General features: G+C 36.8%; 2 protein-coding genes across 2 annotated transcripts; both read left to right on the forward strand.

Moving 5' to 3' along the window:
- Positions 1–24,307: 24,307 nt before the first annotated feature.
- Positions 24,308–27,358, forward strand: LOC140891752 (uncharacterized). Its single transcript, XM_073300381.1, has 5 exons — positions 24,308–24,620; positions 24,719–24,825; positions 25,482–25,977; positions 26,705–26,823; positions 26,933–27,358. The coding sequence occupies exons 1-5, from the start codon at positions 24,372–24,374 to the stop codon at positions 27,129–27,131; spliced, it is 1,170 nt and encodes a 389-aa protein (XP_073156482.1). The 5' UTR covers positions 24,308–24,371; the 3' UTR covers positions 27,132–27,358.
- Positions 27,359–46,253: 18,895 nt separating this feature from the next.
- LOC140892667 (beta-1,6-galactosyltransferase GALT29A-like) lies at positions 46,254–47,942 on the forward strand. Its single transcript, XM_073301614.1, has one exon. The coding sequence runs from the start codon at positions 46,538–46,540 to the stop codon at positions 47,723–47,725; it is 1,188 nt and encodes a 395-aa protein (XP_073157715.1). The 5' UTR covers positions 46,254–46,537; the 3' UTR covers positions 47,726–47,942.
- Positions 47,943–72,089: the final 24,147 nt, after the last annotated feature.

Below are 72,089 nucleotides of genomic sequence, written 5' to 3' on the forward strand. Positions count from 1 at the left end.
GTCAAACATTTAATTAAAAATACTGCATAAGAAAAATGATGTAAAATTTGCATGCACTGAAATATTCAAATAAAATATTCAAAACACACAACCCCTGAAAAATAATATAAAATGTGTAACATGCTGACATAATCAAAACTTGCATGTGACTCAGACATCTATCACGGTCACGGGGTCACTGCATGTCCGCTCATATGTCCTCGCCGCCGGTGGGAGCTACATCCTCCTCTACGAACTCACCTGCACCATACCAGTGTAGTGAGCCTAGAGGCCCAACATGCTAACATAACAAGGGTTTAAAATAATTTAAATCACTTGGATACTAATACATAACATATACATGAATGACCATGCTTAAAAAAAATATCATGGCATAAACATAACTTAAATTAACTTATATAACATAGACATACATAATACATAACATTGTTGAGCAAAGTAATTTTCTAACATCGCATGGTTGTATCCGTAGTGTAACCTTAAATCATACATTAAATATTGATCAGCGTGGAAACCAACGTACGTGGCGGTGACGAATCACCTCTTAAATTGGCAGTAAACTGCCCTTCAATAGTTCACATATGGGGACGAATCCCCCTTAAATTGTCACACTACTTCAACTTCCAACATAAAATATTTTATTATTGCTCAACCTTAACATTTAATTATGCATAAAATTATTTCATGAATGCATGTACTTAAATAAAAATGTGTGCCCTTCATATATATTTAATTTAATTTCTTACTAACATATAAATATTAAAATAACTTCAATGCATAAAAATAATTAAATATATAATCAGGACACATGCAAATTTCTCATGGATTGCACTGGACTGCTGGTCCTAACACCCAAGCCCATTTACTTAGATCTGGCCCATTAACATACTTAAGCCCAATAAAATTGTTCTAAGCCCAATTAAAATAATTTAAAGCCCATAAAACATTCTAGGCCCAATAACAACTTAAACTGGCCCAATGGGCTCAAAAGCCCAAAGACTGGCCCAATAACTTTTATGGGCTCAAAAGCCCATAAAATTAATGGACTAACTTAATTAAAATTTTAAAAGCTCAAATAAAATTATTTGGGAGTCCAAATAATTTTATTTCTAATTAATTGGCCAAAAACCCAATTAATTCATAAAATACTTTAAAAATAAAAAGACTCGAGCCCGGCCCACCGAACCCGAACCCGGACCAACTTAACCCGACCCACTACCCTACTGACCCGACCCGTAACCAAGACCCGACCCGGACCAGCCCTGAAACCCTAAACCCGAAACTCCCCCTCCCCTCTCCTTCTCGGCCGCCGCGTGCAGCAGCCCTTCTAGGGCTGCTGCCGCCCTGCTCTGGCCACCCCTGGCCGGAGCCCCGCCGCCCAGACGTAGCCCACGTCTGGGCGGTTCGAACCTAGCCCATGACCCCGGCCCATGCACCCCACATGCCAACAGCCGAACCCCCTTCCTCGAAACCCTAGCTGCGCCTCCATCTGCCCTTCCAGCCCTCACCTATTCGGCCGAGCCCAATCCAGACCCTAGCCCAGCCATGGCTCGACTCTAAGGACCTTACCAGACCTAAGAACCATCAGCCAACAGCCCTTGACCGATCCATGTCAAAAGAACGTGAACATGCATCAAGAATGGGAAAATATGAACTCTTCAAACCATAACACACTTGTTTTTCTGAAAATTCTTGAAAGAATCCAATGCATACACACACACACCGTTATACACTGATATAATACAAAGAAATAAAGAAGGGATCATGCCTTTCACCGTAAAAACGAAGAGAAAACGAGCGTGAGACGATTCCGGGACGACGGGGGCGATGACAACCGACTTGGACCTTCAAAAACCGAGGCTATGGTGTTCTTGGAGGTGTCTCGGTCGAAGGAAGATGATGAACAGTGGGGGTGGCGGCTGATGGAGGTGAGTGATCGGGTGAAGGGAGGGTTTTGGGTAGATTAGGTTAAGTTTTTAATTAAAAATAGGTTTTAGGATAATTAAAATATATAAATAAGGGTTTTTAAATTCAAAATATATAACTTAAAACTCTAACTAACAATTAAAACCTGATAATAAATTTAACAATCCCGAAATACATAATTAAGGGAATTTTAAAAATACTAAAAAGTCATTATTTTGGCTTATTTTGAATAAAAACGGGCTCCTAAAATTAAATAAAATTAAATACTAAAAATATTGAGGAAATAAAACTAAAAATAATATTTTAGGGCTCTAAAAAGGCTCATGAAATTAATTGGCTAGAAAGTTGTCATCTCGTCCGTCCACGGTCCCGTCTAAGCGATAAAATAATTAAAATACTAAAAATCATAAAAATCACTAATTATGGGTTAAATGCTTAAAAATAAATTAAATCATGCACAAATAATTCACATAATTATTTAACCCATAAATCTAAAATTTAAATAATTAAATATCCTAATTATGCATGCGGATTTACGTATTTAAAATACCGGGTGTTACAATTCTCCCCCCCCCCCCTTAAATTGAATTTCGTCCTCGAAATTTAAAGTACTTACCCGAACAACTCCGGGTAGCGTGTTCTCATATCTGTCTCGGTCTCCCAAGTAGCTTCCTCCTCTGAGTGATTCAGCCACTGGACTCTGACCATCGGTATGACCCGCGTCCTAAGCCTCCGCTCCTCCCTAGCCAAGATCCGCACTGGCCTCTCCTCATACACTAGATCTGGTGGCAACTGTAAGGGCTCAAAATCCAACACATGCGACGGGTTGGAGACATATCTCCGAAGCATGGATACATGGAAAACGTTGTGCACTGCCGCTAGCCCTGGTGGTAGAGCTAAACGGTAGGCCAACGTGCCAACTCTCTCCAAGATCTCGAATGGCCCTATATACCTCGGATTAAGCTTGCCTCTCCGGCCAAAACGCACTACTCCCTTCATTGGTGACACCTTCAGGAATACGTGATCACCTACAGTGAACTCCAAATCTCGTCGTCTGGCATCTGCATAACTCTTCTGCCGACTCTGAGCAGTTCTCATCCGATCTCGAATCTGAGTCACTATGTCAGCTGTCTGCTGCACAATCTCAGGACCCAGTAAAATCCGCTCACCAACCTCATCCCAATGCACAGGAGATCTGCATCTCCTCCCATACAATGCTGCATAAGGAGCCATACCTATAGACGACTGAAAACTGTTGTTATAGGTAAACTCCACTAATGGCAGTCTAGTCTCCCAAGAGCCCCGAAAATCAATGACACAAGCTCTTAGAAGATCCTCGAGAACCTGGATCACCCTCTCAGACTGAACATCTGTCTGGGGATGACATGCTGTACTGAACAAAAGCCTCGTCCTCAAAGCTGTGTGCAGACTCTTCCAAAACACAGATGTAAATCTCGGATCTCTGTCTGACACAATAGACACTGGTATGCCATGCAGTCTAACAATCTCTCTGATGTAAAGCTCTGCATACTTTGTCAAAGAATAAGTAGTCCTCACCGGCAAGAAATGAGCTGACTTGGTGAGTCTATCCACAATCACCCAAATCGCTGTGCAACCTCTGGCACTCCTCGGTAAGCCAACCACAAAGTCCATCGTAATATTCTCCCATTTCCATTCCGGAATAGGAAGAGGTCTAAGAAGTCCTGCTGGACGCTGATGCTCTGCCTTGACTTGCTGACAAGTCAAGCACTCTGACACCACTCTCCCGATGTCACTCTTCATCCCGGGCCACCAATACAATAGCTGCAAATCTTTGTACATCTTCGTACTTCCGGGGTGAATGGAGTACGGAGATGTGTGAGCCTCTGCTAAAATCTCAGCTCTCAACTGATCGACGTTCGGTACCCACATCCTACCACGGTACTGAACGATACCATCCTCCACTGTATACAAGAGGTTACCCCTAGCCTCATCTCTCTGTCTCCATCGCTGCAACTCCTCATCAGTAGACTGTCCATCTCTAATCCGATCTCGCAGAACTGGCTGCACCGTCAACACTGACAAGCTCGGTGCATGACCACTCGGATAACACTCCAAGCCAAATCTCTGAATCTCGCTCTGTAGTGGTAACTGTACGGTCAAACATGATACCACTGACGACTTCTGACTCAAAGCATCGGCCACTACATTAGCTTTACCGGGTGGTAGCTAATGTCACAGTCATAGTCCTTCACCAACTCCAACCATCTGCGCTGTCTCATGTTCAACTCCTTCTGTGTGAAGAAGTACTTGAGACTCTTGTGGTCTGTGAAAATCTTGCACTTCTCTCCATACAGATAGTGCCTCCAGATTTTCAAAGCGAAAACCACTGCTGCCAACTCCAAGTCATGCGTCGGATAATTCTGCTCATGAATCTTCAGCTGCCTCGACGCATACGCAATAACCTTGCCACACTGCATAAGTACTGCGCCTAAACCCAGCTTAGACGCATCGGTGTACACCACTAACTCCTCGTGTGGTACTGTCATCGCTAACACTGGTGCAGTAGTGAGTGCTTCCTTCAGCTGATCGAAGCTCCTCTGACAGTCTGAACTCCAGATAAACTTCGCATTCTTCTTGGTCAAGGAAGTCAAGGGTACTGCAATAGAGGAAAAAACCCTTGATGAACTTCCTATAATACCCTGCCAAACCCAAGAAACTGCGAATCTCTGAAGCATTCTTCGGAATACCCCAATTCTGCACTGCCTCAACCTTAGACTGATCAACTGCAATCCCATCTCTCGAAATAATGTGGCCAAGAAATGCCACCTGCTCAAGCCAAAACTCGCACTTGCTGAACTTGGCAAACAACCGATGCTCCCTCAAAGTCTGCAAGGCTGTCTGAAGATGCTGTCTATGCTCCTCGATGCTCCTAGAATAGATCAAAATATCATCAATAAAGACTATGATGAACTGATCTAAATACGGCTGAAAGACTCGGTTCATGAGATCCATGAAAACCGCTGGAGCATTGGTCATCCCAAATGGCATCACTAAGAACTCGTAATGCCCATATCGTGTCCTGAAAGCAGTCTTGGACACATCTGCATCTCTAACACGCAACTGATGATAACCAGATCGCAGGTCGATCTTGGAGAACACCGAAGCTCCCTGCAACTGGTCAAATAAATCCTCTATCCTCGGCAGTGGATACTTGTTCTTCACTGTGACCCTGTTGAGCTCTCGGTAATCGATGCACAGTCTCATACTGCCATCCTTATTCTTCACAAATAACACCGGAGCTCCCCACGGAGAAAAGCTAGGACGAACAAAGCCTTTCTCTAACAACTCCTGAATCTGCTCCTTCAACTCTTTCATCTCGGTAGGAGCAAGTCTGTACGGTGCCTTAGAGATAGGCACGGTGTCTGGCACTAAGTCGATGCTAAACTCCACATCTCTCACTGGTGGAATCCCTGCAACATCCTCCGGAAAGACATCCGGAAAGTCACGAACCACCTCTATCTCTGATAATGACCTGCTAGATGGCTCTAAAGTCGTGACGATACTTGCTAGAAACCCCTGGCAACCCCGTCTCAACAACTTCCTCGCCTGAATATGAGATATCACCTGAGGAATATCACTGCTCTGAGATGCATGAAAAGTGAACAGGTCGCCTACTGTAGGTCTCACTGACACTGATCTCCGACGAAAATCAATCGAAGCTCCATTGACTGTCAACCAGTCCATGCCCAAAATCAAATCGAATCCACTCAATGGCAAAACCACCACATCTGCTCGAATGGAGTGTCCCTGCAGCTCCAACTCCAGTCCTCGAATAACCTTCGAGGTAGAAATAATCTGCCCTGACGGCATAGTAACATCATACCCACTGTCACTACTCTCAGGTGTGATGCCTACCCGCCTGATAAACTCCAGGGAGATAAACGAATGCGTAGCCCCTGAATCTAGCAATGCAAACGTGGAGTTGCCTCCCACTAGAATTCTCCCTGCACGCAGAAAATTCCCAACCGTTTCATACCACTACTAAATTTTCCCCAACAAGTCACTACTAATTCTTAATTCTAATCACAAGTAAAACATGCTTCCTATTCTAACATGCAGTTAAATAACCCAACTAACAACAAATTCCAAATTAAAGACGAAATTTTAACCAAAGGTAAATTATTAAAATGTTAGGGGTAAGATATACCGGTGATCAAGGAGGTGTCTGGATCTACCTCCTCGGTCTGCATCACAAACACCCTACCAGCGGTGTTCTTCTTCCTCGGGCAGTTAGCTATCTGATGCCCTGACTCCCTACAGTGGTAGCAAACTCCTGCTCCCAATAGACAAGGTCCCGAATGCATCTTCTGACACTTCGGGCAAGTAGGATAAGCTATGGCATTAGGGGCCCCGCCCTCTGCTGCTGCGGCCTGCTCTGGTGTGGCCTTTGCTGTGGATTCGGGCCCTTAGCCGGCCCTGTAAACTGCTTCTTCGCAGGAGGCTGCGAAGATGGTCGCTGATACCCAGCCTGAAACTGCCTCTTCCCCTGCTGCTCTCTCTGAATCTCTCTCCGACCCTCCTCGGAACGCAAGGCTCTACTGACTGCAGACTCATAAGTAAGGACGTCTGCCATGCGAACATCATGCTTGATATCCGCCTTCAAACCCTCCACAAACTGCCTAAACTTCTCTAGTGGACTATCTGAAATCAGAGGCACAAAGTGACAGCCCCTCTCGAACTGTCTCACATACTCAACCACTGTCTTGTCCCCCTGACGGAGACTCATAAACTCACGGATCATGCGACTGTGCACATCCTCAGTGAAAGTACTTGGCGTAGAAGATACGCCTAAACTCTGTCCATGTCAGTGTAGGAAGGTGAACTCCCCTGACAGCACCCTCCCACCAAAGCGCTGCGTCACCCCTTAGCATGTACGTCGCACAGTTCACCCTGTCGGTGTCTGTGATCCCCATATTAGCAAAGATGGACTCCAGAGAGCGAATCCATCCCTCAGCCACCAAAGGATCGGTGGTACCAACAAACTCCTTGGGTCCCTTCTTCTGGAACCTCTCAGCAACGTCCTCCTCATGGGACAACCTAGGACGAGTAGCCTGCTGCTCTAACAGAGCAGTAATCCCTGCCATCATATTCGCATTGGCCTGCTCCAATGCTGCTAGAGGGTTCTGCGGAGGTGGAGGTGGAGGTGTAGGTAGAGATCCCCCACGTCTGTTCATCGGTCTGGGAGGCATTCTGCACCACCACATATTTCTTTACGTAAATCGCCATGCATAACTAAGTTGTTTAAAATTAATTCTAACCTAAATTCTAAAAATTAAATCATGCTATAAACATTTAAAACTTACAGACCGGTAGCGTGGATTTCTGAGCTCGCATAGCAGTAATGACCCTTCCAAGGACCGTACTCTGATACCAACTGAAACGACCCTAACTCTATAATTATTAAATAAATAAATATGCGAAATTTTTTTTTGTATTACTTACTAAATAAGATATGCACATATATGCCCATACATACATGCACAGAATAAAAAGATTTAAAATAAATAAATAAATAAATAAATAACTTAAATAAAAATTGCATTCTTTAAATAAAATAAATATCTGAGTCAAATATTTAATTAAAAATACTGCATAAGAAAAATGATGTAAAATTTGCATGCACTGAAATATTCAAATAAAATATTCAAAACACACAACCCCTGAAAAATAATATAAAATGTGTAACATGCTGACATAATCAAAACTTGCATGTGACTCAGACATCTATCACGGTCACGGGGTCACTGCATGTCCGCTCATATGTCCTCGCCGCCGGTGGGAGCTACATCCTCCTCTACAAACTCACCTGCACCATACCAGTGTAGTGAGCCTAGAGGCCCAACATGCTAACATAACAAGGGTTTAAAATAATTTAAATCACTTGGATACTAATACATAACATATACATGAATGAGCATGCTTAAAAAAAAAATATCATGGCATAAACATAACTTAAATTAACTTATATAACATAGACATACATAATACATAACATTGTTGAGCAAAGTAATTTTCTAACATCGCATGGTTGTATCCGTAGTGTAACCTTAAATCATACATTAAATACTGATCAGCGTGGAAACCAACGTACGTGGCGGTGACGAATCACCTCTTAAATTGGCAGTAAACTGCCCTTCAATAGTTCACATATGGGGACGAATCCCCCTTAAATTGTCACACTACTTCAACTTCCAACATAAAATATTTTATTATTGCTCAACCTTAACATTTAATTATGCATAAAATTATTTCATGAATGCATGTACTTAAATAAAAATGTGTGCCCTTCATATATATTTAATTTAATTTCTTACTAACATATAAATATTAAAATAACTTCAATGCATAAAAATAATTAAATATATAATCAGGACACATGCAAATTTCTCATGGATTGCACTGGACTGCTGGTCCTAACACCCAAGCACATTTACTTAGATCTGGCCCATTTACATACTTAAGCCCAATAAAATTGTTCTAAGCCCAATTAAAATAATTTAAAGCCCATAAAACATTCTAGGCCCAATAACAACTTAAACTGGCCCAATGGGCCCAAAAGCCCAAAGAGTGGCCCAATAACTTTTATGGGCTCAAAAGCCCATAAAATTAATGGACTAACTTAATTAAAATTTTAAAAGCCCAAATAAAATTATTTGGGAGTCCAAATAATTTTATTTCTAATTAATTGGCCCAAAACCCAATTAATTCATAAAATACTTTAAAAATAAAAAGACTCGAGCCCGGCCCACCGAACCCGGACCCGGACCAACTTAACCCGACCCACTACCCTACTGACCCGACCCGGAACCAAGACCCGACCCGGACCAGCCCTGAAACCCTAAACCCGAAACTCCCCCTCCCCTCTCCTTCTAGGCCGCCGCGTGCAGCAGCCCTTCTAGGGCTGCTGCCGCCCTGCTCCGGCCACCCCTGGCTGGAGCCCCGCCGCCCAGACGTAGCCCACGTCTGGACGGTTCGAACCTAGCCCATGACCCCGGCCCATGCACCCCACATGCCAACAGCCGAACCCCCTTCCTCGAAACCCTAGCTGCGCCTCCATCTGCCCTTCCAGCCCTCACCTGTTCGGCCGAGCCCAATCCAGACCCTAGCCCAGCCATGGCTCGACTCTAAGGACCTTACCAGACCTAAGAACCATCCGCCAACAGCCCTTGACCGATCCATGTCAAAAGAACGTGAACATGCATCAAGAATGGGAAAATATGAACTCCTCAAACCATAACACACTTGTTTTTCTGAAAATTCTTGAAAGAATCCAATGCATACACACACACACCGTTATACACTGATATAATACAAAGAAATAAAGAAGGGATCATGCCTTTCACCGTAAAAACGAAGAGAAAACGAGCGTGAGACGATTCCGGGACGACGAGGGCGATGACAACCGACTTGGACCTTCAAAAACCGAGGCTATGGTGTTCTTGGAGGTGTCTCGGTCGAAGGAAGATGATGAACAGTGGGGGTGGCGGCTGATGGAGGTGAGTGATCGGGTGAAGGGAGGGTTTTGGGTAGATTAGGTTAAGTTTTTAATTAAAAATAGGTTTTAGGATAATTAAAATATATAAATAAGGGTTTTTAATTCAAAATATATAACTTAAAACTCTAACTAACAATTAAAACCTGATAATAAATTTAACAATCCCGAAATACATAATTAAGGGAATTTTAAAAATACTAAAAAGTCATTATTTTGGCTTATTTTGAATAAAAACGGGCTCCTAAAATTAAATAAAATTAAATACTAAAAATATTGAGGAAATAAAACTAAAAATAATATTTTAGGGCTCTAAAAAGGCTCATGAAATTAATTGGCTAGAAAGTTGTCATCTCGTTCGTCAACGGTCCCGTCTACGCGATAAAATAATTAAAATACTAAAAATCATAAAAATCACTAATTATGGGTTAAATGCTTAAAAATAAATTAAATCATGCACAAATAATTCACATAATTGTTTAACCCATAAATCTAAAATTTAAATAATTAAATATCCTAATTATGCATGCGGATTTACGTATTTAAAATACCGGGTGTTACAATTCTCCCCCCCCCCCCTAAATTGAATTTCGTCCTCGAAATTTAAAGTACTTACCCGAACAACTCCGGGTAGCGTGTTCTCATATCTGCCTCGGTCTCCCAAGTAGCTTCCTCCTCTGAGTGATTCAGCCACTGGACTCTGACCATCGGTATGACCCGCGTCCTAAGCCTCCGCTCCTCCCTAGCCAAGATCCGCACTGGCCTCTCCTCATACACCAGATTTGGTGGCAACTGTAAGGGCTCGAAATCCAACACATGCGACGGGTTGGAGACATATCTCCGAAGCATGGATACATGGAAAACGTTGTGCACTGCCGCTAGCCCTGGTGGTAGAGCTAAACGGTAGGCCAACGTGCCAACTCTCTCCAAGATCTCGAATGGCCCTATATACCTCGGATTAAGCTTGCCTCTCCGGCCAAAACGCACTACTCCCTTCATTGGTGACACCTTCAGGAATACGTGATCACCTACAGTGAACTCCAAATCTCGTCGTCTGGCATCTGCATAACTCTTCTGCCGACTCTGAGCAGTTCTCATCCGATCTCGAATCTGAGTCACTATGTCAGCTGTCTGCTGCACAATCTCAGGACCCAGTAAAATCCGCTCACCAACCTCATCCCAATGCACAGGAGATCTGCATCTCCTCCCATACAATGCTGCATAAGGAGCCATACCTATAGACGACTGAAAACTGTTGTTATAGGTAAACTCCACTAATGGCAGTCTAGTCTCCCAAGAGCCCCGAAAATCAATGACACAAGCTCTTAGAAGATCCTCGAGAACCTGGATCACCCTCTCAGACTGAACATCTGTCTGGGGATGACATGCTGTACTGAACAAAAGCCTCGTCCCCAAAGCTGTGTGCAGACTCTTCCAAAACGCAGATGTAAATCTCGGATCTCTGTCTGACACAATAGACACTGGTATGCCATGCAGTCTAACAATCTCTCTGATGTAAAGCTCTGCATACTTTGTCAAAGAATAAGTAGTCCTCACCGGCAAGAAATGAGCTGACTTGGTGAGTCTATCCACAATCACCCAAATCGCTGTGCAACCTCTGGCACTCCTCGGTAAGCCAACCACAAAGTCCATCGTAATATTCTCCCATTTCCATTCCGGAATAGGAAGAGGTCTAAGAAGTCCTGCTGGACGCTGATGCTCTGCCTTGACTTGCTGACAAGTCAAGCACTCTGACACCACTCTCCCGATGTCACTCTTCATCCCGGGCCACCAATACAATAGCTGCAAATCTTTGTACATCTTCGTACTAATGGAGTACGGAGATGTGTGAGCCTCTGCTAAAATCTCAGCTCTCAACTGATCGACGTTCGGTACCCACATCCTACCACGGTACTGAACGATACCATCCTCCACTGTATACAAGAGGTTACCCCTAGCCTCATCTCTCTGTCTCCATCGCTGCAACTCCTCATCAGTAGACTGTCCATCTCTAATCCGATCTCGCAGAACTGGCTGCACCGTCAACACTGACAAGCTCGGTGCATGACCACTCGGATAACACTCCAAGCCAAATCTCTGAATCTCGCTCTGTAGTGGTAACTGTACGGTCAAACATGATACCACTGACGACTTCTGACTCAAAGCATCGGCCACTACATTAGCTTTACCCGGGTGGTAGCTAATGTCACAGTCATAGTCCTTCACCAACTCCAACCATCTGCGCTGTCTCATGTTCAACTCCTTCTGTGTGAAGAAGTACTTGAGACTCTTGTGGTCTGTGAAAATCTTGCACTTCTCTCCATACAGATAGTGCCTCCAGATTTTCAAAGCGAAAACCACTGCTGCCAACTCCAAGTCATGCGTCGGATAATTCTGCTCATGAATCTTCAGCTGCCTCGACGCATACGCAATAACCTTGCCACACTGCATAAGTACTGCGCCTAAACCCAGCTTAGACGCATCGGTGTACACCACTAACTCCTCGTGTGGTACTGTCATCGCTAACACTGGTGCAGTAGTGAGTGCTTCCTTCAGCTGATCGAAGCTCCTCTGACAGTCTGAACTCCAGATAAACTTCGCATTCTTCTTGGTCAAGGAAGTCAAGGGTACTGCAATAGAGGAAAAACCCTTGATGAACTTCCTATAATACCCTGCCAAACCCAAGAAACTGCGAATCTCTGAAGCATTCTTCGGAATACCCCAATTCTGCACTGCCTCAACCTTAGACTGATCAACTGCAATCCCATCTCTCGAAATAATGTGGCCAAGAAATGCCACCTGCTCAAGCCAAAACTCGCACTTGCTGAACTTGGCAAACAACCGATGCTCCCTCAAAGTCTGCAAGACTGTCTGAAGATGCTGTCTATGCTCCTCGATGCTCCTAGAATAGATCAAAATATCATCAATAAAGACTATGATGAACTGATCTAAATACGGCTGAAAGACTCGGTTCATGAGATCCATGAAAACCGCTGGAGCATTGGTCATCCCAAATGGCATCACTAAGAACTCGTAATGCCCATATCGTGTCCTGAAAGCAGTCTTGGACACATCTGCATCTCTAACACGCAACTGATGATAACCAGATCGCAGGTCGATCTTGGAGAACACCGAAGCTCCCTGCAACTGGTCAAATAAATCCTCTATCCTCGGCAGTGGATACTTGTTCTTCACTGTGACCCTGTTGAGCTCTCGGTAATCGATGCACAGTCTCATACTGCCATCCTTATTCTTCACAAATAACACCGGAGCTCCCCACGGAGAAAAGCTAGGACGAACAAAGCCTTTCTCTAACAACTCCTGAATCTGCTCCTTCAACTCTTTCATCTCGGTAGGAGCAAGTCTGTACGGTGCCTTAGAGATAGGCACGGTGTCTGGCACTAAGTCGATGCTGAACTCCACATCTCTCACTGGTGGAATCCCTGCAACATCCTCCGGAAAGACATCCGGAAAGTCACGAACCACCTCTATCTCTGATAATGACCTGCTAGATGGCTCTAAAGTCGTGACGATACTCGCTAGAAACCCCTGGCAACCCCGTCTCAACAACTTCCTCGCCTGAATATGAGATATCACCTGAGGAATATCACTGCTCTGAGATGCATGAAAAGTGAACAGGTCGCCTACTGTAGGTCTCACTGACACTGATCTCCGACGAAAATCAATCGAAGCTCCATTGACTGTCAACCAGTCCATGCCCAAAATCAAATCGAATCCACTCAATGGCAAAACCACCACATCTGCTCGAATGGAGTGTCCCTGCAGCTCCAACTCCAGTCCTCGAATAACCTTCGAGGTAGAAATAATCTGCCCTGACGGCATAGTAACATCATACCCACTGTCACTACTCTCAGGTGTGATGCCTACCCGCCTGATAAACTCCAGGGAGATAAACGAATGCGTAGCCCCTGAATCTAGCAACGCAAACGTGGAGTTGCCTCCCACTAGAATTCTCCCTGCACGCAGAAAATTCCCAACCGTTTCATACCACTACTAAATTTTCCCCAACAAGTCACTACTAATTCTTAATTCTAATCACAAGTAAAACATGCTTCCTATTCTAACATGCAGTTAAATAACCCAACTAACAACAAATTCCAAATTAAAGACGAAATTTTAACCAAAGGTAAATTATTAAAATGTTAGGGGTAAGATATACCGGTGATCAAGGAGGTGTCTGGATCTACCTCCTCGGTCTGCATCACAAACACCCTACCAGCGGTGTTCTTCTTCCTCGGGCAGTTAGCTATCTGATGCCCTGACTCCCTACAGTGGTAGCAAACTCCTGCTCCCAATAGACAAGGTCCCGAATGCATCTTCTGACACTTCGGGCAAGTAGGATAAGCTATGGCATTAGGGGCCCCGCCCCTCTGCTGCTGCGGCCTCTGCTGGTGTGGCCTTTGCTGTGGATTCGGGCCCTTAGCCGGCCCTGTAAACTGCTTCTTCGCAGGAGGCTGCGAAGATGGTCGCTGATACCCAGCCTGAAACTGCCTCTTCCCCTGCTGCTCTCTCTGAATCTCTCTCCGACCCTCCTCGGAACGCAAGGCTCTACTGACTGCAGACTCATAAGTAAGGACGTCTGCCATGCGAACATCATGCTTGATATACGCCTTCAAACCCTCCACAAACTGCCTCAACTTCTCTGGTGGACTATCTGAAATCAGAGGCACAAAGTGACAGCCCCTCTCGAACTGTCTCACATACTCAACCACTGTCTTGTCCCCCTGACGGAGACTCATAAACTCACGGATCATGCGACTGCGCACATCCTCAATGAAGTACTTGGCGTAGAAGATACGCCTAAACTCTGTCCATGTCAGTGTAGGAAGGTGAACTCCCCTGACAGCACCCTCCCACCAAAGCGCTGCGTCACCCCTCAGCATGTAAGTCGCACAGTTCACCCTGTCGATGTCTGTGATCCCCATATAAGCAAAGATGGACTCCAGAGAGCGAATCCATCCCTCAGCCACCAAAGGATCGGTGGTACCAACAAACTCCTTGGGTCCCTTCTTTTGGAACCTCTCAGCAACGTCCTCCTCATGGGACAACCTAGGACGAGTAGCCTGCTGCTCTAACAGAGCAGTAATCCCTGCCATCATATTCGCATTGGCCTGCTCCAATGCTGCTAGAGGGTTCTGCGGAGGTGGAGGTGGAGATGTAGGTGGAGATCCCCCACGTCTGTTCATCGGTCTGGGAGGCATTCTGCACCACCACATATTTCTTTACGTAAATCGCCATGCATAACTAAGTTGTTTAAAATTAATGCTAACTTAAATTCTAAAAATTAAATCATGCTATAAAGACTTAAAACTTACAGACCGGTAGCGTGGATTTCTGAGCTCGCATAGAAGTAATGACCCCTCCAAGGACCGTGCTCTGATACCAACTGAAACGACCCTAACTCTATAATTATTAAATAAATAAATATGCGGAATTTTTTTTTTATTACTTACTAAATAAGATATGCACATATATGCCCATACATACATGCACAGAATAAAAAGATTTAAAATAAATAAATAAATAAATAACTTAAATAAAAATTGCATTCTTTAAATAAAATAAATATCTGAGTCAAACATTTAATTAAAAATACTGCATAAGAAAAATGATGTAAAATTTGCATGCACTGAAATATTCAAATAAAATATTCAAAACACACAACCCCTGAAAAATAATATAAAATGTGTAACATGCTGACATAATCAAAACTTGCATGTGACTCAGACATCTATCACGGTCACGGGGTCACTGCATGTCCGCTCATATGTCCTCGCCGCCGGTGGGAGCTACATCCTCCTCTACGAACTCACCTGCACCATACCAGTGTAGTGAGCCTAGAGGCCCAATATGCTAACATAACAAGGGTTTAAAATAATTTAAATCACTTGGATACTAATACATAACATATACATGAATGAGCATGCTTAAAAAAAAATATCATGGCATAAACATAACTTAAATTAACTTATATAACATAGACATACATAATACATAACATTGTTGAGCAAAGTAATTTTCTAACATCGCATGGTTGTATCCGTAGTGTAACCTTAAATCATACATTAAATACTGATCAGCGTGGAAACCAACGTACGTGGCGGTGACGAATCACCTCTTAAATTGGCAGTAAACTGCCCTTCAATAGTTCACATATGGGGACGAATCCCCCTTAAATTGTCACACTACTTCAACTTCCAACATAAAATATTTTATTATTGCTCAACCTTAACATTTAATTATGCATAAAATTATTTCATGAATGCATGTACTTAAATAAAAATGTGTGCCCTTCATATATATTTAATTTAATTTCTTACTAACATATAAATATTAAAATAACTTCAATGCATAAAAATAATTAAATATATAATCAGGACACATGCAAATTTCTCATGGATTGCACTGGACTGCTGGTCCTAACACCCAAGCCCATTTACTTAGATCTGGCCCATTAACATACTTAAGCCCAATAAAATTGTTCTAAGCCCAATTAAAATAATTTAAAGCCCATAAAACATTCTAGGCCCAATAACAACTTAAACTGGCCCAATGGGCCCAAAAGCTCAAAGACTGACCCAATAACTTTTATGGGCTCAAAAGCCCATAAAATTAATGGACTAACTTAATTAAAATTTTAAAAGCCCAAATAAAATTATTTGGGAGTCCAAATAATTTTATTTCTAATTAATTGACCCAAAACCCAATTAATTCATAAAATACTTTAAAAATAAAAAGACTCGAGCCCGGCCCACCGAATTTGGACCCGGACCAACTTAACCCGACCCACTACCCTAATGACACGACCCGGAACCAAGACCCGACCCTGACCAGCCCTGAAACCCTAAACCCGAAACTCCCCCTCCCCTCTCCTTCTCGGCCGCCGAAGGGCTGCTGCCGCCCTGCTCCGGCCACCCCTGGCCGGAGCCCCGCCGCCCAGACGTAGCCCACGTCTGGGCGGTTCGAACCTAGCCCATGACCCCGGCCCATGCACCCCACATGCCAACAGCCGAACCCCCTTCCTCGAAACCCTAGCTGCGCCTCCATCTGCCCTTCCAGCCCTCACCTGTTCGGCCGAGCCCAATCCAGACCCTAGCCCAGCCATGGCTCGACTCTAAGGACCCTACCAGACCTAAGAACCATCAGCCAACAGCCCTTGACCGATCCATGTCAAAAGAACGTGAACATGCATCAAGAATGGGAAAATATGAACTCCTCAAACCATAACACACTTGTTTTTTTGAAAATTCTTGAAAGAATCCAATGCATACACACACACACCGTTATACACTGATATAATACAAAGAAATAAAGAAGGTATCATGCCTTTCACCGTAAAAACAAAGAGAAAACGAGCGTGAGACGATTCCGGGACGACGGGGGCGATGACAACCGACTTGGACCTTCAAAAACCGAGGCTATGGTGTTCTTGGAGGTGTCTCGGTCGAAGGAAGATGATGAACAGTGGGGGTGGCGGCTGATGGAGGTGAGTGATCGGGTGAAGGGAGGGTTTTGGGTAGATTAGGTTAAGTTTTTAATTAAAAATAGGTTTTAGGATAATTAAAATATATAAATAAGGGTTTTTAAATTCAAAATATATAACTTAAAACTCTAACTAACAATTAAAACCTGATAATAAATTTAACAATCCCGAAATACATAATTAAGGGAATTTTAAAAATACTAAAAAGTCATTATTTTGGCTTATTTTGAATAAAAACGGGCTCCTAAAATTAAATAAAATTAAATACTAAAAATATTGAGGAAATAAAACTAAAAATAATATTTTAGGGTTCTATTTTGGCTTATTTTGAATAAAAACGGGCTCCTAAAATTAAATAAAATTAAATACTAAAAATATTGAGGAAATAAAACTAAAAATAATATTTTAGGGTTCTAAAAAGGCTCATGAAATTAATTGGCTAGAAAGTTGTCATCTCGTCCGTCCACGGTCCCGTCTACGCGATATAATAATTAAAATACTAAAAATCATAAAAATCACTAATTATGGGTTAAATGCTTAAAAATAAATTAAATCATGCACAAATAATTCACATAATTATTTAACCCATAAATCTAAAATTTAAATAATTAAATATCTTAATTATGCATGCGGATTTACGTATTTAAAATACCGGGTGTTACAATCATACTTTAAGATCTTTGGGAGTAAATGCTTCATCCACAACAATGGTAAAAATCATCTGACTGCATTTGATGCGAAGTCAGATGAGGGTATTTTTCTAGGATATTCATCAATCAATAAAGCTTATAGAGTCTTCAACAAAAGAACTCTAAATGTTGAAGAATCAATTCATGTTATCTTTGATGAAGATCTTACTACTGATGTTGTAACTAATACTCATCAACTCTCAGATCTATTTCAGGAAATTCAATTAGAAAACGGTGATCAGGATGAAAGTGAAGACGAAGCTTCACCACCCACAAGAACTCTTCAAACTCCTGAACCAGAACTAGTGGACCCAGCAGCTGTGGAACATATCATTAATGAACCAGTTGACATCCATCAAACTCACCCAGTTAAGAATATTGAAGAACAGCATCGTGAAACTCAGGATCACCACACTCACTATGAGAACCCAGAGCCTGACCAAAACAACTTGTCCAATCGAGATATAGAAGCACAAGTGATTAGTGGAAATCAGTTTAATACCAGATTGAAATGGTCAAAAAAGCATCCACTCACTTCTGTTATAGGGAATCCAACGGCGCCACTAAGGACTCGAGGACAAATGATTAAAGAACTTCTTCACGCAGCATTTATATCTCAAGTAGAACCAAAGAAAATTGAAAAAGCATTGGCTGACAGTTGTTGGATAGATGCAATGCAAGAAGAGCTAAATCAGTTTACTAGAAATGCAGTCTGGGATCTTGTTCCAAGACCAACGCATCAATCAGTCATTGGCACTCGATGGATCTTTAGAAACAAGCTCAATGAAGAAGGAACAGTGGTTAGAAATAAGGCAAGACTAGTAGTTCAAGGATACAGACAAGAAGAAGGAATTGACTATGACGAAACTTATGCGCCAGTAGCTAGACTGGAAGCAATAAGAATATTCCTTGCGTATGCGTCATTCAAAAACTTCAAAGTTTTTCATATGGATGTTAAGAGTGTCTTCTTGAATGGAAAACTTCAAGAAGAAGTGTTTGTTGAGCATCCACCAGGATTCCCAAATCATCAATTCCCAGATCATGTGTATCATTTGAATAAAGCTCTTTATGGACTGAAACAGGTTCCTAGAGCTTGGTATGATACTCTAACCAAATTTCTTCTTGAACACGAATTTACTATAGGCACAGTTGACAAAACATTATTCAAATTTACGAAAGGCGATCACACTCTATTAGTTCAAATATATGTTGATGATATTATATTTGGGTCAACCAACCCCAAATTATGCACTAGATTTTCTAAGCTAATGCAGGAAAAATTCGAAATGAGCATGATGGGTGAACTGAATTTCTTTCTTGGATTGCAAGTTCGTCAAATGGAGAATGAAACTTTCATAAGACAAACCAAGTACACCAAAGAATTAATTAAAAAGTTTGGTATGGAAAATTGCACAGTTGTAACAACTCCCATGGGCGCATCGACTAAACTTGACAAAGACGAAGGGGGAATATCAGTTGATGCCACAATGTACCGAGGTCTAATAGGGTCATTGCTTTATTTAACAGCCCAGTAGACCTAACATTATTTTTGCAGTATGTTTATGTGCAAGATTTCAATCAAATCCTAAGCAATCTCACTTCATAGCTGGAAAAAGGATACTCAGATATCTAAAGGAAACTCAAAATGTTGGTCTATGGTATGCTAAGCACAACTCCTTCAATTTAGTTGGATATTCAGATGCTGATTATGCTGGATGTAAATTAGATCGAAAAAGTACTAGTGGATCATGTCAATTCCTTGGGGATAGACTGATTTCATGGTTTAGCAAGAAACAAACATCCATTGCTACATCTACAACAGAAGCTGAATATTTAACCGCAGGAAGTTGCTGTGCTCAACTGCTTTGGATTCAACAACAGTTGAGAGATTATGGGATTGAAGAACAGGATTCTCCAATCTTCTGTGATAACACCAGCACAATTGCAATTACTTACAAGTTACAACCCCATTCTTCACTCAAGAACGAAGAATATCGAAGTTAGGCATCATTTTATCCGGGATCATGCACTGAAGAAAAACATTCGATTGGAGTACATTTCCACAGAGCAACAGACAGCAGACATCTTCACAAAACCTCTGCCAGAGACTAAGTTTTCTTGCTTTCGAAATATTTTAGAACTTATTAACTTAGATTAAAATCAGTTCATTCATTATAGCTTGTCTACACAGTTTAGTATGATCTAAACTAAATTCTTCGCAGGGCTGTTAAACTGACTTTATATTGTTATTTTGATTATTGATAAATTTTTTTTCTTACGCATATTTTAAGGGGAAATTTCTTTTATAAGTTGTTATTTATATGCGCATTAAACAAAATAAATTATGAAAAACACATTTAAAATAAAAACTTATTATTTAATAAATTCGGTTTACAATATCTATTTCTATCTCCACAACCATTTTTAGAAGGCGAAGATGCTCCTCCAACGGGCCATCTTCCACCTCCTCCAGGCCATGAAGAAGGGTTACAACCCTTAACTCCTTCTTCAAGAGAAGGAGTCGTATGCCCTCTCGACCAAGGACAGAAGCAGGATTTTTTCAAAGAACATCTCTCATTCTTTGACAAAGGACTTCCATCTCCAACCTCAACAGCTGAAGATGATTGGTATCAAACTCTTTCTCAAATTGAAAACTCAGTTTACGCCATGTCCAAAACTGTCACTAGTCTTAAAGAAAATCAACAAACTACAGACAACAACATCTTCTTTCTGAGACAATCGATGAATGCTGAGTTTGGAAAACTCCAGGAAAACTTGCACTACTGGATAAGCTTCTAGCAGATTCAAATCAATCAACTAGCTCATTGTCCCATCTGCAAAACTCTCATCAGTCTTTGGAGACAAAAGTTGACAACTTGAACAGCTTTGTTCAAATCTTTCACAAATCAGTTCAATCAAATTTTCAAGGGATTTCTCGGGAACTGCACTCTTTGGCTAGCTTATCACAGAATATCTTGCGAGCTCAACATGAATCTCAGGCTCTACAACGCTCTAATTTAGCAGCTCATCAACCAACTCGCAGTTCAGCATTTCACAGACCATCTTCAGATCGGCGATAGTTCTTTTTCCTCTCTTATCAAGACCATTATATTATCTACTCTTGTATTTCTCAGTTTATCAAAAAAGGGGAAAGAGTTGTTCTTACGATCTCGATTAACTTTGACGACAAACAAATATATATCAGCTTATGATGATGACAATATCAGTTTATGATGATGACAATGTATATCAGCTTTTGTTAAGACAAACTGAAATGTTTTGATAAACACCAAAAAGGGAGAAATTGTTGGAAAATTTAGTTTTGGCATTTACAAAACAAAGTCTACGGAAGACTAAACTGATATTCAGGAAACAATGACGTCATGATAATAAATGATTCAGTCTACCTCGAATAAACTGAGTCTATCAGTAACACTAAAGGAACACAATTCAGTTTACCTTGCTAAACTGAATTCATCAGATACAAAGCAGTTTACCCTACTAAACTGAATCTATCAGTGCACCATTGCCCAATTGATTGCGTCAATGGATTCACAGCAGTTCACCGCCATACTACTTACGGATAAGATCGTCCGTACTCTGACATATCTGCAGAATATAGTGCCGCAATACCAAAGAAATGTCGGCGTCAGAGATCGTTGATGATAGTGACAAATCCAACGGGAATAATTTGAATCCCATCTGAAAAACTCTTTGAAATTATGACCGTTGCAGACCAAAGAGTATAAATAGGGATCTTGATCAAAGTTCAAACATGTGAAGTGCTGATATCTCTGTTATTGCTCAAAAAATCATAAAGCATCCTACGCTCAAGACTTGATCAAGAAACTCGAAAGCACAAAACATTCAAAGCATCATTCAGACCATAAAAGGGTCAATCATTGCGTTAAAAGATTTCGAGTTGTATTATATTCCACTGTAAGATCAGTCTAGGACTGAAATCAAAATATTATACTAGGAGTTCTTGTTTAGGCAGTGTTTAAGTCCTAAACTAGATTGGGTTTGTGCAAATTGTTTGTATAAATCAAAGTCTTCTAGTGAATCCTTCCGAGGCGGAAGAAGGGGTGACGTAGGAGTGTTTTGAAATCTCCGAACATCCATAAACAATCTCGTGTGTTATTTCAGTTTACCATTCAACTTCACACCTACCCCTAAACTGATTTATCATAAGTGTTTTAAATCTGTAGCTTGGCATATTTCCGCACATATTTTGTTTGCCAAACTATATTGGACACTAAAATAAGCCTTGAACTCATTCTTAAATCGATCGAGTTCCTTTTTTCTTAACAAAACTGCTTGAAAGTATATTCACCCCCCTCTAGACTTTCAACCGATCCTAACAGATATTCAAAATGTCAATAAACTTTTATTAAATTCTTAAGTACAAATTTTGAAACCTTAAATATAACTATAAAAAGTCAAAAATTCTCCACCATTCATACCAAAGATTTGTAGAGATTTTTTAATTATAAAAAACCTATAAATCATTTTTTTAATTTCTCCAAACATAAAAAACAGATATATTTTATTATTAAAATTATATAAAAACATAAACATAAAATCACGAAAAACATATAAATTAATGTTAATTGCTATTATTTCATCTAATATCTTCTTTATTATATTACGTACAATAATAATAGCAATTATATTAATCTTCTCTATTTTATCTTACTTACAGTATAGTAATTACATAAAAATCAGAAAAATTCAGTAATTTATTTTAAATTTTTTAAAATTTATTATAAAATATATTATTTATCATTTTTTAGTCGGTTAAATACTAATAATTTGTAATAAAAAGGTATTACTTCATCGGAGTTTAATAGTATTGTTATGTATTAGCAATATTAATATAATTTGGCTTGTTTTAAATAAAATTTTCTTTTATTTTCAAGCAATGTGTTAAGAATTTTTTTAAAGTTTATAATATGTTTGCTTGAAGGATTCATAACAAATGATTTTAATAAACATATTTTGATTATTATAATTTAAAATAAATATATTATGATAAATAGATTTATTATTTTCTTCAATACAAATTTTAAAAATTTTGTATTTGTTTGTACATACTTGACCATCTCTATTTTTAACACCGTTCAATTTATAAAATCTATATAATTTATTTAAAAAAATGTTATGAAAGTCTGTCGAAAAATCTTCAAGAATTCATAGAATTCTTTTTATAATTCTGTGTCATTCTATAAATTGAAAAAAATCTATCTAATTACACAAAGTCTGTCATTTTTTAAATTAACTAAAATCATTAAAAATCTGAATCAAATACACTCCCCATAATGTATGTTTATATTTCTTGTTTTTTTAGGCATATATTTCTTGGTTTTATTTTATTTTAACTAGTATTTCATCCGTGTGATGCACAGACTATATTTTATGTATAATATAATTTACATTAAATTAAAATTTTGACTATAAAAATAAAATATAAACAAATTTAATTTTACAGTGAGTGATTAGAATAATGTAAAAAAAAATTAAAAAGTACAAAAACTATTTAAAAAACGAAAAAAACGTTATTAATGGATGATTATACTTATATCTTAAATATATATAATATCTTAAAATTAGGAAAAAAAACGTGTAGTTATTAAAAAAATTACATTTATGAACAAACGACAGTTTGTCGCCAGTATTAACAGCAAAGAGAGAAAAATCATCATAAATCGTTAGATCAATTATATCTGATTTATTTGTAGTTGAGCTGCTAGGTATTTGGGAAGAAGAATCTATATCAATTAAGCTCGATGAAGTAGCTGCACGTATACCGATGTTAATAGCATCTTAAATGAGCGCAAAGTACAATGTTCGGATACTGTGACTATCAAATCCAAATTTTCTGTTCCAATATTTAAGTAAAATTTTGAAAATAAAATTAACAAAATACAAATGAACAAATTATAATAACAATTCAAAATATAAATGTTTAAATGTAAGGTGAAATAATAAATAAACTATATTAAACATATGGATTTACTTAAATTGGCTGAAGAAATTTTATTTTTATTATAACTTCAATAAAAATAAAATGTCTTAACTCAAAAATTCTATCATCGTTAATAATCACAGATGTCTTAACTCAAAAATTATCCTCCAATATTTTCATAACTCTCCATCATATTTTTCACCTATTAAATATTAAATATTTTTTTTAAAAAAAATTATAAATCACATAAATTTTTCTAAAATAAAATATTAAAAAAATATTATTTTTTTAATATAGGTTTATACTAAAACTATTCGTATATGCATTACTCGAAACGTTATTTTAATAAAATTATATATTTTTTATAATTTTGACAATAAAAAAATCTCATAATACCAAACATATCAATATTTATAAGTTGTTTAAAATAAGTTTACACAAACACTTTAATAATTTATTTTTTAAATAATTTATAACAGTTTATAAAATCGTAAAACAGTTTTTAAGCTTTTTTTTAAAAAATAAATTTAGTCAAAACACCCTATGAGCTTTTTTAAAATCAAACGCAAGTTATTTCATTATTTTCGGATTTGTCGCATAATTAATTAAGATGTATAAAATTATAAATTATAAATATTAATTGATAAAGGAAATTGGTTAAAATCTATGATTGCGTGTAATTTATACTGGTTGGGTCCAAAATTTCCTAAAATTACTCGTCACTGAGCTGCGTTCGCCAGCGGCAGCCTGGAAATGGGAAAACACGGCAAGAAGCAAAGCCACGACCACCGCAGGGGAAGAAGAACCTCGTACACTGTTAATGAAGACGAAGATGAAGAAATCCAGGGCTACCCACTAAGCCCGCAGACTTCCACTCTTGAGCAAACTACTCTCTCCGATTCTGATCAAGAATCCCAAGAAAAAGAAACGGAGACCGAACAAATCCCGTCAAATAGTGATGACGCGCCTTCAAAATTCTTGCTTTATCAACAATCTGTGCAGGTCTGGAACTTAGTTTACTGTTTATCTATGTTTCTATGTAGTGAATTCTTGTGTATCAATGCGACTAATTGTTTCATTTGTATTTCTTGCAAATGCAGTCACCCAAAGGGGACATAAGCTATCTGCAGAAGTTCTTTTTGATGTATGTGGGTGGAAGGGTTCCCCTCCATCTCCAGGAAGACTTCTGTGGAACTGCCCTTTTGAGGTATGCTGGCCCCTGTTCTTCTTCTTTTGGTCTTTTTCGTCGTTCTTTTCTGTAACTCCGGATAGCTCTGTGTGTGTAGTTGGTTATTTTTTAAGCATCCTGTTATTGTATGAGAAATTGCACTCATTATTAATCCCAAGAAAACAATGACTCTGTCTTTTCGTTCAGTCTTCCTTGTTTATATGAATGACATGCTTCTTACTTCAATGTTTGTCTAAATGTTATGTTTCAATTAATTGTTTTCTTGATCGGTCATTTGACACAATTCTATCAATGAAGAGGACTTTGATTTCGTTTCTAGTTGAGGGTCCTGCATTTTCTTTGAGGTTGACGTTTATATGACAACTTTTTGTGAAGCTGGTTTCTCTCTTCTTGGTTAGGAAACAAAATTTTTATTGAAGCTAACATTTTTTTTTCGGAAAATAAGAAATTACTATCTTATTAAAAGTAGTTTGACAAACTAATTTCGGTGTCTGGTCTCCATGCAAGCAGATTATACAATTCTGAATTTAGGTTAGTACAGGTTACCATTTTCTCAGTAACTTATATTAATTTCTTCGAAGCTTTTTCATCCCATATTTGAGTATCTTTTATTGCTCATGAATTCAACATTATACTAACTTAGATGTACCCTCTTTACCTATTTTATCGAACAGTGTGGAATGGATTCACGGTGATGCTAGGCGAACTGCTGTAGGATTAGATTTGGATGTCGAAGCTCTGAATTGGTGCATGGAGAACAATGTTAACAGAATCGGAGCTGATATCAGCTCTAGGATTACACTGTTTCATGGAAATGTGTTGCAACCTCTTGATTCAAAATTGATTAACATTGATCATGACGAGATTATCAAGAATACTAGATCGAAAGGTGATGGAAGTGATTCATTGAGTTGCACAGAAAATTTTATGTCAGAGGGAAGGCCCGAGGCTCCTCAATCCATGAAAGAAACTCAGTTGCCAGCAAGAGATATAGTGTGTGCTTTTAACTATAGTTGTTGCTGTCTGCATAGCCGCAAAGAGCTGATTTTGTACTTCAAGCATGCATTTAATGCTCTGAGTAAAAAAGGTGGAATATTTGTGATGGATTTATATGGAGGTACCTCATCAGAAAATGAACTTAGGCTGCAGAGAAGATTTCCGAATTTTACGGTATCTTATGCTACTATATTGGGCTGCATATTCCATTTATGTGATATTTATTGAAGCACTATATTTAATGCTAGTAGAATTACAGAAATGTTTCTTTCTCACAGGAGAATTAACATAACATGAAAACTTCATTCTTTTGGCATTTCTTAAGTGCCGAAGATGAAATAATAATCAATTAGCTGCCGAAACCTGGTTGGTTACTGAATTGGTTGGTATTTGCTTCGATTGCTGTCATATCTTCTCATTTGATCATCCATTGTGTAAATAAAAGATATGAGTACTCTCTAGTGCCTTGCCCCAAGAAGATATTTTAGACAAGGCATCCAAAATTCAGAGAATGGAATTTTGAAAAGAAATCCATCTACGAAAAAGGATTAATTCTTTTGGATTATAGCTCCTTCCCGCAAAATTGAATTATCAAGTCTCCGTGCATTCCATATTAAACCTTGAATCACTTACTGTGGTAAAACCTATTATTGCGTAGTTCGTAGTGGAGTGGTTGGATTTTGAAGCATCAACACTTTTGTGTTTTGGCCCAGTGGGAACCAATATTTGTTGTTTAAAGACTCACGTAGTTCGTTATTTTGTTCTTGAATCTTGCTGCACTTTACCACTTCAAATAAATATTATTGGCAAACAAATGATTTCAAGTTCTGAATCCTATAATATTTCACAGCAATTCACCACCATTCTGTAATGATTGCTGATGTTACCAAATCTTTTTCAGTATGTTTGGGAGCAAGCTGAATTTGACATCATTCAGAGAAAAACAAGAATCAGCCTCCACTTCCATCTCCAAAAGCAGCATAAAAAGCTGCGGCATGCTTTTAGCTATAGCTGGAGACTGTAAGCTCGATTGTCCTCGTCCACCTGTTGTTTATAAATCTTCAGTGCCTTTATTTTTATAGTCACTGTCTTGACAAAGTATGGATAATGTAATCACAATGTTTTCTAGCTGGTCCCTGCCTGAAGTGAAGGATTGTTTGGAAGAGGCTGGCTTTCGTGCAGTTCACGTATGGATTCGTAGCATGCCTGACAGTGAACAAATTAGATGCACAGATGGCTTCTCAGTTGGAAGAGATGTAAAATATGAAGAGGCTACGAGTTTCAAACAGCAAGATGCATGGAATGTGTATATTGTGGGTGTTGCATAGTTACTTCTCAAATCCTGCACAAAAATCAGGCAATTCCCCTGATTCATTTTCTTGGCCATCAAAGAAAATTTAATTGCAGCATGGTATGCACCGAATTTTATTTCTTTTCGGATTAAAAGATGGGGTGTTTACCACAACTACTTGGTAGTTATGGCATAGTTACATCACATGACTCCTTATATTAACGTTCTTTCAGTTTTGAACAAAAGATGGAGTATTTACCTCAAGTTCAACTACATGGTAGTTAAGACTCTAGCTTGAAAAGTATTTTCATGGCTTGTTTTGTATCCATTCCCAATCTAGCTTGTTTTTTTGTTTTTTTAATCTCGGGTCGTTTCTTTAGGGAGAGAATCTTGATGTGCAGTAGCCTAACTTTGCAAGCAATGAACGCTCATGATGTTTGGAAAACGATGACTTGTGTATTTGAACTTGGCTCGAGTTGAGCACATGGTGGGATTAATGCTTGAACACTTGAAATTGTACTAAGAATTTCTACGTTATTGTTCCAAAACCTTCACCAAATATTTCCACCTCGGTTTGAGTTTATCAAATGTTAAAATCCCTCCTTTGAATGTAGGAATTTCAGTAGATCTAAAAATAGTCATCTAACATAATAAAATAGATTAAATTCCGGATAACTTTCTAGGTTGGTGCATTTCTTAAAGGCCAATTGAATATTATCCCATATTTAAACACCAGCCTTTCATTGCCCCACATAGAAACTTGTTCAAGTTCTTTTCCAAATTCCACACACGCTCCAGCTCAATATATAATAGTAACAATTTCTATCCAAGATAATGCACTAATGTAAATGAGTAATATCGGGTGTCCTCTCAGCAATATCTGATGTATGCTGAGAATTTATCCAAAAAAAAACTATTTTGTTTCACATATAACCAAAAACAAAATCTATTGTCAATGATCTCATCAATAAATTTTGTGAGACAAATTTTTTAATTAAGTAGTCATAATAATGTATTATTTTTTATGTTAAAAATATTAATTTTTTTGTAAATAAACATAGTTGATCGGTCTTATTGATAAGTTTCACAAAAAACGTGCTCAAAACCAAAATTTGACTTGTTACGCTACCAAAATTTTGTTTCTGACAATTACAAGATGGTTTCTGGAATTTTTACAATTTTTGTAGTTGACGCTTAAACTTATTCATTGTTTATTTAGTTAATTTAGTTAACACGGTTTAATACATTAGTGTATATCAAAATCAAACTTGAACCCAATAAAAAATGCTTAACTTGATCCAAAATTGAGTCCAACCGAGAAAGAATCTAACGATGACATTCAATTTTTATTTGACTAAAAAAACTCACAACATGTTTAGACAGGTCTGCACGTATGGCCATTTTTATTTAAATAAACATTAGCATGTTTGGGTACAAAAATATGTTCTTAAAAAAATTATACATAAATTTTCAAATTAAAAATAGTGCATATCCTTGCATGGAAAACCAAAATCGATCATTATTTTGGTTCAGATTTGGTTCTGAAAATTAAGAAAGTAATATTGTTAAATCCGACATCGTAATTGATATCATGATAAATTTTAGTTGAAAGTTGCGTCTTGTGCATATTGGTTTCCCCTCAAAACATCACAATATTTAATGCAAATATCTATACACACGTCAAATAAATGTAATAATTAACCAAGTTATTCATGAATTATTCAAAGCTTGATTCGACAAAAGCTCACACGAGCATGAGACTGGTTAAGATAAACGAATCACTCAAGCTTAATAATATTTGGTTCGTTAGCTAATGAACAGATTTTTTAGTAGGATCATGAGTAAACTCTTAGATGAAAAAAAAAATTCGATATTTGAATATAAATTTCACTTTTACTTGACAAATATATAAAATTGTACTAAATTTATTTATTAAAATAAAATTACAAATTTTAATAAAAATTTATAGTTTTATATATCTAAATATAAATTTTAGTTTTTAATAAATTTAATTATGTTTAAATTTATAATTTATATTTAATAAACCCGTTTAAACTCGATCAAAACTCGAATAATTTCGTGAGACATGAATATATTTGTTGATTAAAGCTCGAGTTTGGCTCGATTATAAACGAGTCAAACTTAAACCTTCAATAATTCAACTCGATTAAGCTCGATCGACTCGACTAAATTTATATTCACAATGAGTCTTATCAATTAAAATCAATAGAAATTAATAGAATGTAAATAATGGTGCTTCACACAGTAATTATTAATTAATACACAAGGCACCGCACTTCTAGACTTGGCCAGCAGCCCTATGAAACTATAATTACTTCATTATCTACGTGACTAAATTTTCCTAGGAATTGGAACCAATAAAACAGAAATCAAAACCGTAGAGAAAACAAAACAAATATTGTTGAGTTTTGAAAACTTTACCGTTTAAAAGATTTAAATTATACAGTTTCAATATATTATAGCTCTTGATCATAATCGATCGAGATTGGGTAAATTTTATGCACGCTTAAGTTGAGGCCATGAGATAAAATATGTATATATGTGATTGTTTCAATTAGGTTAGCCTAGATTCATTAATGTAACACATTTTTCCGTGACGTGTTTCATAGTAAAAGTTCTATTAAAATTTTGATGAATAATAAATATTATATTTTATATTTTGATGGATTATTCATATTTTATTGATGACCATACTTCAATTTGAATTATTAATAATTATTGAGCCAACTGTTGTGAAAAAATAAAAATTTACGGTAAAAAGTAAATACTCTAAAACTCAAAATATATCAAACTCTACACTTTATAATATTTTTCTCTCAACTCAATTGTTTATTTTTCATCACAAATGAAGACCTATCTATAAATCCACATTTGAGATTAGTCCAAAATTTAATACATCATTATCTACATCATCACACACTAATTTTTCACATTTTACAACTCAATATTCAACATTCAACATTCAATATTTAATATTCAACATAATAATAATAATAATATATTTTTCAACACTCCCCCTTGTGATGATGATCATGATATGATGACTGTCTTCATTACGTGTTTTATACTGCCTCGTTAAAAACCTTATTAGAAAAAACCCAGTGGGATAAAAACCATAGTAAGGGAAAAAGAGTGCAGCCACGTAAACTCCCCCTCATGTTAACATGAGTGATTCTTCACATATTTCGTAGATTGCGCATTCCAATGTTATATATATGCTTTCTGAATATTGCCGTAGGAAGCGCCTTTGTGAAGAGATCTGATGAGTTCTCACTTGATTGAATGTAACAGATATCAATATCTTTATTCTTCTCAAGCTCTTGAGTGTAGGCAAAGAACTTTGGGGGGATATGTTTTGTTCTGTCACTTTTGATGTATCCTTCTTTCATTTGAGCAATACATGCAACATTATCTTCATACAACGTCACATGCTTCTTGTCTACTGATAATCCACAAGAATTTTGGATATGTTATGTCATTGATTTTAGCCAAACACATTCACGGCTTGCTTCATGTAGCGCAATAATCTCAACATGATTTGATGAAGTTGTTACGAGTGTTTTCTTCTGTGAACGCCAAGAAATCGCGGTGCCTCCACGAGTAAATACATATCCAGTTTGGGAACGTGCCTTATGTGGATCAGATAAATATCCAGCATCAGCATAACCAATGATACTTTGTTTGGTATCTTTTGAGTACAAAAGTCCCAAATTTGTCGTTTCTCGTAGATAACGGAATATATGTTTAATTCCGTTCCAGTGCCTCTTTGTTGGATATGAACTGAATCTTGCCAATAAATTTACAGCAAAAGATATATCAGGTCTAGTGCAATTTGCTAGATACATAAGGGCACCAATGACACTTAGATATGGTACTTCAGGACCAAGAATAACTTCATCACCTTCACATGGACGAAATGGATCTTTTTCTATGTTTAATGATCTTACAACCATTGGAGTACTTAATGAATTTGATTTATCCATATTAAAACGTTTAAGGACCTCTTCTGTATAATTTGTCTGGTGAACAAAAATTCCACATTCTTTTTGTTCAATTTGCAAACCCAGACAATACTTGGTTTTCTCAAGATCCTTCATTTCGAATTCTTCTTTCAAGTACATCATAACTTCTTGAATTTCCTTATTCGTTCCAATGATGTTTAAATCATCAACATATACAACAATAATTACACATCCGGATGTTGTTTTCTTGATGAAAACACAAGGGCATATCAGATCATTTACATATCCCTTTTTCATCAAGTGCTCACTTAGCCGATTATACCACATTCGACCGGATTACTTCAACCCATATAATGATCTTTGCAATATCACAGAATAAAATTTTTTGGGTTTTGAACTTTGTACTTCAGGCATCTTAAATCCTTCTGGGATTTTCATGTATATATCACTATCAAGTGATCCATATAAGTAAGCTGTAACAACATCCATAAGACACATTTCCAAATTTTCAGATACTACCAAACTAATCAAATATCGAAACGTAATTGCATCCATAACAGGAGAATACGTTTCTTCATAATCAATTTCAGGCCTTTGAGAAAAACCTTGTGCAACAAGTCTAGCTTTATATCTGAATATTTCATTTTTCTCATTTCGCTTTCGAATAAAAATCCATTTGTATCCAACAGGTTTTACACCTTCAGGTGTGAGAACTATAGGTCCAAAAACATTACGTTTATTTAGCGAATCCAATTCAACCTGGATGTCATCTTTCCATTTGGCCCAATCATGACGAGTTTTACATTCACCAAAAGATTTTGGTTCATGATCCTCATTTTCTTTTATGATTTCACAAGCCACATTATAAGAAAATATCTCATCAATATCTTCTATGTCTTTTCGGTTCCATATTTTTCCAGTATTAATATAATTGATAGAGATTTCACGATTCTCGTCAATTTGTGGTTCTGACAGAACATTTTCATCATCAGGTGTTTCTTCTGGAACACCATTTTCTATTTTATGATCATCGTGTTTCTCTATGCCTTTTTTTTCCGAGGATTTTTATCCTTGGAACCGATTGGCCTTCCACGCTTCAAGCGTTTTATGACATCATGAGTGTCTTCAATTTGTTTCTTTGGAATTTCAATTCAAGCAGGGGCATTTACAGCATGTATATATGATTTTGTTACCCCTTTTGTGTCTGCAAATGCATCTGGAATTTGATTTGCAATTCTTTGCAAGTGCACAATTTGTTGTGCATCTTTCTCACATTGTTTGGTCCTTGGATCCAAATGTAACAATGATGGTACATACCATGTGATTTTTTTTTCGATGTGTTTCTTTTCCCCCCCTAACATTGGGAAGATTTCTTCATTAAAATGACAATCAGCAAAACGTGCTGTAAACACATCGCCTGTCTGAGGCTCAAGATATCGAATGATTGATGGACTATCATAACCGATATAAATACCGATTTTTCTTTGAGGACCCATTTTTTATCGTTGAGGTGGTGCAATAGGAACATACACCATACATCCAAAAATTCTCAGATGAGAAATATTTGGTTCTTTACCAAATTCAAGCTGCAATGGGGAGAATTTATGATATGCACTTGGTCTGATGCGAATTAATGCCGCAGCATGTAAAATTGCATGTCCCCATATAGAAATAGGGAGTTTTGTTCTCATAATCATTGGTCTAGCAATCAGCTGTAGACGTTTAATTAATGATTCAGCCAATCCATTCTGTGTATGAACATGAGCAACAGGATGTTCAACAATAATTCCCATTGACATACAATAGTCATTGTGTAACGCCCGAAATTATTTAATTTTAATCCGAGAATATTTAATTTGGAAATATTTGGAGTTTTGATTTAAATTCTAATATTCTTAAATTATTTAGGATTGAAATTGAATGAAATGAGAAGTTGAGGACTGAATCGCAAATTTTGAAAACTTGAGGGGCCAAAGTGCAAATAGTGGAAAATTATTGGACACTTGTGATTCTGATAAGCAATCACGTGTAGGACATCACATTTCATCAGAAAACTTAGAGAAAGAACCGAGAAAGAGGAAGAGAAGAGAACTCAAGTCTATCTTCATCTTCAAATCGCCGTATCTTCTAATCCGGTTATCCGATTTCGATTCCGAAAAGTGTTTTGGAATCCTCGAGATGAGACCTTCGATTTGATGTAAGTTTTCTTTTGATTCATTATGGTTTGAGAATTCGAAAATGGCAGAGATCAGTTAGTTGGTTCTTGTTTGAGGTTTGAAGTGTTATATCTTGTGGTATTGAAGAAGAGTTATTTGAAGGGTGATTGTATGCTATTGTGATGCTTTAGCAGCTTCAATTCAAAATTAGTAGCATCTGATATTGCTAAGTTTTGACATATATGTGCTGGTTTGATGGATATGTGCTGCTATAGTTGTTAGAAATTAGTTTCGGTTATCGATTTTGTACCGTTACTCCGCCGAACTTATGATTTGAGGTTGTTTTGCTATTGTTTGTTGGACTGAGATGTTGCTGAGTGTTAGCTGATATTTCTTTGGTTTATATGCTATGATTACAGTGCATAAACAGGGCACGTCAACTTGAGAATTCCGATTTTGGAACCGGTAGAAGAAAGAAGAAGGTTTGTGGTATTTTTGCTTTGAAGATGAGTTGTAACTTGAGCAGATTTTTATACAAGTCTTGTGATTGTATTGTTCAGATTTGGATAGCTTGAAGTTGCCTTGAAACATCACATTTGAAAGGTAAAAGTGTACTACTATGTTGAATGGGATTATAACTCGAGATGGTTTGTATCGAGTTCCCTAAATCACATACTTATTTGCTTATTTGATTTTATATGTTGTACTTGAATGGTTGAATGAGTCTTGATTTTAATGAATGCTATTTTGTTGATATATGTTGCATTCATCTTGTAAGACTCGTTCTTTGATTTTGAAATGAACGAACACGTTCGATTAGACGATTTGAGAGATTATATATGTATGGCCAGGGTGGTTGACTTAGCCTAGCGTCTGATTTACATATATAATGGCTTCAAAGTCTAGAGAAGCAAGATAAATAGCCCCACCTCGATCGGTAGAGTCGGTGGTTAGTTATGATATCTTATTCTCGGGATCCCAAACGATGAATTAGAGAACCTTGTTTTAAAACATGCATTGTAGTTACTTTTATATCATGAATTTGATATATGCTTTGCTATGCATGTTTAGTTGCTTTTACTGGAAAATATATTTCTCACCGGAGTTATCCGGCTATTGTTGTGTTGTATGTGTCATGGCAATAGGCGGGAGTGGAACCGGACAGAAGCGAGCTTGATGAACAAGGGATGAGAGAATAGCGTGATGATCCGGTATAGATGTTGAGTAGCTGTCACTTGTTTAATAAGATCAAGAGTATGTTGTTTAGATAGTAGACTTGAATCTTGTCTACTTTACTTTTTAAGTTGATCCTATGTTAGAGTTAAAATTGTACACTTGAATATGGAATTATACTTGATCTTGTAATCACATTGGAACTAGATGTATTACTTTGGTATGGAGATGTTATTGTATATGTTGTTGCCTTGTTAATAATTCTTAGAATATGGTGATGTGTGTTTTTGGACTTGATTCAACATGTCTAGAACTTGATCTTTATTGTGGGCATGTTTTTGTAGCAAAGAATCAAGTTGGGAAGCAATTTTCAGAACAAGAATGAGCTGCAATTCTTAGGCAAGAATCTGCCCAGGGCAGCGCCCGAGCTGCAGAAAACAGCAGCCCGAGCGCACCCCTTTGGTGCTCACACCCGAGGGTGGGCGCTCAAGCGGCTGAAAAGAGCCGCACAAGCGCACCCCTCCTCTAAAAAAAAAAAAAAATCTTTGCAGCTTCGGATGCTTGTTGATTGCTTATATTTAATTCATGATCATGGATTAATTTTATGATTTGAGAGATTAAGAACCGGGTCGTCACAACAGGTGGTATCAGAGCAAGAAAATTCTGGACTTAGATAGATAGTGAGCGGGGTAAATTGAGTTGTCTTCCTTGCTTATGTATTTTATCATGCTATGATTTAATTACATGATTGAATTACATGTTGTAAATGCTAATTTACTTTCAAGTATTTTATTACATGATGTTGTATTTATTTTATTTGAAAGTATGAAGACGCATGTTTACGGGAATATCTGAAATGATTAGAGGCATGTGTTCTGAGGAATTATGATATGCTACCTGATTATCTGAATTGATTGGAAGCATGTCTTGTTTGAGTACTTCGATTATTTCTTTTAAGATTGAATCAGAACCGAGTCTTGATCAGAGGTAAGATGATCAGAGGAGGACTGAGATAGATTTGATGATTATGAGATCCTAACCATTTTGATAATCAGATATGTCTCGAAGACCAGGACGACCTCCTCTTAGACCTCAGGTTCCTATTCCTATACCAGAGCAGACAGTTCATACTCCTCTGCCGGAACAAACAGTGGTAACACCGATAGTACCTCAAGCTGCAGTCCCGAGCAATGAACAGGGAAGTACCTCTCGAGATATGACAGATATGACTGCCACTCCAATGGAAACATTACTCAAATGCTTTCAATCATACCATCCGCCTACACTGAAAGGTACTGAAAATGCAGTTGTATGTGAAGGATGGCTCGATGACATGGAGATGTTTTTTGATTCGCTTGATTATGGTGATGAGCGGAGAGTCAGATTGATTGGACATCAGTTGCATGAGGTTGCGAAGAGCTGGTGGTTCACGACCAAGAAAGCTTTGGAGCGTAGAGGAACTGTACTGACGTGGAATGTCTTCAAAACTGAGTTTTACCAACGCTTTTTTCCAGTGTCGTACCGCAAAGATAAAGGTGCAGAATTTGCGAACCTGAAGCAGGGCAACTTAAATATTGAAGATTATGTTGCAAAATTCACTGCATTGCTACGTTTTGCTCCACATGTTGCTGATAGTGATGAGGCAATGGCTGATCAGTTCATTAATGGACTGACTCCGGAGGTTTTTACTTTGGTAAACACAAGGCGACCGAATAATTTTGCTGATGCTATGAATAGTGCCAAAGGAGCAGAAGCTGGTTTGATACAACAACGAGGAGCTTCGTATATCGCTCAGCCTCCGAGACAGTCACAACCCTCAGCTCCAATCTCGCAACAACCTCCTCGATTTGAAGGTGGTGGCAGTAGCAGTGGTAAGAAAGGATATTTGCAAGCTCAAGGGAAACAGTTTAAGAAGTCAGGAAGCAGTTCTTCGAGTTCCAGTGGTACGAAACAGAAGTCAGGAGTGTTTTGTAACAATTGCGGTGGAGGTCATCCAACCGATCAGTGCCGAGGTGTATCTGGGAGGTGCCATATATGCCATCAAACTGGTCATTTTGCAAGGGTGTGTCCTCAGAGAGGTTCTGGACAGTCACGAGGTGCAGAGTCATCCAGATCAGTGGCTCAACCTGCGAGGCAAGCCTCTTCTGTTCATTCCTTCCAACCATCACATCCACAACAACAGCCAAGGCCAGGAGGGAATCAGACGGGTAGTCAGTCATCGAGACAACATGCTCATGTCTTTGCACTGATGGAGGAACAGGCACAGGGAGCACCAGATGACGTGATTGCAGGTAACTGTTCTCTTTATGGTTATCCCGCATATGTATTGATAGATACAGGTGCATCCCATACATTTATCTCTACACGATTTGCATCCTTACATGCTTTGCCTGTTGAATTATTACCTGTTGTAGTATCTGTCTCTTCTCCTTTGGGGAGAGGTCTTATATCTATTCAGACAGTTAAGAATTGTTTGTTAAAATATGACGGTAATGAGATAGAGATAGATTGTTTTGTGCTTGGTTTGTCTGATTTTGACTGCATTATTGTGATTGATATGCTAAACAAGTACAGAGCTACCGTAGACTGTTTTCAGAAGATAATGAGATTCAGACCTGAGATGGCTGGAGAATGGAAATTCTATGATAAGGGTTCTCATGCTAAGATTCCTCTGATTTCTATATTATCTATGACCCAACTTTTGCAGAAAGGAGTGGAGGTATTTATTGTATATACAGTTGATATTTTGAAAACTAGCCCGAACCTGGCTGATTTGCCAGTGGTTAGTGAATTTGCGGATGTTTTTCCTGATGAGATTCCAGGACTACCTCCGTATCGTGAGATTGATTTCAACATAGAACTGATGCCAGGTACTGCTCCGATTTCTAAAGCACCTTATCGAATGGCACCAGTAGAATTGAAAGAGTTGAAAGATCAGTTGGAAGATTTACTGGCCAAGGGATACATTCGACTCAGTGTTTCTCCTTGGGGTGCTCCAGTATTGTTTTTCAGGAAGAAAGACGGTTCAATGAGATTGTGCATCGACTACCGGCAACTGAATAAGGCAACGATAAAGAACAAATACCCTTTGCCTCGTATTGATGATTTATTTGACCAGTTGCAGGGTTCTTCTGTGTATTCCAAGATCGATTTGAGATCTGGGTACCATCAGCTGAGAGTTAGAGATTCTGATATTCCGAAAACTTCTTTCAGAACCAGGTATGGCCATTATGAATTTATAGTTATGCCGTTTGGTCTGACGAATGCTCCAGCAGTGTTTATGGCTTTGATGAACCGTGTGTTTCAGAAATATCTTGATGACTTCGTTATAATATTTATTGATGATATTTTGATATATTCGAAGAATCTGATTGATCATTCTGAGCATTTGAGAACTGTGTTGAAGACTCTGAGATCTAAGAAACTGTATGCTAAACTGTCGAAATGTGAGTTTTGGCTGAAACAGGTTGTGTTTCTTGGACATATTATATTCGGGGATGGTATATCTGTTGATCCCGGTAAAGTCGAGGCTGTGATCAATTGGTCTAGACCTACATCTGTTCCTGAAATTCGTAGTTTCATGGGTTTGGCTGGGTATTATCATCGTTTTATTAAAGATTTTTCTAGTATTGCGAAGCCGATTACTCAGTTAACTCAGAAGAATGCTCCTTTTATCTGGTCTGAAGCTTGTGAATCCAATTTTATTGAGTTGAAGAAGCGACTGACCAGTGCACCAGTCTTGACGATCCCTTCAGGTACTGGTGGTTTCACTGTTTATTGTGATGCATCTGATCGAGGTTTGGGATGTGTATTGATGCAGCGAGGGCATGTGATTGCTTATGCCTCGAGACAGTTGAAGCCTCACGAGACCAGATATCCGATTCATGATCTTGAATTGGCCGCCATCATATTTGCTTTGAAGATTTGGCGACATTATCTATACGAAGAGCAGTTTGAGATCTATTCTGATCACAAGAGTCTGAAATATTTATTTTCACAGTCAGAACTGAATATGTGACAGCGTAGATGGCTTGATTTGCTCAAAGATTTTGATTGTGAAATTAAATACTATCCGGGAAAATCCAATGCAGCTACTGATGCATTGAGTCGAAAGGTATGTTTTCTATCTTTATCAACGATTGGTGTATCCCATTTGATTGAAGACTGTTGTTTTTCTGGATTAGTATTTGACATGAATTGTCAGCCTCTTCGACTTTATCAAATTCAAGTTGAACCAGAGTTACTTTTGAGAATTAAAGATGCTCAGAGACTTGATCAGAATGTGCAGAATTCGATTGAGAAAGTTCGATCAGGGCATGTATCTGAATATCAGGTTCGAGATGATCTTTTATATGTTAACAATCGCCTTGTAGTGCCTGATATTTTTGATGTGCGACAACAACTACTGAAAGAGGCGCATTGTAGTCGTTATAGTATTCATCCTGGTGGGAGGAAGATGTACAACGATTTGAAGACTCGATATTGGTGGAAACCAATGAAGTCCGATATCACTGATTTTGTGTCTCGATGTCTTAATTGCCAACAGGTGAAGTCTGAAAGGAAGAAATCGTCTGGTTTATTACAGAGTTTATCAGTGCCTGAATGGAAATGGGATCATATTTCCATGGATTTCGTGACAAAGTTACCTCGATCTTCTAGAGGTTGTGATGCTATCTGGGTGATTATCGATAGATTGACGAAATCAGCGTGTTTTATACCTTATCGTATGACATATAGACACGATCAGATGGCAGAGCTTTATGTCCGAGAAGTTGTCAGATTGCATGGAGTGCCGAAGTCTATTGTATCAGATCGTGATCCTCGATTAACGTCACACTTCTGGCACAGTTTACAGAGTGCTTTGGGTACTCAGTTACACTTGAGCACAGCCTATCATCCACAGACAGACGGACAGTCTATGCGTACCATTCAGACGTTGGAGGACATGTTGAGAGCTGTGGTGCTTGATTTTGGCACTAGTTGGCAAGATTCACTACCTCTTTGTGAATTTTCGTACAACAACAGCTATCAATCGAGTATTGAAATGGCTCCGTTTGAAGTTTTGTATGGAAAAAGGTGTCGATATCCTCTTTACTGGGATGATATTTCTGAGGTACCTGATATTGGACCTGATATGATTCGAGATATGACTGAACAAGTGAAAGTTATTCAGAGAAGAATGAAGACAGCTCAGGACAGACAAGCGAAGTATGCCAATGTTCGACGTCGACCTTTGTCTTTTGAACAGGGGGATCGTGTATTTCTGAAGATTTCTCCGTTCAGAGGCACTGTACGATTTGGCAAGCGAGGGAAGTTGTCTCCACGTTATATCGGTCCGTATGAAATTCTTGAGAAAATAGGCAATCTTGCCTATCGATTAGCTTTGCCTCCATCCTTGTCTGGAATACATGATGTCTTTCATGTATCGATGCTTCGAAAATACCTTGCTGATGAATCTCATGTGCTTCAAGCTGAGGAGGCTGAACTCGACGAAACTTTGAGTTATTTTGAAAAGCCAATTCAGATTCTTGATCGTAAGGACAAGAAACTTCGAACGAAGACTATTCCGCTTGTGAAAGTCCAGTGAAGTCGTCATGGTATTGAAGAATCAACTTGGGAAACGGAATTAGATATGCGACAACGATTTCCAGAGATGTTTCAATGATGTGAGTTCTCCTTTAGTTTTCTGTTATCTGATATATCTTATGTGCTGATCATACTTGGGATTTCGAGGACGAAATCGTGTCTTAGTGGGGGAGAATTGTAACGCCCGAAATTATTTAATTTTAATTCGAAAATATTTAATTTGGGAATATTTTGAGTTTTGATTTAAATTCTAATATTCTTAAATTATTTAGGATTGAAATTGAATGAAATGAGAAGTTGAGGACTGAATCGCAAATTTTGAAGAGTTGAGGGGCCAAAGTGCAAATAGTGGAAAATTGTTGGACACTTGTGATTCTGATAAGCAATCATGTGTAGGACATCACATTTCATCAGAAAACTTAGAGAAAGAACCGAGAAAGAGGAAGAGAAGAGAACTCAAGTCTATCTTCATCTTCAAATCGCCGTATCTTCTAATCCAGTTATCCGATTTTGATTCCGAAAAGTGTTTTGGAATCCTCGAGATGAGACCTTCGATTTGATGTAAGTTTTCTTTTGATTCATTATGGTTTGAGAATTCGAAAATGGCAGAGATCAGTTAGTTGGTTCTTGTTTGAGGTTTGAAGTGTTATATCTTGTGGTATTGAAGAAGAGTTATTTGAAGGGTGATTGTATGCTATTGTGATGCTTTAGAAGCTTCAATTAGAAATTAGTAGCATCTGATATTGCTGAGTTTTGACATATATGTGCTGGTTTGATGGATATGTGCTGCTATAGTTGTTAGAAATTAGTTTCGGTTACCGATTTTGTACCGTTACTCCGCCGAACTTATGATTTGAGGCTGTTTTGCTATTGTTTGTTGGACTGAGATGTTGCTGAGTGTTAGCTGATATTTCTTTGGTTTATATGTTATGATTACAGTGCATAAACAGGGCACGTCAACTTGAGAATTCCAATTTTGGAACCGGTAGAAGAAAGAAGAAGGTTTGTGGTATTTTTGCTTTGAAGATGAGTTGTAACTTGAGCAGATTTTTATACAAGTCTTGTGATTGTATTGTTCAGATTTGGATAGCTTGAAGTTGCCTTGAAACATCACATTTGAAAGGTAAAAGTGGACTACTATGTTGAATGGGATTATAACTCGAGATGGTTTGTATCGAGTTCCCTAAATCACATACTTATTTGCTTATTTGATTTTATATGTTGTACTTGAATGGTTGAATGAGTCTTGATTTTAATGAATGCTATTTTGTTGATATATGTTGCATTCATCTTGTAAGACTCGTTCTTTGATTTTGAAATGAACGGACACGTTTGATTAGACGATTTGAGGGATTATATATGTATGGCCTGGGTGGTTGACTTAGCCTAGCGTCTGATTTACATATATAATGGCTTCAAAGTCTAGAAAAGCAAGATAAATAGCCCCACCTCGATCGGGAGAGTCGGTGGTTAGTTATGATATCTTCTTCTCGGGATCCCAAACGATGAATTAGAGAACCTTGTTTTAAAACATGCATTGTAGTTACTTTTATATCATGAATTTGATATATTCTTTGCTATGAAAGTTTAGTTGCTTTTACTGGGAAATATATTTCTCACCGGAGTTATCCGGCTATTGTTGTGTTGTATATGTCATGGCAATAGGCGGGAGTGGAACCGGACAAAAGCGAGCTTGGTGAACAAGGGATGAGAGAATAGCGTGATGATCCGGTATAGATGTTGAGTAGCTGTCACTTGTTTAATAAGATCAAGAGTATGTTGTTTAGATAGTAGACTTGAATCTTGTCTACTTTACTTTTTAAGTCGATCCTATGTTAGAGTTGAAATTGTACACTTGAATATGGAATTATACTTGATCTTGTAATCACATTGGAACTAGATGTATTAATTTGGTATGGAGATGTTATTGTATATGTTGTTGCCTTGTTAATAATTCTTAGAATATGGTGATGTGTGTTTTTGGACTTGATTCAACATGTCTAGAACTTTATCTTTATTTTGGGCATGTTTTTGTAGCAAAGAATCAAGTTGGCAAACAATTTTCAGAACAAGAATGAGCTGCAATTCTTAGGCAAGAATCTGCCCAGGGCAGCGCCCGAGCTGCAGAAAACAGCAGCTCGAGCGCACCCCTTTGGTGCTCACACCCGAGGGTGGGAGCTCGAGCGGCTGAAAAGAGCCGCCCGAGCGCACCCCCCCTCTAAAAAAAAAAAAAAAAAATCTTTGCAGCTTCAGATGCTTGTTGATTGCTTATCTTTAATTCATGATCTTGGATTAATTTTATGATTTGAGAGATTAAGAACCGGGTCGTCACACATTGAAAGTTTGGGAAGTAAATTCTCCAGCATTATCAAGTCTTATTTTCTTGATTGTATAATCGGGAAATTGATTCCGCAATTTTATTATTTGAGCCATTAATCTTGCAAATGCCACATTCCGAGTTGACAATAAGCATAATGTGACCATCTGCTGGAGGCATCGATCAATACCATAAAATATCTAAATGGTCCACATGGTGGATGAATTGGCCCACAAATATCATCCTGAATACGTTCAAGAAATATGGGTGATTCTGTTTGGATTTTAGCTGGCGATGGTCTTATAATAAGTTTTCCAAGAGAACATGCTTTACATTAAAACTTATTATTCTGAAAGATCTTCTGGTCTTTCAATGGATGACCATGTGTATTTTCAATAATTCTTCGCATCATTATTGAACCAGGATGTCTCAATCGATCATGCCAATTGGTTAATATTGAAGAACTATTAACCATCATATTTGATTCGATTGGCCTTATATGTGTATAATGCAATCCAGTAGGGAGCATTGATAATTTTTCAACCACATATTTATTTCCTGATTTATATGTGGTAAGATACATATATTTCTGATTTCCATCAGTTATTGTCTCAGTAATATATCCATGAGAATATATGTCATTAAAACTCAAAAAATTTCTTTTTGATTTTGGTGAATATAAAGCATCATTTATCAAAAATTTTGTTCCATTAGGTAACAAAAAATGTGCTTTTTCACAACCTTCAATCAAGTCTACAAGACCTGATATTGTATTCACCATTGTTTTTGTTGGTTTTATTTCCAAGAAATATCTTTCATCTCGCAGAATAGTGTGCGTTGTACCACTATCCGGTATGCAAATTTTCATGATATTATTTCCATGTTTGCTCATAGCATTTTCCATATCAAACTTCACAAAAATGCAATAAAGAAAAATTAAGTACAATACAAATGCAAAATATAACATGCTTTATAATACAAAAATACATGAAAAATACAAATTTGTTACAATCTAGTCCCACCAATCTTTTAATCAATGTCTTCGAAAGCATTCAAAAAATCTGCAGCATTGAAACTAGTTGAACCAATTAAATGGTTACTGTTTTCAACAAAATTGGTCTCTTTTTCTTTTCCCTTTGTCGATTCTTTATAGAGCTTACATAGGTGCTCAGGGGTTCGATAAATATGTGACCAATGTCCTGGAGTACCACATCTATAACAAACACTCTCATGTCTTTTTGAGTGATTTTCATTTTCACTCATGCTTTCATGCTGCCTTTTTGGTGGGTGATTCGTGACGTTCTTTTGAGATGAGTTATTGAAAAAACTCTCTCGATTATTTTCATATCCACGGCCGCGACCACGACCGCGATCATTTTTGCGTCCACGTCCACGCCCACGTACTCGACCTCGTCCACGACCAAAATCTGGTCTATGCCTTTGATTTTGGTTTTCATTTTTAATTATGACATTTGCTTCTGGAAATGCCGTTGATCCAGTGGGTCGGGATTGATGATTTCTTACTAACAATTCGTTGTTCTTTTCCGCCACAAGAAGACATGCGATGAGTTCAGAATATCTCAAAAATCCACGCACTCTATACTGTTGCTGTAGAGTTATATTTGATGCGTGAAAAGTGGAAAATGTTTTCTCAAGCATTTCCATCTCTGTGACTTCAAGTCCACAGAATTTCAATTGAGAGACTATTCGATACATCGCAAAATTATAATCACTGACTTTTTTAAAGTCTTGGAATCTCAACATATTTCATTCATCACGGGCGGTCGGAAGTATCACTTCCCTTATATGCTCAAATCTTTCTTTCAAGCCTTTTCATAAAATCATTGGGTCTTTTTCTGTGAGATACTCACATTTCAACCCTTCATCAAGATGTCGACGTAAGAAAATCATAGCTTTTGCTTTATCTTGTGAGGTTGATAAATTATTTTCTTTGATGGTTTCAGTTAGACCCAATGACTCAAGATGCATCTCAACATCAAGAGTCCATGACATATAATTTTTTTCAGTGATATCGAGTGCAACGAATTCAAGCTTTGCCAAGTTTGACATGGTGGTACTAGAAAAATAACAATGCATTTTATTAGTTAATTTCTATTAGTATGATAATACAAAATAATGGAAGGACGAAAATTACAAGTGCGTATATAAATAGATAAAAAATCTATGGTGGAAAATCGCCGGTGAGTACAAAACTCGTGAGCATGATGATCATAGTCGTTATGAAAAATAGTCTTAGAAAGGTCAAAAACTCCATCTTCTTCTTTTTCGAAAAAAACCGAGGAGAAATTATTTTGAGAGAAAGAGTGAATTTGGTGTGATTGAAAATGAGTTTGAGTGAATATATTTATAGGGCAAAAACTATCCGTTTGTGACCGTTGGGGGTAAGAAAAAAATCGAGTATGTGTTGAATAAAAATTTGTGATAATGATGCAATGCATATAATGATAATCATAATTAAATAATTATGTATATCATATCATATTATTATAAGGTCGGTGTCGTAGACATTCTTTTATATAATATTATAAAATTATACTAATATAGTTAGTATAAAGTCAGGTATAGTATATCATATGACATTATTATAAGATCGGTGTCATAGACAGCCTTTTATATAATAACATGAAATTATACAAATATAATTGTATTGTTTAAAAACCTTAGAGGCTTTTATACTTGTCGTATCCCTTACCGGGAGTGTGGGATGTCGTCTTAACATCCTCCCAGGATTTATAACAAGTTTTTGAAATTCATAACATGATATTATACACAATAAAAATATATAAACAGTAAAAATGAATATTCTTACTTGTTGATTATTTTTGACTTCTTCTTATATTTTGGAGCGTCGAAAATTATAGAGAACCTTCGAGCGATCGTGCTGATAACGTGTTGTGAAAAAGTAAAAATTTACGGTAAAAAGTAAATACTCCAAAACTCAAAATATATCAAACTCTACACTTTATAATATTTTTCTCTCAACTCAATTGTGTATTTTTCATCACAAATGAAGACCTATTTATAGATCTACATTTGAGATTAGTCCAAAAATTAATACATCATTATCTACATCATCACACACTAATTTTTCACATTTTACAACTCAATATTCAACATTCAACATTCAATATTCAATATTTAACATAATAATAATAATAATATATTTTTCAACACCAACCAAAATATATGTCCAACAAAGAGGTCATTACTTTTTCTAGCTATTATTTGGGGTCGAAATTGTTTTAGTCCCTCGCAAAATAACCATACAGATCTTCATTTTTTTTCTCACATTTCTAACTGCAGTTCAGTTTTTTCTTTCACAAAACGGTCTTGGATAAATGAGCAACAAATGGACCAATATGTACATTAAGGAGGCGTTAACATTAGAGATTGCTACCTTATGAGTCTATGCATCTTTCCAATATCCATGCGATGAGTTAAGAATTCTAATATTACTTGAGTTATATATTCGTCAGCACAAGAGTTACGTTTCGATTCCACTCTTGGACTAATCACTTAGTTCTATATGATCACTTTTGGTGCCATGCTAAATCACAATTATTCACCTTTTTTTTTTTGGGTCCAAATTAATCCTTTTCCTTGTCAAGGCATGTCACATACACGTTGAGAAAGCCGAAAATGTTGTTTCTGTTTTAGTCTGGCCTGGTCAGAAAATGAATGAATATTGAAAAATAGTGTAGATTCCAAATAGATTCCACCAGATACAAGTTGTCCTAAACAAACCTATAAATTACAATTATTAAATAAATATTTTAAAACACAAATTCTTCTGCGCCGAACCAACAGAAATCAGTTGGAAAAATCAAGATCACACGCCAAAACACAGTAATTAACCCCTAACAACATTAATTAGTAGCGTAATTAATATCATAAACTTAATTTCTAGCTAATCTTTCCCATGTTCATTGTAGTTTCTGAATGTCCCTATAGACCTCGGATCCCACTCCACCAATATACATTTGCACCAGATCCCTTCGCTGTTTCACTTTCAATAATCCAAATTTCTACAGCTCGTATCCAAATCCAATGCACATTTGTTTCTATTCTTCTTTAAATCCATATATCCAACATGAATCAGAACAAGACCCTTCTCATATCCTCCAAATTCTTGCACATAATTATCTGTAAAGAAATTTGAGATTGATTTTGTTCTTTAAATTGTCGGTAGTTTTTCAACGACCCATTAATGTACAGCTCAGTTAAGACCGGATTCCGGTCTCTGTACATCACTCTGCTGCTGATAGTGGTGGCCGCCACTCTCACCATCCGGGCACTGCTCCATTTCAATGGCGGCGGAGCCAGCTTTCAGCAGAAATATGAAATCCCACCTGCTAGAACCCCTCAAAAACCAGTCTTTAACGAAACGCTTTTGAAATATGCTGCTGTCGAAATAGCGGAGGCTCGTGTAAAGCAAGAAGTCGATGATTTGTTGAATGCAAATTTCAGAAACAGAGGCGAAAAGGGATCTTTCCTTTCTTTTGGAAGGCACCGCATTGATTTGAGGCTCAAGTCTTCTAGAGGGATTCCACTGCAGGTCCAGTCCCCGGAGTTCAATCGCCTGTGGTTAAATCTCAGGAGGTATTTGAGTGATTGGTGGAGGAACAGAAGGCTGGATTTGGATACAACGTTGGATTCTGCTAATGATGCTAAAGTTACTTTTGAGGAGTACTACAGTGGTGTAAAAGATTCAAGAAAGAGATACAAGAGTTGTGCTGTGGTGGGAAACAGTGGGATTCTGTTGAGTAGTGATCATGGTAAGCTGATCGATAGTCATGAGATTGTTATTCGGCTAAACAACGCGAGAATCGCGGGATATGAGCGCGACGTGGGGGCGAAAACGAGTGTGTCTTTCATTAACAGCAACATATTAAGTTCGTGTGCGCGCAGGGTGGATTGTTTTTGCCATCCTTACGGCGAGGAAGTGCCTACGGTTATGTATATATGTCAACCGGTTCACTTTTTCGATTTCTTGGTGTGCAATGCTTCTCACAAGGCGCCTTTGGTTGTTACCGATCCAAGATTCGACATGTTGTGTGCTAGGATCGTGAAGTATTACTCGTTGAAACGGTTCGTGGAGACAACCGGGAAGGATTGTGGCGAATGGGGGTCGGCTCACGATGCGCTCGAGTTCCACTACTCTTCGGGTATGCAAGCGATCATGCTTGCCGTGGGGACTTGTGACAAGGTTAGTGTTTTTGGGTTCGGGAAATCTTGTTCAGCTAGACACCATTACCATACGAGTCAAAAGGCCGAGCTTTCGCTACACGACTACGAGGCAGAGTATGATTTTTATGAGGATTTGATGAAAAGACCAGAGGCTATTCCCTTCATATCAGATGAATTCAAGTTTCCTTCTGTCGAAATGTATCGCTAAAATTTTGTAGGATTAGCTTTTTTGACTAGTTTTTTATTCAGTACGCGTCTGGCTCCGATCGCATAACGACGTGGGGAAAGAACTAAAGTTGTAACAAGAATATTGTTTCATTATAATTAGCTGAGGTATACAGTCCAAGATATATAGTTAATTCATGATTGTAACTCAATTGTAAGTTTGTAACTAGAAGTTGAAAATGAATGCATTAATTTACAAGTCTGAAGCCCTTTTTTGCTGGTTTGGATATTGTTCTTGAATTGTTAATATATGCATATTTTTAAGGTTTGATTTATTTATTAATCTTTAAGGGGTTGGTGGAACCGATCGATACATGTGAAGTTAGAACAAAGATCAAATCGTGTATTAATTTGATGGTTTAATATTGTATCCTCAAACTAACAAACTTGGATGATGCGGATGTTATGTTAGATTTAAATATATACAACAGTTTCGTTCATGCAATGCGTGCTTAGGAGATAGTTTTTTGGCATGTAATATGCGTGGACTCAAGTAGAAAAGTGTATGGATAATTTTTTGTTGACTAACGCTATATGTGTATCTTGGTTTACACCATTTTTTATTAATGTTTTTTTTGATTAATAATTAGATATTTATTTTTTATCATTGGTATTTTAAATGAGGAAAAATTTAAGTAAGAGTGTAAATCAAGGTGTACATCTAGCATTTTTTTTGTTTATTTTAATAGTGGTTGATTTTTTTTCATAAGATATGTTGAAATTAGTTACACTAATGGCGACAATCAGCTAGAATAATTATTGAAGTTGGATGATTTATTGTAGTTAAGTGCAGTAATTTATCTTTTACACATTTTATAATTTTGTTGTGAAAAATACCGGTAAAAATATTGGTCATTTGGTTTTGTTGTTGTGCCAAATTAGATCAAAGGTATGGTAGAGTGCCACTTCCTTTATATATGCTTTATCACAAGACAATATAAGTTTTTAACTCAAAATTAAAGCTTGACATTATATAGAAATTGCAGATCCCTTCTTTCGTTCCTCCTTTAAGGGTTTGGTTCTACTCTTGAAAATCAATTTGGATATCTATATAATTTTTACTAAATATAATAATTTTCCACCAAAATGAAATTACTAAAAAAAAGAAATCATGTTAATTGATGTTCTATATAATATTGATAATTTTTTATTTAAAATTTGAAATTGATCGGACAATTTTGAATTTCAATTATCAATAGTTTTCTTGAAAAAATATCCATAAATATTATAAATGATAATATGTCAATTTTTTTTTTAAAAAATTGAAATTTGATAAAAAAAATTATCATCTTAAAAAATTAGTTAATTATTGTGTTTCAAATTTTAAAATTTAATCGGATATTATATATTTTTAATTCTGTTATTCTTTTTGTGTCCCAATTAACCTAGGACATTATAATATAACTAGCAAGCGTAGCACACGCGTTGCGTGTGTAACCAAAAAAAGCGGCGACACCTTGATGTATAACTTAATACATGTTCTGAAAATAAATCTAATGCAATCAAATAAGATAACTAAAATATGTTGAAAACTTATATTTGGTCAGAGTTAAACCCAAATTATCTCAAAAACTAAGTAGGTAATGGATGATCAAAGACATTACCATTCCCATATTATTTATATGACACAAGGCGTTCCTTCTTCATAAACCAAATAATGGGATGTTTACATAACATTAATTTGGATCAAACCTTAAATCCATATGCCTTGGAATTAAGTAACAAATATTTCCATAAACAAAGAGACTTATTTCATTTAAATTTTATTTCTCTACATAAATCTTTCGGCTCCCATCTGTAGATTTTGTTTCCATTTGATGGGTATAAGTATATTTTTTAATATACTTTTTATATATAAATTAATAGAGTGGGTCGATTTGCGAGAATAATATTTTTAAAGGACTAATTCTTAATTTTGTCGTCCTGGGTGATTAAATTGCATTTTTTGAGCCTAGGAAGGTTAGTGTGCAATTTAGCTCAATTTTACCTATAAATAGGAGTGAATCTCTTCATTTCAAGGTAAGTGACTCTTTAGGTTAAAAAAGCTCTCTGCTCTCCTGTTTTGTATGGAGGTGACCCGGCGCCTCTAACGTGTGTTCGTGAATCAGGTGACAGCCCAAAATGAAGACGTGCAACTTCTTCAAGTGACCGAAGGAGTAGGAGATCAGGAGATCGTTCCCATCTGTAGGTGACCGAAGAAGCAGGAGATCAGGAGGACGTACGACTTCCTATTTTATTTGCTGAATAGGGACATAATTATTTCGCCCGCATCAGATTGGCGCCGTCTGTGGGAAAGCCACCTATCCACTAGAGATGCAAACGCGATCACATGCCACCCGTAACACTGAAGGTGGACGGGAGCTCCCGCCTCCTAACCACCCGCCGCAAGAGGAGTTTCTGATCACCCCAAATGCCTTGAAATCCATGTTGGAGGAAGCTGCCTCACGTGCGGTCGCGGAGGCCATGACACATTTTTTGGCAACGCAACATCATAACTTGGGAAACAATCCAAATGTAAATGGTGAATTGCCTCCTCCTCAACACCAAGAAAGGAGACGCACACTAGAAGAAGAAGTTGGAACGAACAGGGTACCAAACCCCAGTGCAAGAAGGGAAACAGTGGTCCATGAGGAGGAGGTAAATAGCCACGGGCCCGTGCGCCCCGGAATTCGGACTGAGGATAGAGGAGAAAGTGCTCTAGCAATCTTACCAGCCCGGCGTAGCCCATTCACTACTGCTATCTTAGCTGAGGTACTAACAGCTGGAGTGAAAATAGCAAGTCTGCCAGAGTACGATGGTTTAGGAGATCCTCAGGATCATCTCGATAGGTTTTATGCAAAAGCCGATCTATATGACTTCAGTGATGCCGCGTACTGCAAAATCTTCTGGACTACGCTGACTAATCGCGCACTGGCATGGTTCAAAACTCCCAGCAGGAAGCATTGCAAGCCTGGAACAACATACTCAGCGTTTTCTTCATCAGTTCTCCATTAATCGAAAATACCCTAAGACTGCATCATACCTGTTCTCGGTTGTGAAAAAAGAAGGAGAGAGCTTGAGAGAGTATGTGCAACGTTTTACTCAGGCTGTTCACGAAGTCCCGCATGTCAATCATGATCTCTTGGCAGGAATTATGCAACAAAACCTCCGTCATTGGAAGTTTAAGGAATCCATAGCGGGAAAACCCCCAAGCACCTTGGAAGAATTACTGGAAAGAGCCGAGAAGTATATACGCATTGAGGAGACTATTGAACCACGCTATTTAGGGAAAATAAAAAGAGAAGAAGAAAAACCAAGAGAAGGCCGAAAAGAAGAGAAACGAGGATTCCAAGGCCCTCGTCTTCAGCAGGTACCCCTAAATGCGCGCTTGGCTGATATATTGGTGGTTGCGGAAAAGCAAGGTTTGCTGCAACCTCCGAGGCCAATGAAAGACAACCCAAAGCGACTGAAATCTGACAAGTATTGCCACTTTCACAAAGACAAAGGACATTCTACCGAAGACTGTTATAGTTGAAAGAGTGGGTGCCCAGTGAGCCAACTTGTGGCTATGGGCTTTGATGACTCTTTGTACAAACGATCTTTTGTTTAATGTAATTTACACTTTTATTAATGGCAATGACTTTATCTTTCTTCATATTGTTATATTATGATATACTATTGTTGTTTTGATAAAGACCTTGAATATACTATAGTGTATGTAAGATGTGGTAGAACATGGGGATGTCTATCATGAAATACATCTTATAGTCACTGTATATTCTAAACTGTTCCTAGTCGATTGAGCCGTCCGATAATAAGGATAAGGATCGCTCGAGTTTGAGACTAGCATTTGCGATGCGGAGTACCACGTTTCATTGGTAGGGAACATGGAGATGTTCGAAGCATGCAAATGGATATTCATAGGATGAATAATCGAACTACCCTATCCGGACTTTTCCAAGTGGTTATCACTTATCGAGTGGATAAAGTCCGCGGTTTTGGTTGTACACCATTAGTCCTTACTACTTGAAACATCATGGAGACTCTATATGCTAGTACTGTGCTTTGACTCGTTTACCGACTCTATGGGGGTCATCAGGTGTCGGGATTGGGTACAGTTACAACACATATAGGAGTCGATGCATTGTTGTCAAGGATTCACCACATACTTGCGAGTGTGGATATCCTATGCGATCTGAGGAGATATTAGTGTGACGAATCTCTGGCCAGAGTACTTGATGTGATTTAAGAAATGGTTTCTTAGTAGCACATGCGATGTCACTAATTTGATCTTCAAGATGTATTGCATAGTTATCGAATCTTGAGCGACTCTCGATATACCAATGGTTGTTGATTCGATCGGGATATATGGATGAAGGGACCGTACTGTACGCTAACCAAAATCTACTGGTTCTTGTAGGCACTATCAGTGATACCTAGGGAATCATGGGGCGATGTTGCTAGGCGCTTTACCATGATTCGTTGGGCAAGTCGGAAATCGTTGTTCCGAGTCACAAGGAGTTGTGAGCCCACGGCTAGCTGTATCCCTGAACCATTGAGGGTCACACAGTGTAATGGAGTTTTAATCCCCGTTGAGATAGTTAAATTTAAAGAGTTAAATTTAATGAATAAAGAAGTTGGACTTCTTAAATAAGAGTAAGGGAGTAGGATTTTCCTAAAATGACATAGGGATGTACATTTTTGGAAACCACTGAATTCGGATTCAGGAAAATTTATCTTGACTTTAAAATGTGCAGAAATGGTTTCTGTGCACATTGGTAAAATCGGTTTTATCAATCGGAGTCACGATGAATTTTATATTAATTTCTGAACATGCGGGCTTTGCTTGTCGGGCCTCAACTTATGACTAATGGGCCCTAAGGTGTTAGTGGTCTGCATTATAAATAAGTTATTGCAGTACAGAAATTACACACAGTTGGTCATAATTTTGAGAGACAGTTTTCGAAAAAAACCCTAGCTCTCTCTAGAAATTCGGCCGCCCCTCCCTCTCTCTGTCAGAGATTTTCCGGTCTGTGATTTTGAATTGCAGACAGGATTAGCGAATCAAATTCGTTATTCTCTTCGCAGAAAACTTCTGATAGATTTTCTAGTGCAATCTATCAGAGGGATTAAACCTCCATTCGTGGACCTGATTGAAGGAAAGCTTGTTCATCAGTTCCAGGGAGATACAAGAAGCGCAGAGAAATCTGTGTGGTGTCCAATAATCTCGCTTCGAGATTGAAGGTAAAATTTAATAATAGTTATTTAATTTTACACACACAAATAATTTAATCGTATGGTTGATACTCACACTATGGAATTGTTCCATACTAAAAATTTTAAACTTCCGCTGCACCGGGTATCAATCGTGATTGATCTGAACGCCAGTTACCCAACAGTGGTATCAGAGCCAGGTTGCTCAGATCAAACGATTAAATTAATCGATTGTACAAAAATTTTTGAGTCTTGGTTTTTAAAAACAAAATAAATATTTTAAATAAAAAAATTTTTTTTTCGGGCAAAACCCGGGCAGCGATTGGATCGCTGCCCGGTGGGGCAGCGACGGTCGCTGCCCCGGGCGGCGCACGGCGCCGTCCAAAGGGGGCGCACCGCGCCGCCCACCGCGGCGCACGTCGCCGCCCAGGGGCGACGCTCGGCACCGCCCCGGGCAGCGCACGGCGCCGCCAGGGCAGCGATTGTCGCTGCCCTAAAGGGGCAGCCGGGCTGCCCCGGCCCGCGCCCACGGTGCGGGCCGGCCCGGGAGTGTCCCGGGCGCCCGCGGGAAAAATTATTTTTTTTATTTAAATTAATTTTAATGTGTTAAAATTTTATTTTTGGTCCGGTCAAAAATTGTTTTTGATTGGTTCACGAGGCATCGGATCGAATTGTTCGAGTCCGAAAATTTTAAAATTGATTTTTGGATAAATTTGAATTTTTGGAAAATTTTAATATTTTATCCTTAAATTGAATTTTAAAATCAATTATTTTTGGTACAATTGATGATAAGATTTCATCTTATGTATATATTAAGTAAAATATGATTTTATCTATAAAATTAGATTCTGTAGATAAAATATGATTTTATTTAATAAAAGGTAAAATATGATTTTATATGTAAAATATGATTTTATATATAAAATATGATTTTATCCGGTTTAAATTTAAATTGCCATATGCATGATATCCAATAAATTAATTTTGAATTAAATGTTATTGGATAAGGATGATCGATTTCCATGACCAATTTTGTAGGTGTATGTTAGGAATTTACATTTGTTTTATTGTTGTTGGTTTTATTAATGGGCCTGGTTTATGGCCCAATATGAATGTCATATGTAATAAAAGTGGGCTTGGTTTATGGCCCGTTCCCACCCCTAAAATGTATCCCCTACTTGTCATTACTATTTATTGTAAATACATTAGATTTAGTGGGAGATCAAGATTTGAAGATGGTGGGCCCAGCAGACAATAAAGACGAAGAAATGTAAATTGGAAGCTAATGTAATAGGATTGCATTGCATACTGCATATTACCTAGGATTGGACTAAGACTCGTGATTGGCAACCACGAGTCAATTAGAAATGGAATCGATCATCCTATATATAATATATGATATTATGATTGTATGCATGTTTTAGACATAATTGTATGAATCCGGCAAGCATACAATAAATTGAAAAATGATGAGACAAATTTTCATAATTAAAAATCCCTCATTTTAAATATGATTTAAAATTGATATCAAGATAAATAAAGGAAATTTTAAATTTGTTTAAATGTTCCTACCTTCCATCAACGGTCAATGTATGTGATGCTACCCGCGGATACGGTCCGGCTCATATTATTGGGGGGGCCCGTCCATCGGAAAGCTGTACATTGGATCGACACATGTTGTAAGTTGGGTGGAACTCCCATGGGATCGGCTCATATTATTGGGGATCCACATGGCGACCGTCCATCACAACTTAATATTGATGGGTCATCTTGACATGTCACTATAAACGGCGTCATATTATTGGGCCCTTATTGGACATGAGGTAAATACATGGGGGTTGCTTTGGAAGCAATTGGGCTCTACCTTTTGAGAATTATGGTTGGCTGATATTATTCGGGACCATAAGTTTGTCAATTGGACTCCATGTTCTCACTAAGGAAAAAGTTTCCCGTTTTCACTAGAGGGTAGTGAAATCGTTAAAATAGTGGGAGTGAGATTCATAAAATTAAATTCGCCTATTTTATGTCTTAGTAAAATTGCTTAAACAATCATTGATATATGTCTGTTTTTCTTTTCAGTATTTCATACAATGAATTCGCGTAATCCATTATTCTCGATCCTCGAACAAAACAAGTTGACTGGCGCAAACTATACGGAATGGTTTCCGGAAGTTGAAGATTGTCTTGACTTCGGAGAAGATGCTCTACGTGTTAGAGAAATCACCTCCGAAGGAAGCACCAGCTGACGTAAGTCCGGAGGAATTGGCCAAACTTGATGCATGGTGGGACCATGACATCAAGACCAAATGCTATATGCAAGCCTCGATGTCTGATGAACTCCAGAGGCGATTTGAGGACACCGTGAATGCTGCTGACATTCACGCTCAACTCAAGGAACTTTTTGGGGCTCAATCGAGGGCTGAAAGGTTCGCTACTGTTAAGGAGCTAATGACGTGTCGCATGCGTGAAGGGACTTCGGTCCGTGATCATGGGGTACGAGTGATTTGGCTCATACAGAAGTTAGCAACTCTTGATTTGGTGTTGGAGCATGAACTCAACGTGGATTTACTGCTTCTGTCTCTTCCTTCTTCGTTTGACGGATTTGTGGTAAATTTTAATATGAACAAGATAGAGGCCACCCTTGAAGAGATGGTCAATATGCTTGTGACATATGAATCCACACTAAAGAAGGATAAACCAGCTTTCTTGGTGGGCTCCTCATCTTCTGCTAAGAAGGGGCCAAGTACGAAGGGTAAGAAACGTTCTGCCCCACCCAAGAAAGTCGAACCCGAGAAAAAGCACAAGACAAAGGCTTCAAACAATGGAAAATCCAAGGATGTTTGCCATTACTGCAAGAAGCCCGGTCATTGGAAGCGCAACTGCAAGAAATATCTAGAGCAGTTGGGAACTGCAAAGGGTATGTTCTATATTGAAATAAACATTTCACTTAATACTACTTCTTGGGTATTGGATATCGGATGTGGATCTCACATTTGCAATGATTTGCAGGTGATGACAAGAAGTCGCAGGCTTAGAATGGGTGAGACCCAGCTGAGGCTCGGGAATGGTTCCAGAGTTGAAGCTACAGCCATTGGAGATGTTTGTTTAATTTTGCAGAACGGTTTTAAGTTATTTTTAAGAGATGTTTTATTTGTTCCGGATTTAATTAAAAACATTATTTCTGTTTCTATGCTAGATAGAGATGGTTATTCTTGCAATTTTGTGAATGGGATTTGCAATATTTACAAGAATGAATGTTTGATTGGAAATGGACAACTTGAAAACGATCTATACAACTTAAAACTAAAAGACGTTCCAATAAATTATGTTGATAAACCGGCGACAACAAACAAAAGGAAAATCGATAGTCAAAACCCGGCAAACCTTTGGCAAGCTAGACTAGGTCATATTTCCTCAAGGAGGATGAACAAGCTAGTGGGAGAGGGCATGTTTGATATGTCTGATATTAACTCTCTACCTACTTGTGAATCCTGCCTAAAAGGGAAAATGACTAAATCTCCTTTTAAGGGGAAACCTGAGCGTAGTCAAAATCTGTTGGATTTGATCCATACAGATGTTTGTGGTCCATTTAGAGTTGGGACTCAACATGGCCACACCTACTTCATTACCTTTACTGATGATTATTCAATGTATGGGTATTTATATTTAATGAAATATAAGTATGAAGCATTTGAAAAGTTCAAAGAATTCAAGGCTGAAGTAGAAAATAAGCTAGGTAAAAGTATTAAAGCACTTCGATCGGATCGAGGTGGAGAATACTTAAGTACCGATTTTTTGGACTATCTAAAAGAGAATGGGATTCTCTCTCAGTGGACTCCTCCTATGACACCACAGCTTAATGGTGTATCGGAGCGTCGTAATCGAACTTTGTTGGACATGGTTCGATCCATGATGAGCTTCACTGAGCTTCCACCTTCGTTTTGGGGCTATGCGCTTGAAACGGCGGTATTGTTGTTGAACAACGTCCACACTAAAGCAGTGGACAAAACACCATACGAGTTATGGAATGGCAAAGCTCCTAAGTATTCATACTTAAGGATTTGGGGATGTCCTGCTTACGTGAAGCAGACAGTGGGAGATAAGTTGGATAGTCGATCCAGCTTATGTTATTTTGTAGGGTATCCGAAGAATTCAATCGGATATTATTTCTATTATCCTGCTGAAACAAAGGTGTTTGTTTCTAGGAATGCCACCTTCTTGGAGAAGGAGTTCTTATTGGATAATAAAGGCGAGATGATGGAACTCGAAGAAGTTCGAGAAGAACCCGAAATACAAAATAACGATCCTACGCCTCAGGAACCATTACTGGACACGCCTGAACCTAGAAGATTCGAGAGGACTTCTAGACCTCTTGTTCGATATGGTCTTCTTCTTGAAGGGGATCAAGATGAACCCGACATTGGATGTGATCCAAGAAACTTCAAGGAAGCAATTTCTGATGCGGATTCAAATTTATGGCTTGAAGCTATGCAGTCTGAATTGGATTCAATGCATACAAACCAAGTTTGGTCTTTAGTAGATCCTCCTGATGGAATTGTTCCAATAGGGTGTAAATGGATCTACAAGAGAAAGCTTGGCCCTGATGGTAAGGTATTGACCTACAAGGCGCGATTGGTGGCGAAAGGTTACACTCAAAGACAAGGAGTTGACTATGATGAAACCTTTTCACCAGTTGCAATGTTCAAGTCCATAAGAATCCTTATTACCATAGCTGCATGGTATGACTATGAGATATGACAAATGGATGTGAAGACTGCTTTTCTTAATGGAGACATTAAGGAAGAAATCTATATGAAGCAGCCGGAGGGGTTCACATCCATGGGAAGCGAGCATAAGGTATGCAAGCTTCAGAGATCAATTTATGGTCTAAAACAAGCATCAAGAAGTTGGAACCAGAAATTTGATGAAACAATAAAAGATTTTGGTTTCATCAAGAACCCGGAGGAACCGTGCGTGTACAAGAAAGTAGTTAAGGATGCTGTGACATTCTTAGTACTTTATGTTGATGACATCCTACTCATTGGAAATGATGTAGGGATGTTGCAGTCAACAAAGATATGATTATCAGGTAGATTCTCGATGAAGGATTTGGGTGAGGCATCCTACATTCTTGGGATACAGATCTATAGAGATAGATCTAAGAGAATGATAGGACTCACTCAATCAACCTACATCGACACCATATTGAAACGGTTTTCAATGGATGGGTCCAAGAGAGGACATCTTACCCATGTGTCATGGAGTTTCTTTATCCAAGTCTATGTGTCCCAAGACTGATGCAGAGATAGAGAATATGACACATGTACCATATGCGTCAGCTATAGGTAGTATCATGTATGGGATGATATCTACCAGACCGGATGTAGCATTTGCTCTGAGTGTCACGAGCAGATATCAGGCTAATCCTGGTCAAATGCATTGGAAAGCCGTGAAGGACATTCTTAAGTACTTACGAAGGACTAAGAATATGTTCATGGTATATGGAGGACGAGATCTGAAATTGGAAGGCTATACCGACTCTAGCTTCCAAAGTGACGTGGATGACTCGAAGTCAACCTCTGGATTTGTGTTCATGCTCAATGGCGGTGCTGTCTCTTGGAAGAGTTCCAAGCAGGACACCACAGCGGATTCCACCACTGAGGCTGAATACATTGCAGCATCAGCTGCTGCTAAAGAGGCCGTTTGGATGAGGAAGTTCGTCCAAGAGTTGGGCGTCATTCCTGAATTTGTTGGTCCAGTCCCGGTGTACTGTGACAACACGGGTGCCGTTGCTCAAGCAAAGGAAACCAAGGTCTCATCAAAGATCCAAACACGTACTGAGGAAATACCACATCATCCGGGAGATTGTGGAAAGAGGAGACATCACTGTCGAACGAGTAGCCTCTGCAGACAATATCGCTGATCCGCTTACTAAGCCCTTGCCAGGACCATTGTTTGAAAAACATCGCGAAGCAATGGGTCTTACGTAGTATGACTAGTTGGCTATAGGGCAAGTGGAAGATTGAAAGAGTGGGTGCCCAGTGAGCCAACTTGTGGCTATGGGGCTTTGATGACTCTTTGTACAAACGATCTTTTGTTTAATGTAATTTACACTTTTATTAATGGCAATGACTTTATCTTTCTTCATATTGTTATATTATGATATACTATTGTTGTTTTGATAAAGACCTTGAATATACTATAGTGTATGTAAAGATGTGGTAGAACATGGGGATGTCTATCATGAAATACATCTTATAGTCACTGTATATTCTAAACTGTTCCTAGTCGATTGAGCCAGTCCGATAATAAGGATAAGGATCGTCGAGTTTGAGGACTAGCATTTGCGATGCGGAGTACCACGTTTCATTGGTAGGGAACGTGGAGATGTTCGAAGCATGCAAATGGATATTCATAGGATGAATAATCGAAACTACCCTATCCGGACTTTTCCAAGTGGTTATCACTTATCGAGTGGATAAAGTCCGCAGTTTTGGTTGTACACCCATTAGTCCTTTACTACTTGAAAACATCATGGAGACTCTATATGCTAGTACTGTGCTTTGACTCGTTTACCGACTCTATGGGGGTCATCAGGTGTCGGGATTGGGTTACAGTTACAACACATATAGGAGTCGATGCATTGTTGTCAAGGATTCACCACATACTTGCGAGTGTGGATATCCTATGCGATCTGAGGAGATATTAGTGTGACGAATCTCTGGCCAGAGTACTTGATGTGATTTAAGAAATGGTTTCTTAGTAGCACATGCGATGTCACTAATTTGATCTTCAAGATGTATTGCATAGTTATTGAATCTTGAGCGACTCTCGATATACCAATGGTTGTTGATTCGATCGGGATATATGGATGAAGGGACCGTACTGTACGCTAACCAAAATCTACTGGTTCTTGTAGGCACTATCAGTGATACCTAGGGAATCATGGGGCGATGTTGCTAGGCGCTTTACCATGATTCGTTGGGCAAGTCGGAAATCGTTGTTCCGAGTCACAAGGAGTTGTGAGCCCACGGCTAGCTGTATCCCTGAACCATTGAGGGTCACACAGTTGTAATGGAGTTTTAATCCCCGTTGAGATAGTTTAAATTTAAAGAGTTAAATTTAATGAATAAAGAAGTTGGACTTCTTAAATAAGAGTAAGGGAGTAGGATTTCCTAAAATGACATAGGGATGTACATTTTTGGAAACCACTGAATTCGGATTCAGGAAAATTTATCTTGACTTTAAAAATGTGCAGAAATGGTTTCTGTGCACATTGGTAAAATCGGTTTATCAATCGAGAGTCACGATGAATTTTATATTAATTTCTGAAACATGCGGACTTTGCTTGTCGGGCCTCAACTTATGACTAATGGGCCCTAAGGTGTTAGTGGCCTGCATTATAAATAAGTTATTGCAGTACAGAAATTACACACAGTTGGTCATAATTTTGAGAGACAGTTTTCGAAAAAAACCCTAGCTCTCTCTAGAAATTCGGCCGCCCCTCCCTCTCTCTGTCAGAGATTTTCCGGTCTGTGAATTTTGAATTGCAGACAGGATTAGCGAATCAAATTCGTTATTCTCTTCGCGGAAAACTTCTGATAGATTTTCTAGTGCAAAATCTATCAGAGGGATTAAACCTCCATTCGTGGACCTGATTGAAGGAAAGCTTGTTCATCAGTTCCAGGGAGATACAAGAAGCGCAGAGGAAATCTGTGTGGTGTCCAATAATCTCGCTTCGAGATTGAAGGTAAAATTTAATAATAGTTATTTAATTTTACACACACAAATAATTTAATCGTATGGTTGATACTCACACTATGGAATTGTTCCTTACTAAAAATTTTAAACTTCGCGCTGCACCGGGTATCAATCGTGATTGATCTGAACGCCAGTTACCCGACCACCCCCGTGGATGTCACTTCTCTTTTTTATTTTTTATGGCAAGGTGATGTATATTCAGTTGGCACCCTCGAGCAAACTGTTTTACCAAGGATTTTAAAGTCATTTATGTGGTTGCATATTAGTCTATGTATCATTGCTTTCGTATTGACGCGTTGTCGTTCACTTCCACTGTATTTGGTATTTTTGGGAACCTTGTGGCGGGGAAGGTTTGAGGCTATGACAGGTCCAGGAGACTCGCACCAGGAGTGAGGCTGATGCCGGAGGCAGCGAGAGTCTAGCAGTCGGGTTATGACCCTATGAACCTTCGATTTGTTATCGTCGGTTGTATTCTCGCCAATCAGATTGTTGTTGTATTTTGTGTAATCCGCTATTCAACGCTTTTTCAATATTATATTTGCATGCGCTTTATTAAACTCTGATTAGGTTGTGAATCCGGGGTTAGGGTCGCTACAGTTCATCTCTCTCAGCGAAATCTCAAAAACCCTAAACCCTAGCAAAATTTTGCAAGGCTCATATATTTCCATGGCGAATTCATCACCAACTTATATCTCTTAATGCATTGTCGTGGACTTTGAGTCACTGTACGAAATGAAAACGTATGATGAGGGAATCTCCTCATTTTTTTCAGAAGATTGAACACTCGGGATTACTAATTTTTCTATACAGTGTTAATCGCTCGACATATACAAAAAGGACTTATTCTCTCTTTACCATGAATTTCACTACTACAGGACGATGGATGCTATGCCGTTATCAGTTGCAGGGCATCTAATCAGGGTTGATGAAGCATATTTTGCCCAAACTTTCAGTTTACCCACTGAGTGTTTACTATTGATTTCAATACCCATCTCTATGCTCCTGGACTTGACGGAGATGGCAAACAACTTCTCTCAAACTTATGGACAGACCAGTCAGTCTTTCTGCCGTTCAAAAGAGACATAAAGCTGGAATTTCAAAACTAATGGCAGATGTAGTTGCTAAAGGAATTCTTGCTAAGGCTGGATCATTGGCTCGACTGACCAATGAAAATTTTTGGGTCATGACAAATATCTTCAAGGAGATCAAAGTAAATTGGGCATCAGTTCTCTTAAAGATCTTCTACAATATGATATGATATAAACAAAACAATCTTCAAGATATGCAATCCAGATAAGTAGACTTCTTGACCACATGGGTGTAAATCTGCAAGAAACCACTATTTTGCTTAAGTACAGAGTCTTTAAATATATATAAAAAAATTTCAAGCTAAAGAAATGAATAAGAAGCCTTTGGGGTCTGAATCTGTCAAAAAGCCTAGAGTATCGAAGACTGTTGTCAAAAAGGTTTCTAAAGCAAAAAAAGTAAGCTGATAATTTATAACTGTGATGATGAAGATGATGATGACACTCAAAAGAAAGACCTTACTGTCAAACCACTGATGAAGAAGGCTAAGACTTCCAAAACCAGGCCTATCATCTCTCCCACCAAACTAAATATTATTTAGCTACAAAGGCTATAGTCACCACGACTCAAAATGGTCCAAGTTCATCTGAAGAATCATTTCAGGAACATCGCACCAAATCTAAGAGTGATTCAAAAGGGATATCACTAGTAATAGTTGAGCCAATTCAATCAGTCGTAGTCACTCATCAGGAGGAATCCAACGCAGAAGAAGAAGATGTTGTCAAAAGCAGTCGAGCACCGTTTCAAACTGTTTTTGTTCCTACCATCTTGCCACCTGCTAAACCTATTGGAGATCTCTTTCCTGAACAAATAATTGAGTATAATTACTCCAGTCTTGATCTGATTACCGAAGAAGGCAAATCAATCTTGGCATCCTCCTCCAACACTGATCGATCAAACAATGCAGTTGAAAACTCAAATGTAACAATGGATAAGTATTGTAATACGCTGAGAACACCACTAAAGCTGTATTTGACGAATGGTGCAAATACAGAACATCCACTTTATCCAAACAGATGTTATATTTCTGGAAGAAACTATGTTAAAGAATGTCAAAACTGTTAATATTACAGTGGCACTGGATAGGAGGAAGTATTTCTTTGAACTGATGAGAAATAAGAAGCTTACACAAATTCATGCTGAGTTGAAAAACAACTACGATCCAACTTCAAGAACTGCTTATGAAGACTGGTCTGTCTACACTCGGTTGGATTCAAATTTTTCATCTCTTCAAAGGAGAATTAGGCACTGGGAAGAGAATAAGGAGCTTGTGATTCTTGAGCCTTACAATCCTTCCAGTCGTAAGTCCAAATCTAAATCATCATCTAAGACAGTTCAACAAGAGATTGTTGAATCTTCTGAACACACAATCAATCAAGTCTTTCAATAAATTGACAGAGAAACTACCTCAAAACATGAACAATCATCAGTTGAACACACCAAAAAGATTGCTAAGTCCAGTTTATGACATTCAAGAAAGTTATTCTTATTTACTTGAGATCACTTTTCTAAACATGGATGAAGATGTACAGCAGGTGATATCTCTTATCGACACATATTAATCTTTGGAACAATCAGTTGACCAAAGGATGGAATACTTTGTTGCACCCACTCCGAACATACCAAGTCCAGTCGATGAAAGACTTGAACAAGAATATGTTGAGGAACACAGTCTGGCTTTGGTTGTCTATCAACACTCAGTCAATCATCCAGAAACTGTTTACATTCCTCCATCGCTTTTTACAACCGTTGACTATTAGTTTGAAAGTGTTTCTTCACTAGCCAAGCCACACATTCCAACTGACAGTACAAAAATCAATGAATCATTTGAAGTAGGAGAAGTGACCAGTTGTTTGACACTCTCACCAGCCCCTATCATATCCCAACAATCTAAATAAGAAATTTTATCTGAAGTAAAAAAGTGAAAGTTAAAAGTCTTGAACGAAGCATTAGTTGATGAAGCGAAGGATTCTGATATGTTCTTAGTTGAGGAAGAAGAGGATGAAGACTTCTTGACCAAAGCTCAGTTTATCTTCTTCAGCAAACTTTGTCAAGAAGGACCCTCAATGACCGATGATGAGATTATTGAGCCAATTCAGGAACCTGAAGAATAGGAAGTTGATTAATTGAATCTTGCCCTTGATAACATTGAGTTATCACTGGTCTCTCACTCCGCAGATATTCAAGCCATCAAGAATGATCAAATAAAATTGGATATCATATTTTACTGCTTCGAAATTCAATTACCAAAGAAGTAGCTATGCTGCAGAAGCAATTCTCGTTGCTCTTCAAAATTCTGCACAAGTCAATCTTGCAGACTCTTCCCTAAATCAACAGCAGCAATCACATGTTTCTCTTGAGACCAAAGTGGACTCTCTTTCCACTTAAGTTCACTCATAAAGAAGCGTTGACTACGAAATTTCAGAGGATGTTGAATCATATAGAGTCACTTTCTCCGCTCACTCGCCAAATTTTGTATCATCAAACCAATCCTCCATAGAATCAGTTGAGAGATGGAAATCCGGGCCAATCTAGCCAATATCCATCTGTCAGTCGTCCTTACATCACTTCTCGTCATTACCAATGATAGATTTTATGCCTTGATTAGTTTATCTACACTTGTTTGCTGAACCATAATTATTTAATGCAACTGCATTCTTGGACAACTTCTCTCCTCTATTTATTGTGTTTTTCAAATAGAGGAAATAATAACAGTTCCTTCACGGTTCAGTTCATCAATTTACCACAGCTAAAAGACAAAAAAAAAACTGGAGATTAAGTTTTGAGGAACCTAAGTTTTGTCAAACACCGAAAAGGGGAGATTGTTGGAGATTTTAAGTTTCGGTGTTTTCAATCTTCATCTATATTAAACTGATAACAACACTGAACTGATCTTTAGTAATCGATCAAAATTTTCCAAACTGATCTCATCGCTAAACTGAACCTGGCTCCAGTAATTGCTCGAAAAATACTAAAATACTCGCATCTCTGGGATGGAGTGGCTATATAAACTGATCGCTCGCTCAACTTCTAAGATATAACAGTTTACCTACCAAGACTAAGTGTTAAATTGCTTGAAATTCTCCGTTTATCTCTCTGCAACAAGACTGCCATCATCACTAAACTGCAGTTCACAACCAGATCATTCAATACTTAGAGAATATTCAGAATGACACTCAGTTTACCTCAGCGGATAGAGTTATCCATACACTGACATTCCTGAAATGATCGCCGCCTTATCAAAGCGTAATTTTGGCAGAGAATGTTGACATGGATATACAAACAGTGCAACAAGAAAAAATTTGAATATTTCAGTGTATATTTAAATTTATAACCGCTGGCACTCAAGTCTATAAATTGGCACTTCGACCAGTTAATGAGGAAAGTTCTCTTGAACCCTCGCGCTATCAAATTCTCTAAGAAGCTTTCAAAGTTCTTTCAAGCTAAACTGATCAAGAAACTCAAAGCACACACTATCATATTCCATTCGATCATTGAAGGATCAATTTGTGCAATTGTAATCGAGTGGTAATCTTTGTGTATTACATTCAGTCGAGGGCTGTATTTTGTATTATGTTTACTAGGATTTCTAAGATAGGCACGTGTGTATAAGTCCTAGTTTTGGAATGGGGTTTTGCAAGGTGTTGTAAAATTTAAAGTCTTCTAGTGTTATCCTTCCGAGGAGGAAGAAAGGGTGACGTAGAAGTTTTGAAATCTTCGAACATTAATAAACATTTGACGGTGTCATTCTTTTACTTCACCTTATTTTGTTTATTCTCGATTCCTCTTTCATATTCATTGTTCAGTATCTGCATCTTGACATCCTTCCGCACACATACTTGTTTGCCAATCTACGTCGACTTCAAGAAAGCAAAGAATTCAGTTGCTAACCCGATTGAGTTCTATCACTTATCAATCAAGATAATTTTTGTTTAAGTGTATTCACCCCCCTCCACACTCAACCGATCCTATCAATTCTCACTAATATGTTTTCATCCACCTAATCTATAGTATAGACGCAAAAAATTTTAAACATAAACTTTTTAAAAAATTAAAGTATAATTTGAGACGAGTCTAATTTAAATGGGGTGTGTTATTTGAACTCCAAATTTTATTAATCACACTTCAATCTACCTTTTGAATTCATTAAGAGACCAATACACCCCTTATTACTCTTATTAATTTTTGTAGCATATGCACTCGATAAAACCTCTATTAAATATTCTTCTATTAATTAGGGTGATCACAGTGCGATTTTTTCGAAGAAATTCAAATCGAATTTATACTTGCAGTTATACTTTATTTTTTTTAATTGCGGTTTTGCATGTAAAATCGATTTTGCGGTTTTAAGCAGTGGCGGTCAGTTCGCGGTATTTTTTTTGGTGATAAGTAAAATGAAAAAAAATTAGAACTATTCAAATTATTTAGAATGATAAATGAAAACTATAATAAACAAAATAAAACTATATAAAATAACAATCAAGGGACAAAATAACAAGAGAGAAAGTGGGAAAAAATTGAAAGAGAGTTGAGAGAGTGGAGGTGGAAAAAGTAGAAAATCTATTGTATATATAAGTTATTAACTACACCCTAGCTAAATAAAATTGTACATGGCGGTGCGGATAACGGTGCAGTTTTGGCTAAATATTATAACCGCACCGTGGGGGGCTGGACGGTTTCTTTTTTCTTTTTCCTTAACTGCGGTTATTTTAAAAAAAATGAAATGCAACGGTGTGGTGCGGTGCGGTCGGTTTTTGAAAAAATTTATGAGCCCCATTCTATTTTATTCATAAATTTCATAAACATGATTTTTTTTCATTTACCCTTTTTCCAAATTTAATATAATTAAAAATATTTTCTACAACATGTTTTTTTCATATAATACGTATAATTATTAAAGGCTAATACATTCAATATTTATTCTAGAAAAATATTTTTAAAAATGAACGAATGTTATTTATATTTTAATTTTAATTTAAATATTTTTTTATATTGTTATTAATTTTTGTGCCATAATTTCTCTAGTTTGTAATATAAATTAAATAGAATAATAGCTTTAAAGTTATAAAAGTTAAATTCAATTCATGAATAATAAAAATTTCAAATAAATTCTAAATTTTATTAAGATGGATTTTTTAGAATAATTATATATAAATGTATATAACTTCAATTCAATATTTTTTCTTTTAAATTAAAAAATTTTGGACTCAATAAAAATTAATTTAATTAATTGAAAACACTTTTGAAAATATTATTTGGTTTACATTAAAATTTTGAAAAGTTATGACGAGTTAATAAGAAAAAAAATTAAGTTTTAAATAAATTGTGGGACACAAATGACAAGTTAGGGATAGCGTGGGGGGGGGGGGGGGTGAATACACACTTTAAAATATTTTGCTTGAAAAGCTAAGAGTTGAGTTAATGTAAGTCCACTCAACCGTTTTTCTCAACTTCCTGAGTTGTGTGAGCAACTAGAAAATAAGTTCAGAAAGAGCCCACAAACTTAGGTGATATCGATCAGATGTAAAGTGCAGTGCTGTAAAATAAATAACACAGAGAATTTATGGAAGTTTGAAGGCAATATCCTTCTATGTCTCCCTTTCTTCCACACATGAAGGAATTCACTAGAAGACTTTGGTAACTACAATGTCTTGTAATTAACCGACTTCAATATCAGGACTTAAACATTGCCCAATATGGAACTCCTAGATTTCACAAAGATAAGATTCTAAGTTCTTATCAAACTTCTTTCGACTCTTGTGATAAAGACTGAGTTCTTCAAACTCAGATTCTCAAATCCTTTGAATCGGCTTGTATTCTTTAATCAATGACCGGATTTGAGTAACCCTGAAAATATCTTTGAAAGATCATATATGTTGTCTGGTAAGCGAGGGTTGTAAAGAGCAAGTAATATATGGATGATTAAAGTGCTCAAGAAGATAGCTCAGAGATGCTTTGATAATGCTTCGTTGGTTTTCTTCGAGCTTTCTCTCTTATTTATAGTTCAAGATTACAACGTTTTTATTTCTTCAATCAATGATGTTGTTTGGAGCAAATGACTTATGATTGTCCCAATCATCTTAAATGTGTTGGTACTATATATGTTTCTCTCTCACTTAAAGTATTGTCTGCAATAAATGTTATTTATTTCTCTTTCCACATATGATGGGTAACGGCTTGCAGTTAGACTCTAAGATAGGATGTCTCGGTGATCATTTAGAGTAACTTTCTATCATTCTTTGTTATATGCTCATAAATGCTTCAGACAGCTCCATTAAATGCTCATGACTTCTGCATTAAAGATGTCTTATCAGATAGTCATTGAGTAGAGTGACAAACGGTTGATAAACCTTCAAATAGTTGATATTTATCAAGATCAATGGACATATCATATGAGCAGTAGATATCTTATGTGACCGATAGAGTCATGTGAGCGGTAGACATCTTATGTGATCGGTAGAGCATATGAGCGGTAGATATAGATCATCGTGCTTGTCTGGTCGAGACAATTAATAAGCTTTGAGCAGTCGTTGTCTAGTCTTCAAATGTAAGCGGTTGATATCTGTTATACAATATAAAAAGGAGAAAATTTTTATAACAATGATATATTGTTTTGTTATCACCAAAACATAGAATTCAACATACAGTATTTTATATTAAAAACTAAAGTAAATATTGAATACATTATCATGTAATATAATAATTACACATGTTATACGCAAATCTAAAATTTTGAAAAACTTGTAAGTAAAATGAGAAAAAAAAAAAAAAAAAAGTAACTCAAATAGAAACGAAAATTCATATTATGAAATTGTAATTGATAAAATGGAAAGTATTTACTACCATTTTTATTGACTTTATTTATGTCAAAAACTTAATTAGAGTGATAAAAGGGTATTATAGTCACCTTATGAATTAAAATTTCAAGTTGAAATGTGATTAACAAAATTTAGAGTATAAATAATATTCTCCAATTTTATTGAGAGACAATAATTTCTCCTATTATTAGTTGTATCAACACATGACATTTTATGTTGGTGTACGATTTAAAAAATTAGAATTACTCTACTATCACTTGATATATTTTTTGATAAATCCGAGAAAACTCTATCATTCAATATTACTAGTTTTTCACCCGTGCGATGCACGGTGTGTTATTTTATATATTTAACGATTAAATATATAGGTAATAAGTATAATCGTTTGAATATCTTTAAAAATATTGATAAAATATAATGAATATATTTAAAATTTAATAATATCATATATTTATAACTTTTAAAAAATATAAAGTTTTTTTTGTATAAAGTTGAATATATATACCGATCAATACGTATCGAAATCTCTGTATATCGTAAACTTTTGGTATAATCGTTATGATAATTATATGTATCAAAATTTTTGGTACACCGATTTCGGTATATATCAAAATTTTTGGTGCGGTATCGGTATCAAAAATTTTTATTCAATATTTTTTGATATGACATATATTTTTGGTACGATACTCTTTGTTGTCCTTAAGTATATATAGATCATTTTTGCGACCAAATTATGGTATCTTCAATATAATTTCGGATTTTCTATTTCTCTCTAGTATTATTATATACTACAACTCTTTAGGATTTTAAAACGTAATGTCCCACAAAATCTTATAATTCTAAAAATATTGTTTCATACTTTAATTAACCCATTTTTAACAATGTATAAAAGGAAACTATTTAAATTTATTTTTTAATAGACCAAAATAACAATATACAAATCATATTAAAATTTTTTTATTATTTTAATTTAATATAGTGGGTAAAATTTTCATATAGATAAATTTATTTAATTTGGTAAGATTATAAAAATTGTTAAGTGTATATACACAAAAACCAAATATAAAAGTTTTTTAACAATAACCTTTTTGAAAAAAATAAAAAAAAATTACAATTTGTTCGGAGTTTAAAAATTATAAATGGTTTAAAATTATAAATTTTAACTAATAAGATAGAATTTTATATACTTTCTTCAAATTTAAAGACCAAAAATATGTTCATTAATAAATTATCTTTGTTTAATCTATCATATTTTTCTTTTATATGTGTTTTTAATTGCAAATATTTTTTATTATATTTGTTTTTAGTTTTCTTAAAGAGCGAAATTAGATAATTGATAGGGAAAAATTTTATAATGAATATTAAAATTAAAAAAAATAATTATCTCGTTAAAAAAAATCTATGGTAAAAAATTATGGACTATATTTTATTATTGTTTTTTTTAGTGTTTTGTGTAGTTATCTTTCAAAAGTATATACTTTCATAAAACCAGATAAATATTATTTCTATTATAATAAAAAATAATGTAAATTTATTTTTAAGTTTTCTTCTTCTATTATTTTTATTTTCAATGCAGACAAAATTAAAAATATTTTCTTTTACCATAAAAAAACTAATAAGAAAACAAATGTATTTTATGTGTGTTATATAAATATTTTTAATTTAATAAATTATTTGATGAAATATTTTTTAAAAGCTAAATTACAACATGCGACTTCTCTTGTTGAAAAAAAGCTAAATTACAATATATGATCTACATCGTATATTTTTATGTGTATATAAATATTTTTAAATTTATGTGATTGATCACCAATTATTTTCAATACAAGATCATCACCAATTGTAATAAAAAATATCATCATTTTATCAATGAAATTTCCCCACAAAGTGCATGCTAACTTGTGGTGCCTAAAAAATTATAAATATATATGGAATATATAAGAATTCAAATTCATAATCACCATAAAAATAAGATATTAAAATAACAATATTTACCCCAATCACATCTAGAAAAATAAAGTGATAAATTGACACAAATTAAAATATAATAATAAATGCATGCCAAGATCATTTAATTACACGACACTTCAAGATTAAACATGACAAAAAATTTTGATTCGTCGATGAATTCTGCGTTCGTCAAATGTTTAAATTTCTTGAATTCAAATATATTTGACGGAAAATTATGATTTTTTTTATTTCGAAAACATTTGTTTTATAAAATATTACATTTTCAGAATTTTTAAAAGAGCGTCGTCTATAATATTGGGTATATTGACTTTCCATAAATCTATATTACGTATCTTAATTAGAACCTTGATATAAATTTACTTAACATATTCTAAAAAATAATTATCATTTTTAATCAAATTTATTAATCGACAAAAAATTTGAATTTTTTGAAAAATATTTATTTTTAAAAATTCTGATTGAAAAATAATATATGATTTTTTTATAATATATTTTTATATTCTTTTTATTAATAAGAGTTATATCAACCAAGATAAAGAATTTAATGTAATCACACAAAATTGGTATGTCCATTTAAAGATTATCTCAAATGATATAAGTATTTCTCATAAATATGGTAAATATTTTAAAACGAATCAAATTTTTCTGCGAATAATATTCTAACATAAACTTTTTTTTAAAGAAAAATGAACCTCCTTAATTCTGTAAAATTTCTAAATTTTAATTCTAAATTAGGTAAATTGTATTATTTATGAAACATTTTATATGTAATTGAGAAATATTCTAAATTCGTTGTATTATTATAGAAATTTAGAATTTATTAAAATTTCACATATATGCGGTAATTTGTTTCAAAATTTGATTTGGTAATTTGTTTCAAAATTTGATTTGAAGCAAATTTTCAGACGAATTTTGACCCATATAAATTTTAATTCTAAATTACAAAAATTTTATCATTTATTGAAAATTTTATATATAATTGGGAAGTCTGCAAAATTTTGTTGTATTATTATTATTATTATTATTATTATTATTATTATTATTATTATTATTATTATTATTATTATTATTATTATTATTATTATTATTATTATTATTATTATTATTGTTGTTGTTGTTGTTGTTGTTGTTATTGTTATTATTATATAATATATATATATAGCATTTATTGAAGATTTCACATATATATGATAATTGTTTGAAAAGTTTGTTCGTTGGCATTGGAAGCATGTTTTCAGATGAATTTAGTTCCGTATAAAATTGTTTATGAAGCAAATTCGAAATACTAAATGAAATAAATTGTTATATAATACATTTGTACATTATTATTTATAGTATTGTAAGATATTTTGAAATATATATGGACTCAAATAATTAATTATTTTTTTATAAAGTGATTAAGCAAATTTTAAATTAAAGTAAGTTTTTGGCAAATAAAATTATTATAAAGTAAGTTAATTTGAATCAATTATATTTGTGCATTATATATATAGATATATATGAAAATGACAACTATTT

The sequence above is a fragment of the Henckelia pumila genome, chromosome 3 (genome assembly GCF_033568475.1).
Source record: "Henckelia pumila isolate YLH828 chromosome 3, ASM3356847v2, whole genome shotgun sequence".
In the NCBI taxonomy this organism is placed as follows: domain Eukaryota; kingdom Viridiplantae; phylum Streptophyta; class Magnoliopsida; order Lamiales; family Gesneriaceae; genus Henckelia; species Henckelia pumila.

Excerpts from the sequence above, each read along its gene's own strand:
- LOC140892667 (XM_073301614.1), top strand. The coding sequence starts at position 46,538 with ATGTACAGCTCAGTTAAGACCGGATTCCGGTCTCTGTACATCACTCTG.
- LOC140891752 (XM_073300381.1), top strand. The coding sequence starts at position 24,372 with ATGGGAAAACACGGCAAGAAGCAAAGCCACGACCACCGCAGGGGAAGA. Across the intron at positions 24,621-24,718 it reads TTTATCAACAATCTGTGCAG|TCACCCAAAGGGGACATAAG; the intron begins GTCTGGAACTTA and ends TTGCAAATGCAG. Across the intron at positions 24,826-25,481 it reads TGTGGAACTGCCCTTTTGAG|TGTGGAATGGATTCACGGTG; the intron begins GTATGCTGGCCC and ends TTTATCGAACAG.